This window comes from Rosa rugosa, chromosome 4 (genome assembly GCF_958449725.1).
Source record: "Rosa rugosa chromosome 4, drRosRugo1.1, whole genome shotgun sequence".
NCBI classification, from domain to species: Eukaryota; Viridiplantae; Streptophyta; class Magnoliopsida; order Rosales; family Rosaceae; genus Rosa; species Rosa rugosa.
Window position 1 is genome coordinate 11,987,690 of NC_084823.1, and position 72,089 is coordinate 12,059,778.

Below are 72,089 nucleotides of genomic sequence, written 5' to 3' on the forward strand. Positions count from 1 at the left end.
CTCCGACTATGCATCGACTATTGGCAACTAAACAAGGTGACTATCAAAAATAAGTATCCATTGCCACGAATCGATGATTTGTTTGATCAACTACGAGGAGCTCGAATATTTTCAAAGATCGACTTGCGCTCTGGGTACCATCAACTTCTGGTCAAGGAGGATGATATCCATAAAACCGCCTTTAACACACGGTATGGACATTATGAGTGGTTGGTGATGTCCTTTGGATTAGCCAATGCACCAGCCATATTCATGGATTTGATGAACCGAGTGTTCAGTCCATTTCTGGATAAATTCATTTTCGTCTTCATTGATGATATTTTGATTTATTCTAAAAATGAAGCGGATCATACACAACACTTGGAGACTACCTTACAAGTGCTTAGGGAACTAGAATCAGAAATGAGAAAGAAACATCCGCAATTGTTCATAGAACAAGGTACGTAAAATTCGAGGACGAATTTTCTTTTAAGGTGGGTAGACTGTAATAACCCGAAACTTAGTATCACTGTAGAGCACTCTAAGATACCTTAAACTTAGAAGTAATCCAAGTATCTTCTAAGCACTTTTTTTTTGAAACCGATGATACCACATGCTATACTTACAAGTTATATAGGTAAATTTTTAGAGTTCTAGTAAACTTTCTAAAATACGTTAGTTCGTATTACTTGTGTACACTCGATATTTGTTTTCAAACTCAAGACTATTATCTATGTTATTTTTGTGATGCATGTTATTTTAGTACAAATTATTGCTATTTTTACCTTAAGAAAGCACTAAAGTTCTTTACTTATTATTTGGGTAAATGTGCATATGGATATGTGTGTATAAATATATATATTTAGCAAGTGGATTTATGTTTTATGATATGATTTATGCTTTCTTTCTTTTATTACTTTTTTTAATTTTATCTTATCCTTTTAATCATTTAACTTAAATAGTGATTAGTCACTCACCTTATAATAATTAGTCACTTACTTATTTTATGCTTAATTCTAGCCTATTTAAGCATATGATCTGATCATACTTCCTACAAGCTTGAAGATCAAATGCAAAATTGATCAAAAACTCCCTTAGTTGAAGAGAAAACCCAACTAGAAGTTCCTCACACAAATCCTTCACCCTTTTTCTCTTAAGAAGTTCCCTTTTTGTGAATGAAGTCCAAAGTTTGATCACAAGACCTTCTGAGTTCCTTAAGTAAGTACATGATTACATTCCTATATTCTTTTGTCTTTAAGATTTATCAAATTGCATAATCAATGATAAAATGGAAAAGGATCTGCTTTGCTGCAAACCCGTATTTTCGTATATAAAAAATTATGTTTTGTCAAAAATAATTACATTATTAAATTCCTCATCAAAAGTTCTTCAATTTAGGCTTTTGAATCACTCAAAAAGGTTAAGAAATGAAGAAGTTATGGCTAATCAAAGTTTTCAACTTTTAAACTCGCTGGAAATCTCATACAGCCATCACAACTTCAAAAATTCATATCTCCCTCATTTCTTATTCGTTTTCTACAAACTTTATATCAATTTGAAGCTTAGGACCTCTACTTGTGATCTGGAAAGTTTGAGAATTAATGGTAAAATACACCGTACGTAAAGACTTAAACATCAAAGGGCAGTATCAAAAATATTGGTTTCTGTACTGTTATGGTTCTTCACCATTTCTGGACTATGTGACTAAGAACAGGATTACATGACTTATTCCATTAGATTCCTTGTGAAAAACCCTTTGAATTGGTGTACTCATTTGACTAATTCGGACTTGTGATGGACAACATAACACATCTTGAAGTTTGATGACTCTAATTGGAGAAACATGAACATGGTCAATGAACTTCAATGGATTTGGACATAAGAACTGAAATATTAACTATAATTTAATTTTGTATTGTTACTCATTTAATGTTTGTGCTTTATTATTTCATATTTTACTTGATTTCAATTATGTATAAGCTTATTTATTTTATTATGTTTGCAAGTGAATTTACTTATTTTATGTTATACAATTATGTTACATATGAGATTATTCCTAAGTATATGTCTCTATATGTGTGTGTACATGTACATATATTACGATCTATAATTTATAAAGATTGTATTTTGTGGATTTGATTATGTCTGAGAAGTACAATTGTGAAGCCGGGTGTTATCTACTACCCCGTGCTTAAGTGAATTACTGGTAAATGTGTTTTGGTGTTATGTGGAAGTTAGCCTTGGGCCCTAGTCCCTACAGATAGTGCACTATTATACTCATAGGAAAGAGGTGTCTACCTTGGGTATACATACTTTGGAGGTGTCCTCAGTATGCTGCGGCTTACCCGTGCTTTGGTATTATGGACCCTAGCACGTGGATTTATGAATTATTACCAGTCAACCTGGCTTACTTGTGCTTTGGGTATAGTACGTTGGACCCTAGCACTTGTATTTATGATTTGTTACCAGTTAATCCGAAAATTCACTAAGAAGAGAAGTGTACTTATATTATTTTGATCAAATATCTGTCTGCGATATATATTATCAATATGTTATGATGCTAAGTGAAAAGAGAATCAAGCATGTATTGCTTAAAGTTTATTTCACATATTAATGCTGCAATATTTGTTGGTTCAATAAGGAGATGTGATTAAGTGATTTATTACCAGTCTCATAAACCATTCACACGAATGAATATATTTGTATATATGTGTGTGTGTATTGTGTGTATACATATACATATTTAAGAATTCGTATGAACTTATAAATGGTTCTTGGTACATTTTAACTTGGTTGTCCAAGTTTGATTTCTTATAAGACACATTAATATAAGAATGTAAGTTGTGTACTTACTGGGCTTGTGTTGCTCATGATGCTACACCTTCTTGTTTTCAGGTAACGAGTAGATGCTTGGGGAAAGTGGGGTGATTCTCTAAATAAATGAATGTTTTATTTTCTACTACTATTTCAAGAGAAATAATGTAATATATTTTTGTTCAACTTCAGTATTGTAAAAATAATAATTTCAATTCCTAATAAAAGTACTATTCAGACTTATTTACAAATTCTCTTACTTTAATTTATTCTTTGAGGAAGTTTTGTTTGAAACAACCCACATCACGAATTCGGGTACCATATTTCAATATAATATTGGTCTCGGGTTTGGGGTGTGACAGCTCCCACCCCATCATACGGTGCTAGGACAACCGGAGCTCTATCAAAACCCCAAGGACCACCTCAAAGGATCCGGTTACAATCTATTGGATCCGTCAAGGTGAACAGAAAGCGATCTCTATGTTCCTGAGCGGTGTATCTTCCATTCAACCTCCAAGCGATCTCTAGCCGTCAACAACTTCCCCACCAGATACGTCTGAGAACGACACAAACCCTCTCCACGAGCCGGACGAAGATCCACCAGCCTGCGAACATCTGCCAGTCCAAGAGAAGCAGCCAGTCGAACAGCCATCTCATCCACCTCCTCCATGCCATCAAACTTAGAGATTTTCGAAGCTAGGGTTTTTCTTCCCTCTCTCTCGTGTCAGCGGCTAGGTTTTTTTTTATATTCGAAATACATAAAGCTAGTGTTCCAGTATGCAAAGTAAATTAAGCTTATTTTCCTCTATCTTTATCAGATCCTGGAGATAAGGCATAAATCCCGATTAAAGCATCTCTACTCAGTTACAAGATGAAAGTATTATCAATCCCCTGAAAAAGAGTTTGGAAAAATTAATGTACTGGTATTATTTATACTTATATTTGTATTGTTTGTATAGATTTTGCATAATACCCTTTAATGCAATGATGACTTTCAAAATATGAAGAGATTATTGTCAATTTATACAATAAAGACGGGGTCGTTTAGGGTACCTTGATGTATGTCATACCCTTACTTTTTTTAGTTTTAATAAATTAATGTAGTGGAAACCTATTGAACCGGTTAACATGTTACCCACTTAAATGTTAACATGTGTCATTTTTAAAATAAAATTTACTATATTAACAACACATTCTTTCCTGATATGTAATATTGTTCAAAAACATGTAACAAATATTGTCAAAATAATAAATTACACCTAGTAGAACTAAAATTACGATTTATGACCACACTTATTATCGTTATTGTAATTGAGTGGTCAAAGATGTAAATATCATAGTTAGACAACTTTCATCAAATGGAGAACCTCCTTACAATATTGAATACTTACATATCTTTTGGTCTAATATTAATTTTACTATGTTCACAACACAAATGTTGTCAGAATTGTAAAATAGTTGATAATCTTGTAAATGATGTAGTTTTTGAAGTAATTACTACAAATAGAACAAAAGTTACCGCTTTTACATTAATTGTTGTGGGTTGTGGTAAAATGTGTAATCATTGTAGTAATCATTTCATTAATGATAAAAACATAAAGATTTACCACTGAATTTGTTGTCACACTTGTTAAATTGTCCATAAACTAGTACATTAGTTTAGATAGAGTAATTACTATAAATAGAACAAAAATTACCGTTTTTACATCAATTGCTGTGGATTGTGGTGAAATGCATGGTCATTGCAGTAATCATTTTATTAATGATAAAAACATAAGGATCTACCACTCTGACAACAAATTGGATGTCACACTTGTTAAATTGTCCATAAACTAGTACATAGGTTGTATGTGGAATAATTACTACAATTAGAATAAAATTTCTCATTTTTACATCAGTTGTTGTAGTTTGTGGTAAATTACATCGATTGAAAGTAATTACAACTTCAACGATGGAAATTACACAATATATTACTTACATTATGCAAGGAGAACTTCATTTCACCAATGAAGACATACGTGCTTTTAGTCAAAATATAATGGTCTACCTATATGATAACACATTGTGGTAACATTCGTAAATTAGTTCAAAAAGCAGTAATAACAAGTTGCGTGAAGTAGTTACTACATCTAAAACAAAGATTATCTATTTTTACATTAATTATTTTGGTTGTCGTAAAATGCATGTAAAAAGAATTATATTTGGTTAAGGAAACTACTAATGCTATAATTAATTAATTAGTAATAAAGACTATTTAACTAATACTAATTCCGTGAGCCTAGGTTAGAAGGTTTTTGTTTTTAATAAGGAGAAAACATTATTGTCAATTGTGTAATTGTTAATTCATAATCAAGCATTAGTCAAACATTAATTGGCTAATTATAAAATTAATTAGTAATAAATACTATTTAACTAATAATAATTGGTTAAGGGCTAAACGCGCGTGTTACCAAATTTTAAATATTTTGGATCATTGGATATAGGGCTGGGATCGGCTCGGTACGGGTCGGTAAAGAAGGTATACTGAAGCCGAAACTGATTTTTTGAGTCGGTTCGGTACGGCTCGGTACTCGTCAAATTGCCTGTCAAAACCAAACCGTCCCGAAACCGATCGGTTCGGTACCATTCGGTATAGTTCGGTGCACCAGCTCTGCTTTCAAAATTCTGTGAAGTTTCAACTTTCAAAGCAATGCACAACTGACCAAAGCAATGCAGTCCTACTTCATCATGATAGAAAGTAAACTCATAATTCACAGAGGCATAAAGACATAAAGTCATAAACTATTAACAATGACTAGCATTGAGTCTTTGACAGATAAAGGCAAAAGACATTTGTCTAGTTGAAATCGGACCTTCAACTAATTGAGTTCTTGACTTCAACTTCGATTTGTCTACTTTTCTCCCTCGCAGCTCCTCACTCCCTCTTAATCTCCTCCTCTCTCTTTAAATATTTCTTTGTGATATTCAATTGGTTCTCTGCCGCTGCGTTATTTTGGTCTCCTGCTCAAATTGAAGAATCATGAGTTACCTATTGACGACATTGACGAAGAAGCAAGAGGTGGATTGACTGGATTCGATCATCAGATCCACCATCGACAAGGTCCTCGTCCTCCGCTTCGGCCGCGCTTCCGATTATGTCTCTCTTCTTCTCGACGACGTTCTCGCCAAATCAGCCCGTGATCCAAGTTTGCAATCGTGGCACTCGTCTAGTTGTCTTCGATTTGGCTGCTGGAGAATCAATGGAAATGGAATCGTGGTGGAGGCTGCAACGAACGAAGGAGGCATTTTTTTTTCAGGTTGAATTGTCAAATGACCTAATCAAATGACGCGAGCTGCAGCCCTGCATCGATTTGTAGAAATCTAACTGGCCGGGTCGGTAACTTAACGGTATGAAAAAAGTCCAATCCGATCCCGACCCGAGCCCAATATATTCGGTATGGTTTCGGTTCGGCACTCCAAAAAAAAAAAAAAAAACCGAGCCGATCGGTATCGGTACCGGTTCGGTCGGTTTCGGCGTCGGTATTTTGGTTACAGATTCCCAGCCCTAATTGGATATATTACTAATTCAGTGATCCAAAATATTTAACAAAATGGGTGTATGACAAACATCCTGGTACCTAAGAAAATTTCCAATAAAAACTGTGTTTACAGTATTTTTTCTGAAGTTTTTTTAATTTTGTTTCTGTGGAAAGTTTCTTTCTACCTAGCCTTTTGATAGAGATGGTAGCTATTAATACCAGGACATGGGAGGCTAGCGCCAGAGATTCTTGGAGGTGAGAAGCTGATCGTAGCAGTTCATTTACTTTATTTTTTTAGTTTTATTAGGCCGGGTTTAGGGTTTTGTTATTTGCATTTTGATTTGTTCAAATAATTTTCTACTCGGTTGAACTAGAATTTAGTTTTATTGCAGAGTCATAGTTATGAATTTATGATACCATTTAGAGAGATTAGTAACCGTATGTTTTTGTTGTCAGCATGTCGACGAGCGACTCTCGCACATATAATCCTGTACTTCTGTGAGACTATGCGAAAGAGGGAGCAGTGCTCTTGACTGTGAGTATTCGTCACCATCCAATGGAGTTTTCCTTTTAACATTTTGCATCCCCTAAGGTGACACACAGCTCCAACATCTAGAAAATTCTTGAACAACAGCCAATCGCAATCCCAGCCCTAACAAATGTATTGAAATTCGAGTAATTGGTATACATGCTGCGCGCCTAGGGTTAGTGTAGGTATCTAGCTGGGTTGATGGAAATATATCAAAGAAATGGGTGCAGGGCAAGATTTAGTTGTTGAAGTAGCGAGCTGAATTGGAATGGATATAATTATTTAAGTTAAATAGACTCCCCCACTTGTGGAAACAAATTGATCGAGAAAGGGATTCAAATGCAATGTAACATTACTGTATACATATGCTCGGGTGCGTAGGTTTTCAAAATATCTGGTCCAACTGATTAGTTGGCCACAGTTATAATTAAACACAAGCATTGGATGCCGCAAAGAAATTGTCAAATGGGCGGCTCAGGAGAGTCCTACAGAGAGAGAAATTTAAGTCCCGACAGTTTTGTACCTTATTAACCAACTGTCTATAACACATATTCATTATCAGGTTCACGGAAAATAAACTGGACATATCGACAACAATATCTCATATTCTTCAATCTTCCTCAAGGAGTTCCATTAGGAGAATGGCATACAGCAGACTATGTAATTTATTTGATTAAAATGCTATAAATGCGAGCATGCCACTTGAGGTTCAAGATTTAGCCAAATCAAGCGATTCAAGCTTATGATACGTTGTAGCCATATTTGTAATATTTTATTGATAATTTTTAAAGAAAATTTGTGTTTTTTCATTGACTCTTAAGTTATTTTCCTATAATTGTAGCTATATTATAACAAAGCGATTCAAGCCTATCATACTTTAAGTTAATTGAACCACACATAAAATTTGTGTGGTTCAATTAACTTTAAATCAAGTTCAAAGATCTATCTACATATAAGACCATCAACCCACACCATCGAAACAAAGCTGAAAGTCTCATGAAATTATGTACAAAATTTACATGGTTTAGGATTCAAATATTATAGGGTTTTTCATGAGATCGACCACAAAGTGCATATCTTCTATGTGGCTCTCGGAAAGTCATTTTTATCAATATAAGAATCTGATCGAAGGCCTAAAGGTATATATGCTTAACATGTAAAAGGAGACGTATATGATAATATGTAAAAGGGTATATAGAAAACACACTTTTTACTTAAAATTGAGAGATATTAAGATACTAATATGATAAAACGGCACTTAGCATGCACCTGGGACTTGGTTTACTATATATGTATATATCAACAGGTTTAGGCAACAACTGTTTATGGCAAATGATTGACAAGGGCAGTCAAATGCTTGCCAACCCAATTTTTCCTAAAGCCTTCTGTACATCACAGGACATGCATATTCATATTTTTAACCATCCCATATGGAATTAAAGGGTTTCTAATCGAGACTCCTACTCCTACTCTTTGTTTTGTTTAACAACTCCTTCATACTTGTAACAACATATTTAAGTGCTTTAAGAATGCATATGTATATAGTATTACAGAAGCAAGAAATCAACTCAGAATATTATTGAAAGGGATTAAAAATGTAGGATAATATAGGGGTTGGTTAAGATCGATCATTCTATCATATTGACTGTTGACCATAAAATCTTTATTTGTCCTTAGCTATAACATGCGGATTGCGTGATCATTCCGGTCTCTAGCAACCTCTTCCTTCTTGCTCAAATTAGTATTCAACGTCTGCACATATATAAGCTATACTTTATACCCAGATGCACTTTGTTTATATAGCTCAAATATCTTGGGGACGTTTAATTATACAAGCATTTCATAGATATGATCCAGCTTCTTAAGCAACAAAGAATGTACGTACTTATCATAATCTTTATTCCATGCCTCAACAAAAATAGATGATATATATTGTGGTCCTTCATATCTTATTGGAAACTTAATTATTTAATGTAATCTTGAATAGTCTTTCTTTCATGAGCTAAGATTCTCATAATTGGACCATCCATATACTTATAAAATGGTTGATCATCACCTCAAAAATCATTCTGGGTTTTAACAACAAACACCAAGATCATATATTAGCAATTGAGCAGCAGTCTGCTGGGCAGTCACACTACAATGAAATCTAATCTCTTCTGTCAAAGATTGAAAATACAAAACCAGGAAGCATAGAACCTTTAGTTTATATCAAAGGTACTGTACATACAGCATCGTATTTACAAATTCTTTCTATAGTCCGTCCTTACAAGTTACAAAATGGATTAGTTTTTCCACACACTGCATAATTATCTAACTTTAACAGTTTCGTAAACTCATGCATCAAGAGGTTTGCAGCTATATGCCTTTATATCATACTAGACAGTAGACAACCACTGAACCCTAGGATCATAATACAAAGTTTGGGTTAAGAATTTATATGGGTAGTATATAAACAGACTTGATGTATTTATGCATAAATCAAAAGCTTTTGGATTGAATATTTACATCAAACTAGGGCTAAGTAGGATCTGTATATGTATATCTGTAGTTTTGGGCTCTAAATTAATGAACTTCAATACGCGTTGCAGTTAATTAACAACTGGTGGAGTGAGCTTGATGAAGTAGACTTGAAAAGAAGATAACCTGCATTCCCAGTACGTGATCGATTCATCTTATTCGACCATAATCTGTCTACTACATAACTGGTCTTCAGTCAAATTATAGCCTTATAGCTTGGTGGGGCCGTTCTGAAACTAAAACAAGAGAAATTATTAATTAAGATCAAAGGTTGATTTAGGATCCAGTTTGATATATACTTCCTTAGCCATGGAAGTTAAGAACACATATATATATATATATATATAAAATTGTGGTATATTCAACATACATTGCCAGAAAATCATTCTTCCTATGATACACTTAATAAGTTAATATAGTGTGTTAGCTGTCTTCAAAGAAAGTACGCATAGCAGCTAGGTAACCCGATTACTTGGGAAGTGTTACATCAAATTAGACTTGCTAAGACATACTGATCTCTTTGAAGATGTTAGAGTTATGCATAATGGCCTCACACTCTAATCAAAAGATTTATTTAGGCCTAAAAATAAATTCAAGCTACAGGTTTAGGCTGAACGACAGTGTCAAGCCCGATTTTTACATACAAATAAAAATTAATATATAATCTCATAATTATACATGCGTGATGATTCAGCCATCAATATAAAATACATGGAAAACTTTTTTCCTTTTAAACCAAGTATATACTGATGCCCAATACCCACAATGTTAATATATACTTGCTCCGCAGAGTCATATATTACACAAGTTTAATTACGAATTAAATTGTCATAACAAAATAATAAGTAATTGCACCTCAGAGCTTACTACAAGCGGAAGTCTTAACAACAGTAAAGTCACAAAATTGGCTTCCCACCGTAAAGCTGTAACTATCAGAACCAGCTTCAGCCACGATTATCCTGACCTGCAGGATTAACCCCTACACCATCGAATAGTGCACCGGGTTGCAATTGTCACACAACAAACCCGGTAAGCTTATGAAAGCTCATATGAGTAACTCAAAAACATAACCCATCCAACTCTCACCAAAACGAGGAAAACCTTTCAACTCGAGAAAAAGGAACACATACCATGCTTCCCCAAAAACAACACTTTTCTCCAAAAGAAAACAACAAAAGTCACTCCGTGACAAAATCATATTAATTGAAACTCTGACAATTAAAATATGTCTTTCCCCAAAGAAACAACAAAAGTCACCCCGTGACAAAATCATATTAATTGAAACTCTGACAATTAAATATGACCACAAGTCCCATCCTGGACATCTAAAAGAAAGAATCCCTGAAACTCCCTTTTAAAACACGTACTCATGAGCATCAAGTAGCTCCCGTCTACTCCTCATGATGAACAATGGCAACAGACTAGAGGTTTAACTGATTGTATCCACTCACCTGGCCAAAGGCATGAAGTCCTGATATATATGCCTGAGGTCACTCCCAGCGACCCCGAATCCTCAAGTCCCCGACCTTCAGATCAAAACATTTAAAAGCGGTCACTCAGAACCAAATGCTACTCAAACTCTCAAAAGGAGATGTCACCCTGTGACCTTCGATCATCAGACCTCCCCGGTCGCCAGATCAAAACAGTCAAATCTCATTAAAGCAACTCACACCAAATCTTGATACTTTTCAAACAATAGAAATTCCCAATTCCCAAAGCAATGTATCCCAAAAAGTCAAGCCTCATAATAATAGAATAAAACCCATCATACATATTGCTTAAATCACCCATCAACCCATAAGAATATACATATTTCATGTAAATATATATATATATATATATATATATACACACACACACACGTGATCGTTCACTCAGGAATGTCACTAATACCAACTATAGTTTGCAGTTAACTAAATGACTCTAAAAAAGATAAAGGTAACTCCGTTCGTAAATGAACATTGTGAGATTACTCACCTCAGAATCTCACTGCGTCTTCTATACAGAACAGAGTAGCACAACCACAAAATATCCGTCCAAGAATACTTCATCAAGTACCTAATCACATATATACGGTCTCAACTTAGTACACAAATCACAAGCGATTAAAGTCCGAAACCCCTGTTTTGAACTAAGATCCCCAAAAGTAAAGCCAATCGAGGCGAAACCTATCCGAGACCACTCAAAGTCTCCGGAACGCTTCTACGATTGCTATATCAAAACCACAAGTCGATCGGACAATCGAATCCCCACGGATCGAAAATTGAACGGTTCGAAATCACAAAAACCCTAACATGCTCATACGATGTCCAAAAATTATGTATTATATATCAAAATACTCGTATCGACGAGTAGATGATAAATAACGCAAAAAACTACTCCTTACATGGCCGGAACGCCATCACAGTGCCGCCACAGTCAGTTGCAAACCCACCACAACCACCGCCAGCCAAAACTTAAAACCACATTAATCCAACCGTCCAAAATGTCAAGAATACCAAGTAGAGCAACTTTAATACCTGTGGTTCAAGCCAACTCAGCCTAGATCACCGCCGATTGCCTTCCAAAGTCCAATATTTACTGTTCACCGTGAGTTGCAACTCCACAACGAGAATCGAGCAAAACCACCACCAGGGATCGACAAAGGAGGCTGTTGCGAACTCAAAAAGGTTGGTTTCACCTTCCCCCTTCGCCGAAGCTGCAATTTCTGATCGGGTCCGACTGCCTCTAACTTCGCCGCCTTGCAGCGCCGTCATGAGTGTGTATCGCCATTAGAGGATGCCACAGGGAGGAGCGCACGGAGGAGGCGAAACGATCTGGGCTCGTCCGGTGGTCTGCCGTCGCTGGAGCTGTGAGTTCTAGCCGGGTTGGAAATGCGGGTTTGGGTCGGGTCGATCGCATTTCAGGAGAGAGAAGAGAGCGTTTCTGGGTTTCCGGAAATGGCAACTTTCCAAAAATGTAAAATCTGATTTTCCAATTTCAAAAAACTCTATTTATAGTAATTGCGAAAATTAGTAGAAACTTCCGTTGAGCATAACTTTCTCGTACGAGCTTCAATTTTCGTGTTCCATATGTCCACAAACTCGTATCGACGCGCTCTATGACTTTCGTGAAGAAGTCTTCGGAGAAACCCAATGTGTAAACAGTCAACCTTCGCCCCCCCCCCCCCACCTAAATGACACTTCCTGAATAATTATTCGTTCGAAAATAATTCTACTCCATTCCCGAACCACATACTCGTACCAACAACTACTAAATTAATTCCGGAAAATCCTTGGAAAATAAATACGAATTTCCGGGGCATCACAAACAGCAACAGTCTGCTTAAATGGGAGTTCCTAACCCAATTGGCAACCCAGCACGGCTGAAAACTTCGACCAGTAGCTTTCACTCTGGCGCGAGTCCGCAATGACGTTTCCCTTCAACGAAAAGGCATCATAGACCCACTTAATTTCTTGATAACTTTGAAGAATCTAATTTTGGTGTGTGTATTTAGTGGGGTGGTAAAACAATGGCTTCGCATTTATGAGTTCATGTGTTCAAGCCCCATCAAAGATCATGATCAACTGAAAAGAAAAATATATTTAATCCTCAAACAAACTAAAATACAGCTTGCAAAAGCATTTGAGCGTTGATCTAGGCTCTCAAGTAGTCAAACCTTCTCTGTAATCAAACACAGCGTTAAAGTATTAAGAAGACATGCAATGCATTCAAAAAAGAGCTGTAATGAACAAAAGATACAAGTCCGTGCATGTCCCATCTCTTCCTCACACAATATGCCTTTGACTAAAGCTCAAGCCAAACTCATCTTCCTTGGCAGATAGAAATGTATCCTATGTGATGCGACTAGTTTAAAGAGTTAGCTAGCTAGTTTGTTTTAATTCATGGGTTTGTTCAATGCACTTGATATTAATGGGAGTTGTTCTTGTTTTCATCATCACCTATCTATTATATTCATCGAGGTGTAAGAGTGTACTAAAAGTTTATTAAATATGATTAGAGGGAACAATAACGTACGGTGAAGCACATATTTTGGCATGTAGTCCATCACCAAAACCAACTGTGATTGAATCTTGTAAGGGTGTGCGGTAGTAAGATTGTTCGCATTAGAAGTCATATGAAGTGTGCCTCCATGTCAAGAACCCTTGCATCTTTATTGGAAAAATCATGTGGTGGACTCTGTGCCTTCATAGCGTGCAATTTGTGAACTGATGATGCACATTAATTGACAACATAATTTACTCTGTGCACAGTCACATAGTTAACAGTACATAGTTAAAACATGCCTATTCTGATCGCATATCTGACACTCAACAATAGTACTACTTGTGGGTTGATAGGTTGTAGTAATATGAACTCTCATATTGAAAATTTTACATCCAACCACACCATTTGCATTCTTATTGAATCGAATGAATGCGTAAATTGTTAAGATTGTATGAAGCTTGAAGACGAAGAAGGAAATTTACAGATAATATTGTTTTGATATATTTCCACAAAATGTAAAGACTAAAGACTAGACTACGATGTTTAGGAAAATCGTTTATATGCTTGAGAATGACTTTGCTAACTGACTAACCAGTTGTAACCTCCTAACAATCATTTAACAAAATTCAAGTATTACTCAACTGATCGAGTTGCTGCCACCTATGCAATTCTGCTAATTAGCTTTGACATGAGGAGGTTGATTCACTGAGCTAACTGCAGTCCCTTGTGATTCAGCCTTGTCTCTTGATTCAGCCGTACGTCTATAATCTTAACATTAATGCCATGGTGATTAGCACACAACTTATCACAGTTATCATCAATGTAATTAAGGTGATAAGAGGTGTAAATACCTTCCTCGCATAGCGGCATAGTCACATTCCGTCTCGAGATGTCCCTTGTCATTACAAAGACGGAGCTAAAAATTTATGTAGGGAAAAGGCCAAATTTTTGCTTCTCTACTAGAGCACCGTGGAGGTCAATATATTCAGCCGTAGGCCTAAACGTTTTCTAGCATGAATGACCCGAATATGGCCCATATAATTACGGGCTAAAGGAGATGTAGTCTCGAGACGAAGTAGCCTTGGGAGGAAGTAGCCTCAAGCTCTATACCTCGAAACCAAGTAGCCTCAAGCAAGATCTCCGAAACGTGAGCCGCAAGTCGTGTGTCGAGAGATTTGCGGTATCCCAATCACTTAGGAAGTGTTGCCTCAAATTAGACTTGCTAAAACATACTGATCCCTTAAAGATTTTGAGCTTTTCAAAAAAAAAAATTTTGAGTCGTGCATGGTGACCTCACACCATGATGAAAAGATTTATTTGGGCCTAAAAATAAATTCAAGGTACGTATTATGCTGTGTTTTAATGAACGGTAATGTTTTCTGCCTAAATAGAGGTTCATATATAACCCAGTTAGCAAACCATCACGGCCAAAACTTCGATCAACAACTTTCTTTCTGAACTAAACTTTTTCTGGATATCGGGGATTAAAAGTAAGGTTGCTATCCTGATATATATGTACTGATAACAGTTGCAATGAAGACAGAAATTTGTTTACCTAGGGAAAAACACTGCAGGGCTCTAACTCTTGAGAGCCCAAATGAAAGACAATCCACTAATAGTGAAGAGCGAGTTTCTTTACAAACAAGAGTAGCTCTAAACATGACTACAATCACTAGACTTTCTAGGTGATGCCTTTGACTCGAACATCTTCTATCTTCTTCATTTGAGAGCCTTTTCACTTGAATGGAAGGTGCTGACCACGACCTTCAAACTTCTTGCATCACATACTTCTCCATTGATCTCGAGAGAATGCAAGTGTATGAGCAATGAATCACTTAACAAGGAACAATTGATTTTAATGATGCATGTCAGAAACTCTCTTGCAAAGCAAGAACACTCTTTTTTTTTTGGATATATAAACAAGAACACTCTTTGCACTAATATTAGATGCACAATAATCTCACAAAAAAGCTCTACGTGCGTGAACGCATTTTTTCAGAATATATGGAGGAAAAGATTCCTACTCAATCAATGTTTCTAACCTAATTGACTTCTATTAGGAAATAACATTTTTGGAAAAGATTGACAATTAGTTAGAAACGATCCTAAATCAATTAGGACTGATTCTCTTAAACAATACTAATTAACTAGCTGGAAACTATCTTTTCTAATCAATATTTAAATAACAGAAAGATACATTCCAAAGAAGGACGTCATAAAACCACGGACAGACTCGGGGATTGCAGCAAAGGTTGCAATCCCAGTGCATATGCAGACACATGAAATGCACTTACCTGAGATATCTCTAAGATCAGTTTTGAGGCATTTTTTCAGCTTTTTCAGTGATGAAACAACATGTTACACTTCACTTGATTTATATGAGAATGCCAACATAAACATGTACAAAATTTGTACTTACACTTTCTTTCGCTGAGTTCACAATGACGTTCTTTTCCCTTCATATAAATTGAAGATCATGCACCTTAAAGCATCACATATATAGTTCATTAATGAAGCTAATAGATTGAAAAAAAGTTAACATCATTAATGAGAAAATATGGCTACATGAATGATATAGTTCAGGCCCAAAAAGAACAAACAGTTGTAACTGTAAAGAGTCTTTCCTTGTATAATTAATTAATTAGCTGCAGGCCAGGTTTTCTATTTTGCAGAAAGGAAGGCCATATATTTTGTGTGCACAGTATACTAAAGAATAGTAATTAGTTGCCCCATGCATATTCCATTTCACTTCCTCACATAATATGTCTTTGACTAAAGCCCAAGCCAGATTCATTTTCCTTGGCAGATTGATAGAAAAAGTATCATATATCAGCTAGTTTACTATGAACAAAATGTATCCTAAACCCTAGCTAAATATGATACCACTAGCTTAAAGATCGAGTTAGCTAATTAAAATTGATCAGTTTCTTCCATGCAAATGATACAATAGGAGCTTCTTCTTAACCTAAAAGACTTCTTCAGCGAGGTATTGGAGCCTTGGAGGAAAATTAAAGTCTAATTAATAAGCTATTAAGCTTCATAGTAAATTAAGTTAGATTTCATTTTTTTTTGGCCAAAAGTTAGATTTCATTTAATCATTTTAGTTGTTAGGATATGAACAGAAAGCCAAATCACAAAGCCAACATTAGCAAGTAGCTATCAGTTTTGATCAATCACCATGCTGAATCGTTTCATTTCTTATAGGCCGTGTTTGTTTGCCCTGTTAAGAGGCCTGATAAGGATTAAAAATTTCCTGTCTAGCTGTTTCACCTATTTGGCAATCTAGATTTCTATAGATTGGAAATTTCAATTCCTATAAGAGTAGGATATCTAATCTTGTTGAATAGGTGGGATAAGAAGTGGATATAAAATTTGACAGACACCGACCTTATCGCGAAACATATACGCGCCAACAACAACTACTAGCCTTCATCTTCATCACATCTTCGTCGACCAATTCCAGTTAATTCCGGCCATATCCGGTAGAACCCAGACATCTGCGGCCAAGTCCGGCGACGTCTTCCTCCTCTTGCATCTCAACTATTGGTTCCTAAAACATCATCACGTCCTCATAGGGAACCTCAGAATGATTGGTCGATTGTGAATTCAATCTCTGCAATTTTTGTTTCCAGCAAGAACTCTTCGGCTAACAATCGGCAATCTTCGGGCAATATTTTTTGGCCATCTCTGACCTCCATTATAGCTTATTATGGTTGTGTTCTTCTTCTCCGGGCATCTTCGGTTGCCGATGCGAAGCTTAAGCTCATGCTTCATTAACGAATAGATGCAATCTCCTTTCCTTCGTCTCTGTTTTTTTCTTCTTCTTCTTCTTCTAAAATGAATAGAGTTCCAGTTCCAATCCAATTCAAAATCTAGTGTAACAAACTAAGTATAAGGTTAAGGATTTCTTCTCCAATCTAATCTTATTCCAATCTAATCCGTTTATATATCCTAATTCATTCCTATCTTGGTTGCCAAACGTGGCCATAAGTCATTACTATTGGTATTCATTACTAACATACATATTATACGAGGAAATTTTTGCTCCGAGATTACAGGGAAGCCTTTTAGGGTTTTGGAAATCGCAAAGAAAAGCTTGCTGCCTGTCCGGCGGCGCCTCCGCGTCGACTGTGGGTTCCAGCCTCATCGACGAGTGGCAGGTGTTGCCAGACGGGATCGTGGGGGCTCGGGGCTTCGTATCTGGTTTCGGATTCATCCTTCCGGGTCGTATACGATGTTTCTTTCTTCTTGGATGGCAGCGCAGGCGTGCAGGATGGGTGGCTGGGATTCGACGCAGGCTTGGAGCAGGTGGCCTGAGGCCAAATCGTGGCGGCGGTATGCCATGGATTGTATGGCACCGGCTATCTCTCTGAGATGGGTTGATAGGCGGATCAAGCTGTCACGCCCCGAATTTTAAATACAATTAAAATCCGAAACATGAATTATACAACTTAATAGAATAAACGTCCTGAATTTTTTTCTCACAAACAACCACACTTCACACCTCTCAATATTACAATAAATCAAATCCTCAAGTTAATTATTACAACACACTCTCACCAAATCAAATTGTAAGGCTCAATGAGCTTAACTCACCTCACTATTACAAATGCTGTAAAACTATAACAAATACTCTAACCCGCTCGATCACCGCCCTGATTCTCCTGACCTGCAGGATTACCCGCTACACCGTTTGAATAGTGTACCGGGATTGCAACAATACAAACCCGGTAAGCTTTTTGCAAAGCTCGTATGAGTAAATGAAAGGATTGCACGATTTAAAGTAACACAATCAACTCAAGCACATTTTAATTTTGTTTTGCATAAGAATTGAAGTGTACAACATCACTTCAAGCATCAATCAACTCACATCTCATCATGACTACTCAATAATAAACAACTTCTTACTCAATATATACTCACAGGCTTATGATTTATTTATATAAATCATCCCATGCAGTATATTATACTTACAGGCTTATGATTAATTATATTAATCACCCCATTCAGTATATCATACTTACAGGCTTATGATTAATTATATTAATCACCCCATTCAGTATGTCATGTCATACCCAAGGGCATATGATAACTCGTTTATCCCCCAAGCAGTATGACGGCAGACAGACTAGAGCTCTAACTGTATCGTAAAGTGTCACCTGGGCCAAGGTTCACCTTACGAATGACTGCTTTTCTCAATTCACTCGACTCCTCATTTAATTCATCTCAACGACTCAACTATCGCACTTTACTCAATTACCCATTATCATAGACAACACAACATCTAAGATAAATCACATATTCCAAAGGGTAATGCTCAAAATATAACTCAGTAAATCACACCATCCAATATATATTCCACGTAAATATATATATATGTAGTCACCCACACAAGAGTGACCACTAATACCAACTATAGTTCACATGCAATAAAATCTAGAAATTCATTTTTTTATAGTTAAATACATTTTACTTACCTATGGACCGTAGTCGATCAAGTCCATATAATTTAAAACAAATATTTATTTTCATAAAACAATTTCCACAATTTCTCAATTAAATAAAATCACCGAATTTCGGTTCATGAATGAACCATGTGCGATTTACTCACCTCGATATTCCCGCTGCGTCTTCAATTCAACACAATACACACCGAAATCGTTCACCCAAGGGAGACCGTCAATCACCTAATCACACATGACCTTAACTTAGCCAATAGCTCAAAAACATACTCAAACGACAATCCAACGGTCGGATCGAAATTAAATGATGATCCAACGGTCGGATCCTCACGGATCGCCTTTAGGATCACCCCCCAAAAATCATCACGAAGATCCAACGGTCAGATCTTCCTGAATCGTCCTTACTAACATCTTCACAAATTTATACAAAAATCCGACGGACGGATTCTCACGAATCGCCTCCCTAATCACCGTTTTGCATTTATACGAAGATCCAACGGTCGGATCTTCGCCCATGACCACACAAAGCCACTGGGACAGTCATAAGATCATCGTATCAAAACTACAAGTCCATCTGACGGTCCTAACTTCACATATCACAAATCTAACGATCGAAATCGATCGAAACTTAAAAATTCATAACTTCATCATACGATATCCAAAAATTATGAATTATATATGCAAACGATCGTATCGACACGTAGAACACAAAAATGGACAGAAACTGTCCTTGGGGTGTCCGGAGGTCGCCGGAAACCACCATCACAGTGGCGGCACCGCCACCCATCCAAAGTCAAAATTAGACAAAACTCCCAACATCAAAGTCCTTCAACTCAACTCCACTTTCACTTTTCATAACTACACCAAAGTCAGATTATAAGCCAAAAAGTAGAATTTTACCTCGCAAGTTTTGAAACCCGAAGAACCCTAGTTTCCCAATCTTCAAAATTCGATCACCCCGGATCAAATCGCTGCAAGCCTTCTTGGGGATAGCTTCTACTTCCTCTGGGCTAGAAAAGCCCTCAAAGAACTCGAGCTATAGTGGCCGGAGCTGGGAGAACCAAGGTGGCGAAGGAAGACGATTTCCAGCTCGGCTGTGCGGCTTCTCGGTCTTCTAGCGGCCACCACGATGGTTATCTCAAGTCGATGTCTTCTGGAAAGTTGTAGAAAACTTCACGGTGAGAAAAATTGCTTTTGGAATCAGGTCGATCGGAGGCCTGTAGAGGAAGATATGGCCAGACAAAGTAGAGCCCAGAAAAAGTGGGGAAGAGCGATTTCGTCTCCGACGAGGCTCTCTTCTCGACCTTGTAGAGCCTCATACAGCTCGTATTTCACTTCGATTTCTTCTACAAACTCGTAAAGGGGGTCGAGACCAGAAAAACCCACTTTGTTTCACATCAATCGGTGGCCGGATGAGGAAGAACGAAGGTGACGAAGGGAGGGGGTCGCGGCTGGGCTCGGGAGAGAAATGGGGAGAAATTTCTGGAGTTCCAGAAATTCTGTCCTCATTTGCAATATTCGGATTTTTTTTCATATTTATAGAAAATCCCAATTTTCAAATATTCGTAACTTATTCATACGAACTCCGAATATTACGTTCCATATGTCCACGAACTCGTATCGACGCGCTCTACAACTTTCATGAAGGAAGTTTTCCCAATTTCCCAATGTATAAAAAGTCAACTCCTTTGACCCCCCTAAAACGTTCAGTTTTCAAAATAAAATCGTTCGAACTAATTTCACACTCCTCTAAGCTTCGTACTCGTGTCCACGACCACGAAATCATTTCCAAAACGTCATCGGAAATTAACTTGAATTTTTCGGGTATTACAATCCACCCTCCTTAAAGAAATTTCGTCCCGAAATTTAAGCGCAAGTTAATTGCTCTCGATTACGGTTAACCTAACCATCGAATCTCCATCCTTTCCAAAGCTGTAGTAATCTACAAAGCCACAGCCCTTTGTATAAAAATACATTCCTAAGGCCACAAATTCTTTCATCACAAAAGTAAACTCACACAAAATCACCACATGGATCCTCACATAGATCTTCACATAGATCATCTCATAGATTATCACATAGATCTTCACATAGATCATCATCCTGTACTGGCATACAAGCACAGTAAACATTCTCACAAAGCGTTTCGCTACTCAATTAGCATCACGGTAAATCTCTATAGTAAAACTTAAGCATGCACTATTCTACACAACAATAGAGATGCATCACTCAAAACAAATCATCCCCAAAAGCATGCCAATAAAATCTGACACCCAGTGATGATGACTTGGGCTTGCTCAATCCTTGGGCTAAGCATTAGGGCTGGCCAATTGGGCCGAAGAAACCGAACCATCCACATTTCGAACCGGCCCGAACCAATTTGGGTTTAACATTTGGGCCTACCATTTGGGCCGAACAATTGGGCTTAACATTTGGGCCTACCATTCGGGCCGAACAATTGGGCTTACTATTTGTGCCTACCAATCGGCCGAACAATTGGGCTTACTATTTGGGCCTACAAATCGGCCGAACAATTGGGCTTACTATTTGGGCCTACCAATCGGCCGAACCAAACGCATTTTGAATAGGCCCAACCAAATTTGGGCTTACTATTCGGGCCTACTATTCGGCCCACAACTTTTTAGCTCGGCTACGGTATGAAATTGTACATACCGTATATACGTATACATACCGTACAGACCGTATATACGTATGCATACCATACAACTGTATATACTTATGCATACCGTACAGACCGTATATACGTATGTATACCGTACATACCGTATATACGTCCGTATATCAAGCATATACGAGATCCAAAAATATTTGTAAGAGGTAAGGTTCGAACTCCCGACCTCGAACACGAAGGTTTTGCTCCCAACCACTGAAGCAAGAGCTGCCTTCATTAATATATGCTCACGTGTTATATTTATTATGTCATAAGTGACATAAATAAAATAACGGGGAAGGCAAGGTTCGAAACCTCAACCTACCGCACGAAACCTTTGTCCCCCAACCACTGGAGCACAAGCTGTGCTTAATATAATGTGTACAAATGTTATACTTATTATGTCATAAGCGAACATAATAAAAATAAACGGGAGGCAAGGTTCGAACCTCTGACCTCTTGTACAAGAGCCTTGCTCTTCAACCACTAGAGCACCAGCTGCTCTCGTTACTATCCATGCAACTTCTTTCATTTATTCTATCATAAGCGATAGAATAACAACAAACTGTCGGTACACTCCACGTGCCACGACACGTCTCTTCCGTGATTTACGGAAAGCAAATCACTTTCTGCTAAAGCTGTCTGCCACAGCGTCTCGAGGTTCGGCCTGTCCCCTTACACGCTCAACACGCGCCAACAGCTTTTCCGGGTTTCGGGGCGACTTTAATCCAACGCGTGGATTCAAATTCTGAGATCGTTCATCCAACGGTGGAGATCTGCTCACCTTGTTCTATAAATAGGTGCATTCTGGAGACGCGACTGTTCACTCCAAAGGAAAAGAAATTTTCTTCCGAGCTCAAGCCTTTCTCTCTCAACTCTTCAGCCTTTCTCTTCTCAAATCCCCAGTTTTTCACTCTCAGATCTTCAATCTTTTCCTCCAAATCTTCAATCCTTCTTTCTCAGATCTTTTCTTCCATTTGAAGATTCGATCTCATCTTTCCTCTGAGAATCTCAGATCTCCAATCACCAGTTCAACAACTCCAATTCTTCTAACAAAATCTCCCTCAAACACTAAACCATGTATTCCTCGATTTTCACATCCTCTCACTCCATGACCCAAGAGCCACGAACTCTGCAACTAATGGAGCTCCAAACCCCGCAACAAATGGAACCACAACAACAGCAACCAACAGAGGAGGGAGGAAACACCCAAGCAGCTGGAAGTAGTGCCAACATGGATTTCTGGCGAAGCCGTACCAGGTGGATTCCTACTCCAGAACAAATAAGAATCCTCAAGGATCTTTACTACGTCAAGGGATTTAAGTGCCCAACTTCAGAGCACATTCACGAGATCTGCCTCCAGCTGAACCAGTATGGACATGTTGAGGGTAAGAACATTTACTTTTGGTTCCAGAACGTCAGGGCTCGAGAGAAGCAGATGAATAGGTGTAATCAGGCTGCTCCAGTGCCCATGGGAACTAGTTCTCTTGGTACTGGTGGATCCATTGATCTCAATTTTGGGTCCACTGGTTCTGCTGGTGCTGGTGGATCCATCGACATCAATTTTGGGCCAGCTGGTGGATCCATTGACATCAATTTTGGGTCCACTAGTTCTACTGATGATGGTAGATCCATTGATCTCAACTTTGGTTCCACCTATTCTACTGGTAATGAAGGATTTCTTGATTTAAATTTTGTTTCATATTCTTCCTCACACTTCAACACTAATACCAGTACAACTCTTTTGGCACAACAGGAGGACAAACATCCCTGCAACAACGAGGAGGAGATCACCAGGAGGTTCAAACTCTTCCTCTGTTCCCCGTGCACGGCGAGGACGTCTTTGGTAACCTGAAGGCTACTTCCGAGGAAGGTAGCGCGTTTGGTTACTATTCTGGTGGCTCAGGCGGTTACCACAGTGGCTCAAACGTTTCTCTTGAGCTCAGCCTCAATCCATCCGGAGCTGCTGACTAGGCTTAGTATAGCATGGTCCTCGTTTTCCTTTTTTTTTTTTTTTTTTTTTTTTTTTTTTTTTTTTGTAATGTAAAATCAATAAGATGGTGTGCATGTTTTCTTTTCTTTTTGTTTAACCAACAACAACACCAAGGATCGAACCTTGGTCACCCAATACTATTTTCAAAACCATAAACAACTCTACTGCACACATCTTTCATAATGATGCAATAAAAACAATCACTCAAAAAGAATCCAACAATCAATTAAGTCGCATCGAGGTCTAGCTAGTATCCTCTGAGTCAAACCAAACACAACAATTTCATCGATAGGATTAGGGATTTATAAAGCTAAACACATCCTGAGTTAGCTAGGAAAAACCCACATCTTTAGAGTTACTCTTACAACTCTTATAGAATCTCGATAATTCCATCTATCAATTGCTTCAACAAAAACTCACCACAATTCAATCCTTAACATTTAGCGATTCAGAAATCGAATCACACTCCATATCACATAGTAATTCACTTGAACCACTATGGATACCTAACAAGTCACTAAAATCAATACTCAAATTTGTGTTTAACCACTTCATCTAAAATCAGCCACCAAAGGCGCACACTATCATCCAATATCATTTTACAAAGAGTTGATTCTAACTCTCCCAATTATTTACTGACCAAAATCAACTCCATTGCAAAACATTAAGTGTCCCGCCTACGTAAACTTAAAACACCAACAACCTCAAATTCACTTCAGTCCAACTCCATACTACGATCCAAAACTTAAGAAAACTAGTTCACAAAATCAATTTCCTTCACTTAAATAAAACTATGTCCACAAGTCATAGTCAGGTCAACAGACCAAGGTGTCCAAACGGAGAATTTCCAATCCAGTTGTCTTTGTGAAACGCAAAATATCAATCAAAATGATGCTCGCAACATCAACCACGTATACAAAACATGTTCCTCGGATCTCGATTTAAATTTAGAAATACTAAAACTACCACTAGTCCCACTTCAAATAGCCCTTAAGATTTTAGGTACTCGGAGAGAACTCAAATATATAGTCGTTCGTCTCAATCACTCAAACACGAGATCAAACTCCGTTCTCGCACCTCAAACTCTGCTCAACAACTTACAAGCACATGGAAGAATTAACCACAATAATTTCTTCCCTAACCTCAACCCTACTAACCAACTCCACAAGGACATCTCATTACAAAACAAGATATTTAATCCTTGATACGTACATCCCATCCAAAAACATTTGTATATCCAACTTAAGAAGGAAAAATCTCTATCAATTTATACTCGTATCCAACCTAGGTACGTGCATAGATCCACATCATGCCTTCAACCAAACACTTCAACAATCGAAAGAACCTCATTTCCATAAAACAATCCTCGTTGACTTAACAGAGTTGAATCAAGAGGTTCCTATTCCTCAAGGATTGTAACTCGCGGCCACTGAACTTATTCCCATACGAACCTACAAGACAACTGTAAGGTTCTAAGTACAACCCCTTCGAATATCCATCACCTAAGGAGTATAGTATGCTTGGCTAATACTTGTATAACACTTAAAACACAGTATAAGTCAAATACAAATTCATATTAACCAAGTCAATACTATAGGGAAGGTATTCACGTTCCTAAAACGACCTAGCGGCCTAAACAACTCCCAACACTCACGCATACCCAATGACTTAGCCAATACCGAAGAGCACACGATGGGGATCCGCTGCAGCCGGGCCATCACTCGGAAGGTATTGACACATCACCAAATATGCACCTTACGCTCTGATACCAAACTGTCACGCCCCGAATTTTAAATACAATTAAAATCCGAAACATGAATTATACAACTTAATAGAATAAACGTCCTGAATTTTTTTCTCACAAACAACCACACTTCACACCTCTCAATATTACAATAAATCAAATCCTCAAGTTAATTATTACAACACACTCTCACCAAATCAAATTGTAAGGCTCAATGAGCTTAACTCACCTCACTATTACAAATGCTGTAAAACTATAACAAATACTCTAACCCGCTCGATCACCGCCCTGATTCTCCTGACCTGCAGGATTACCCGCTACACCGTTTGAATAGTGTACCGGGATTGCAACAATACAAACCCGGTAAGCTTTTTGCAAAGCTCGTATGAGTAAATGAAAGGATTGCACGATTTAAAGTAACACAATCAACTCAAGCACATTTTAATTTTGTTTTGCATAAGAATTGAAGTGTACAACATCACTTCAAGCATCAATCAACTCACATCTCATCATGACTACTCAATAATAAACAACTTCTTACTCAATATATACTCACAGGCTTATGATTTATTTATATAAATCATCCCATGCAGTATATTATACTTACAGGCTTATGATTAATTATATTAATCACCCCATTCAGTATATCATACTTACAGGCTTATGATTAATTATATTAATCACCCCATTCAGTATGTCATGTCATACCCAAGGGCATATGATAACTCGTTTATCCCCCAAGCAGTATGACGGCAGACAGACTAGAGCTCTAACTGTATCGTAAAGTGTCACCTGGGCCAAGGTTCACCTTACGAATGACTGCTTTTCTCAATTCACTCGACTCCTCATTTAATTCATCTCAACGACTCAACTATCGCACTTTACTCAATTACCCATTATCATAGACAACACAACATCTAAGATAAATCACATATTCCAAAGGGTAATGCTCAAAATATAACTCAGTAAATCACACCATCCAATATATATTCCACGTAAATATATATATATGTAGTCACCCACACAAGAGTGACCACTAATACCAACTATAGTTCACATGCAATAAAATCTAGAAATTCATTTTTTTATAGTTAAATACATTTTACTTACCTATGGACCGTAGTCGATCAAGTCCATATAATTTAAAACAAATATTTATTTTCATAAAACAATTTCCACAATTTCTCAATTAAATAAAATCACCGAATTTCGGTTCATGAATGAACCATGTGCGATTTACTCACCTCGATATTCCCGCTGCGTCTTCAATTCAACACAATACACACCGAAATCGTTCACCCAAGGGAGACCGTCAATCACCTAATCACACATGACCTTAACTTAGCCAATAGCTCAAAAACATACTCAAACGACAATCCAACGGTCGGATCGAAATTAAATGATGATCCAACGGTCGGATCCTCACGGATCGCCTTTAGGATCACCCCCCAAAAATCATCACGAAGATCCAACGGTCAGATCTTCCTGAATCGTCCTTACTAACATCTTCACAAATTTATACAAAAATCCGACGGACGGATTCTCACGAATCGCCTCCCTAATCACCGTTTTGCATTTATACGAAGATCCAACGGTCGGATCTTCGCCCATGACCACACAAAGCCACTGGGACAGTCATAAGATCATCGTATCAAAACTACAAGTCCATCTGACGGTCCTAACTTCACATATCACAAATCTAACGATCGAAATCGATCGAAACTTAAAAATTCATAACTTCATCATACGATATCCAAAAATTATGAATTATATATGCAAACGATCGTATCGACACGTAGAACACAAAAATGGACAGAAACTGTCCTTGGGGTGTCCGGAGGTCGCCGGAAACCACCATCACAGTGGCGGCACCGCCACCCATCCAAAGTCAAAATTAGACAAAACTCCCAACATCAAAGTCCTTCAACTCAACTCCACTTTCACTTTTCATAACTACACCAAAGTCAGATTATAAGCCAAAAAGTAGAATTTTACCTCGCAAGTTTTGAAACCCGAAGAACCCTAGTTTCCCAATCTTCAAAATTCGATCACCCCGGATCAAATCGCTGCAAGCCTTCTTGGGGATAGCTTCTACTTCCTCTGGGCTAGAAAAGCCCTCAAAGAACTCGAGCTATAGTGGCCGGAGCTGGGAGAACCAAGGTGGCGAAGGAAGACGATTTCCAGCTCGGCTGTGCGGCTTCTCGGTCTTCTAGCGGCCACCACGATGGTTATCTCAAGTCGATGTCTTCTGGAAAGTTGTAGAAAACTTCACGGTGAGAAAAATTGCTTTTGGAATCAGGTCGATCGGAGGCCTGTAGAGGAAGATATGGCCAGACAAAGTAGAGCCCAGAAAAAGTGGGGAAGAGCGATTTCGTCTCCGACGAGGCTCTCTTCTCGACCTTGTAGAGCCTCATACAGCTCGTATTTCACTTCGATTTCTTCTACAAACTCGTAAAGGGGGTCGAGACCAGAAAAACCCACTTTGTTTCACATCAATCGGTGGCCGGATGAGGAAGAACGAAGGTGACGAAGGGAGGGGGTCGCGGCTGGGCTCGGGAGAGAAATGGGGAGAAATTTCTGGAGTTCCAGAAATTCTGTCCTCATTTGCAATATTCGGATTTTTTTTCATATTTATAGAAAATCCCAATTTTCAAATATTCGTAACTTATTCATACGAACTCCGAATATTACGTTCCATATGTCCACGAACTCGTATCGACGCGCTCTACAACTTTCATGAAGGAAGTTTTCCCAATTTCCCAATGTATAAAAAGTCAACTCCTTTGACCCCCTTAAAACGTTCAGTTTTCAAAATAAAATCGTTCGAACTAATTTCACACTCCTCTAAGCTTCGTACTCGTGTCCACGACCACGAAATCATTTCCAAAACGTCATCGGAAATTAACTTGAATTTTTCGGGTATTACACAAGTGGAAGGACAAGGCCGGGAGGCAAGGCATGGCGAGTTTTGCACTGGATCTCGGTGTGGACTCGTCGGGATCTGGGTTTAATTCTGGTTTCGGCCGACAACAGTTGAGGTCGGCGTGGCTTGCTGTGTGGACTGTGTCTTTCCGGCGATGTGAGTTTGACGGGGTAGTGTTATGGAGGTGGATTGCCGGTGGGCCACCTAAGGAGAAGGAAGACGGTAGGTGGGGTTGTTTCATGTTTTTAATTAGAGTAATTGTTTTGGTTAGGTTTTTGATTAGGATTTTAGTTAGGTCTTTCTGGTCATTCGCTTGTCCCTACTCTGTTGAGCTAGGGTTGGGTCAATTTGAGGTGCCATGGATGTGGTGTTATTCCTGGGGACGAATTGGTTTAATTTCGGTGCTATCTTATGGTCAATGTGCTGACGAGCGATCCTTGCACGTGGTCTGGTATCTTTGGGACACGGTGTGGAAGAGGGCGTTGGTTTTTCTGGTGATTGTCTATGAGGTGGTATCAAGATTCTCGGGATTTCTTGTAGCCTGAGAGGTTGGCCGTTATAGGTGGTTAGGGGTTGGGCCCCTTCGGCTCATGGAAGTCATTCTTGATGACGGACCCATAACTGGTTTAGGTTTTAGGGAAGAGAGTGGGGAGTTCATGTCCACCACCGGTCATTCCCGTATGGTGTAATTTGGTTATTATCAATAAAGGTTTCTTATTCTCAAAAAAAAAAAAAACATACATATTATACATTATATATATGCTTCTCGGTGATTAATTTGGATAGGAGATGAGATACTTAAAAATTTAAGAGTTTAATAACGAATGTACTTTTTTTATTGATATCTAAAAGTTAATGTTCTTTCTTGGAATAACATTTGTTTCTCTTTATTAGGATTGCAATTTAAGAGTTAATGTTTTTTTTATTGTCCTAATAACAATAATAGTAAAGACCAAAATAAAATAATACAAGGTTGTGGAGGAAGGGATGAGAAAATCACAAGACTGTTACAAGGTTGCATTGCAGGAGTTGGATGGGATATTGAACAAGCTTTGCATTAACGAAGATTGTGCCTTCGTAGTTATAAAATTATGTAGAAAATGAATAGTGTGTCATATAAAACTGTGTCTATCTGTGTAGGTGAAAATATGTGTGCCATACAAAGCTTTTTTCTCCACTGTCATTTGGTGTTGTATTGGTTTTTGTTAGATAAGGGCCTTGAACTTTGTACAGCATACAAAACAGACCTGAGAAAACTAACAGCCACAAGACATGACGGTGCATTGATCCACCTCCCAGAAAAGATTTTTGTAAATAGTTAGAATCCTTTTGCTCCCACAGTTCTCATGGGTGTAAATTGTGAAAGAAACTTCAAGCACGGTAAAACACCATATATCAAAATGGTATTGCATATAGCTCTGTAAGAGATCACTGTCTCCAACTTCAGTTTGAACACATGGTTAGGAAAACATACATCCACTCTTTATGTATTCATGTTAATTAACAACTAGTCACTTTCTTGTTGATACCAGGTACCACTAGCAGAAAGATGAGCGAACAAGGACAAAAGGATAAAGCCAACTCCACTTTTATGAATCACAATGTACCATCATAAGAGAGCTTATGAACATTATATATGGTCTACAACATGATTGGTAATTACAGGAAGTTTGCACTGCATACTGATTGACTTATCAAGTTGATGGGTACCAGGAATGATAAGTGTGATTAGTGCACTTGACCTATGACCAAAAGCTTCTGAAATTCATCACCCAGTGTGATCAGTGTAGTTGAAATCTGAATGTGTAAATCCCCATACTTGCTTATGGAAATATTAAGCAGATCACCAACATGCCTCATCCGATCCACAAAGTTTTGCAACTGATTCAAATCTGGAACCTGAACCAGAGTTTGGGGAAAATCTTGAGCCATATCAAGGGCAATTTGAAGTTCAAGAAAACACGGTCTCTGTTGAGGAAGAGATGGCATATCTTTCCCATCTTGTCTAGTGCTGGTAAGAACCTCTTTTCTAAAAGATTCACTCCATTCTCTGGGCCATGAACTTCATATATATCTCTATCTGTGTTTGTTTCTGTCTCACTTGTCGGCAAAATAATTGGAGGCAAAACAAGGAGGGGTTGGTGTATGTGTTTGTAGTGAAATGAGACTGTTTTGAAATCTTAAAATGGTTCCTTTTAGCATCATTTTGGGACATACTGCTAACATGTCTTATTGACTACAGAAATCATTATATGTTCAATTATCCTCAAAGATGGTATACCTTTTCAACTTAGTTGGGAATCTTTGAATATGAGAACCATTCACTGTCAATGCCGCTATTTCCTCAGTAATCAACATGACTATAATAATAGGATAAACATTTATGCAGATTCCATTAAGCATAGTCCTCTTGAACTTCAATGAATTTATGTATCCGGTATTATTCATATCCGTCATTATGTCCAAGAAGATCCCTACCGTTTCTCTCCAACAAATTTCCTCTTTCTATGTTGTTTTCCTGAGTTTTAGGTTTTCTGTAGGCAAGCATACTTCTTTACTTTCTATATTCAACCATTTATATAATGTACTAGGATTTATCTTCTTAAAAAAAAAGGATCAGTGTATTGATGCGAGCCAAAACCAGATTCATACGCTAAAACCATACTTAAACCAAATCCATAAATCTAATGGTGCATTGTATTAAACTATTTGTAATTTGATGAATAATCTATCAACAATATAGCATATGCTTCCATAACCATGACCAGGAAAATTTAAAGGTCACTTGAATCGAACAATTCAGCTAAATAAACAAGGTACTACAGCTTTTAAATTGGGGAAATCCATAGCTTCAAATTTCGACAAAAGTAAAAAGGGGGCGATTTAGGGTTTCTGAATCTAACCTTTGATGAGTTGTGCTCCTTGGAGATTTGAAACTGAGAAACCACCTCTGCCATTGGACTCCGAGACTGGCCTCGAGTGGCACCAATCCTTAGCTTATTTTTGTTTCTTTGTATTCCAAACCCTAAGAGAACGGCAGCAAAGACCTTGGTAGAGAATAAAGAAAGGAAAGTTTGAGGTCAGTTCGACCTTCGATGTGAGAGGCCGTCTTCTTTTCATCTTCAGAATGAGAGAAAACAAAGGTCGTCAAAATCTCATATCCAGAGAGCGGATTTCTAATAGAGTTTGGTATTTATACCAAGCACTCTAGAATCCTACACAATCAACTATCTAATAGAATCCTTGAAAATCGATGGACTTTTGAATACCACCAGATTTGAAATGACTTTTTAAAATCTTAATTGAATACCACAAGATTTTAAAGGATTTTTTAAAATCTTAATTGAATACCACAAGATTTTAATGGACTTTTAAAATACAAAACAATTCAATAGACTCCTAATTGAATACACCCCCCTTAATATATACTAATTTGGAGATAACTTTTTTCTCGAACAATTAATAAGATTAATCAATAGAGATGGTATGTAAATCTAGATATTCACTAAATTCAATTCTAGGTCTTTCTTTTAACATATTCTAATTTATTTTAATTTAGTTTAATCAAAAATTTGTAAAAGAAATATGAAAAATAGGTGTTTTACAATTTTACCCATACTTTAACGGAATAATTGACGGAAGTACTAAAATGACTAACGGAGGGATAATACAGGTACCACTAGACTCCCTAAAAATTTGTAGGTACCAAAAAGTGCATTTCGTGATAGTTCAGGTACCATATAAAGATTTTACCCTTCAATTTATCCTATTCGCCTAACCCCTTAAATAATTAAACAGCACAAAATTTCAATGATATGGTCGAGTTTTTGTGAAAGGCCAGGTGATATAGTTCACTAGTTCCATTTGGTGTTATCATGTGATATATGTAACATTCATCTCACAATATATAACAATCCCTCACATGATGGTTTCGATCACTCGTACGTTATATGCATGTGTTGGTCATGCACGTGACCAATTATTATGAGAGACTTATTCTACGCTCTTGTTGTATGAAAGAATTTTGTTGCCAAAGACCTGTTGAGAAACTTCAAGGCAGCGGAAGGTCTGTATGCAATACTCAAGACCAACTTAATCTTACACTAATCAGCCTATCCCCTTGGGATTAAAGCATATATATACACATATTAGTGCCACCAAAAGAATGAACAACCAGTAATTGTGCTAACTTTTACTTTTTTAATCGTCAAATGACTCAAATCTATCTCGGTCTTGTTCAACCATACGCCTTTTCCTTGATGATTAATGTGTAGTTTTTTTTTTATCATTTAGATTCTCAATGAGAGGCTTGATGTGCATTTACATGATCCTCCATCACCTCCCTGTCACCCTGTGCTCATTGTAACAGTAGATCGAGAATCTTTTGAAATGAACAAAACGAGAAGGATATGATCGAGACATTTCCAAACAATATCTAGAACAACGCCACAATACACTACTACACAAAAGGCTTCACACGACGGTTTAAAACTGTCGTCTCACGTTTTGCTTTTCCGTGGTCTATCGAGGCGTCGTCTGATGAAACGCTGTCAGACGACGGTTTTCAACCGTCGTATACCGATCATTGGGTCGTCGGTTTGTAGCTGAATCCGTCGTCTGATGGACCGGCAGATCTGCCGACATGCTGTCGACAAGCTGTTGACAGAAATATGCCGTGGTGTAACTTCTACTCATACCACGGTTTTTAGGATTCCAGCGTGGTGTGACTTCTACTCATACCACGGTTCAGTGTATGTGTGCCTTCACACGACAGATATAACTCGAACCGTTGTATGGTGACATTTGAGACAATGGTTTTTGCTAATACTTGTTGTCTTTGTGTGCATCCAACAATGATATCGGTAAGAACCGTCGTGTGAATTGTTGAAAATTTGTTTGAATCCACCCTATAATCCTCATCAGACGACATTTTCATTTGTTGTCCTACTAGAATGATTCATATTCAATGCTGGAATCAAAAATCACCAAATAAATAGTAATTTACCAATATATATATGATTGTTATAATCCACAAAAATGTACCTAAATGGATTTGACAATATATGCTACTATTGATACACAAATGGAGTACATCTAAGAAACCCCCATTGCAAAATACATCCAAAAATGTACTTAAAATTGTCAGGCCAGCCCTAAAAATAAATTTCAAGCCTATTGCACTTCAGAGCTTCCAGTCCATGAGCTTCAGCAGACTTTGCAGCCATGAGCTCATTACCTTGTTTCTTTTTCTTCTCATGCTAAATAATATAACCATTGATGCTACAAACATAATAGCATAGCCTCAAAACGAAAAGGCCTAAGATGAGGTGGACAAGGATCAAGGCTCAAGAGTAAAGGGCAGTGATTAGATCAGACCCTTGTGAGATGCCTATAGCAAGTCCACCAACTACTCCAATTAATGGAACGAAGACATTGGCTTTCTTCTTCTTGCATGATATTGCTGCACATAAGTTTTCGTTTTCTCCGACCCTAGCATGAACAAGGTTTATGCATATTAGTCATGGAAATATAGTTGACTACAGTAATCAATTTGTATAATAGATCAATAATGCCTAACAATATAGGAATTTTTCCAGATAAAAAAATATAAGATTGCAACCAAAAACAGAAAGAAATACTCTGAATATATTACATGTTGACTCCGGACAGAAACAGACCTTAACAGTAGTGATCCACTTGTCGATTTTTCAATTAGCATAATCCAGCCATATACATACATTAATTTATAAATTCAGGTACGAATTACTGCACATATATACACACATAAAGTCAGCACAGAGGATCATTATCCATAATCACTATAAAGACAAAAACAACTGTAACAAAAACCATGTTCTTTTAGAAACTATTTGCAGAGAAACTACACAAAAGCAAGAGAAGTTCCTTAATTCAGTTCTCAGCAGTTCTTTTCCAAGCAGTCTTCCAAACATTGAAGTCCAACAACTGTAACAAAGAAAAATAACAAAAAAAATAAGAGGAAGGTCAAACATATGTTACTGGGTTACCTTTGCAATAACGTTTTGAATCCCACATCACAACCCTGAATTGACAAGAGTACCAAATGGGTGGCATCTGATTCCACAAGTGACAGAGGATAAGATCCATACCTGACCATTTCTGCACACAGAATTCGAACATAAGTTGAATTTGGTTTGGTCAGTATAAGCACAGTCCGTGGGTGAGTTTCCCCTTCAAAGAAATCTGAAATAAAAGTGAATGTTTAGATAGAGTAAATTCATCTGTTTACTGCTGCGCTCTGCAGTTATTATGTTTCCTCTTTCAAAAGAGACAATGTCATGCTTGTGCTGGTCACTCTGGTCACCTTTGCACCACCATGAAAGTTTGAATGACGCCTGTGGAAATATGAATGTCATGATTAATTATGCGAAATTCATTGCACTAACAAAGTTGCAAAATGTGAAACACCAACAGGTCCTTGTGACAAATATAGAAATATTCAAAGTAAACAGAGATATTGTATGATTGATCATGCTAACCAAGATTTCTTACCAAAAATTGTTATTAGGCTATAGACATCTATATTTTACAGAATATATGCAGCTCAAATTTTGACCATATGATGAAATTGTCTCATGGAAGAAAAGAAAAGAAAAAAGTCTCTGAATTCATATTGAAATGGTGATTAACGATAGAGTTACTGGAATTACTACCCAAATCCACAGCTAGTACTAACAGAAATCAAAATAGATCCAATGAATGAGAGAGAAAACCTTAACAAGCCAGAGATGTGAGTGGACCAATAAAAAGAGAGGCACCTTACCTTTCTTGCAAACTTATTGAGAAGCGATTTTGAATCAGTATCACATTCACCATCCCAAAGAACTTCATAAGAGCATATCTCATACTCCCACAACATTGTTCAGATTGGTCATTTGACCTCCTGGCCAAGTTCTCTATCCTCTCATCATCCCCATTATTCTCTCTATGTGATGCCCTGTAACATAGAAAAACAATTACAAGTAGCACAGAAAAAGAGACAAAACATTAATCTAAAGTGAAACATAGTATTCATTGAATTATGGGAATTACGACAGAACTCGAAGTGTTAAACCAAGGAAGGATATATATTAAGTCCAGGAAAATAATCACAAAGTAGTCGATAATGGCTGACCAATTCAATTACTCTAAAAGTCATCAACTCAAAGTAGTCGACTAATTTCAGTTAAAGTTTCAATTTTGGAAATCAAATAGCAAGCAAGAGAAGAAGAACAAGGACAAAATCCCTATATCAATAACAAGTGCCAAGTAAACAGCCTTTTGCCGAATAGTTAGTTAAAAGACATTGATCTTAATCATTCCCAATTTGAGCCAATATCACATAAAGTTGCTTCAACTAAACCAAATAAGCACAGAAGGGATCTTTTAAAAGATAACAGAAGTTAATCAGAATACCAAAGATAATCAAGCATAAAAATGAGCAGTTACCAAAGTTAATCACAATACCAAAGATATGCCGTTGAATCATTCAAAAATGTCAGATTGCAAAGAATAGCACAAGCAGTTACGTTACCGCAGCTTTCATTCAAAAATGTCAGATTGCAAAGAATAGCATAAGCAATTATGTTACCGCAGCTTTCAAACCAGCAGCAGCTGTCCCAGAACCTCCATGATGTACCTGAAAAGAATTCCATATATCTTGTGAGAAACAGCCATGTTAACAGATAATTAGAAATAGAAGAAGTAATTAATATATTCGAGTCAAAGATGAAAACACTAGCAGAAGAAACCAAATGCAAACAAGAGACTAGCTAATAAGGAGGTCTTCATTAATACAGATTACTTAAAATTGGCCCGGCCTTAACAATAAACTGTGGAAGCTCCTTAAAGAAATCCACAATGCTGGAAGCAACTGAAAAACAAAATGAGAAGAATTCATGAGCAACCAACATAAGCTACAAGGGAGAAAAAAAAGTAGATTGACAAACAACATACTTCAGCTTAGCAGCTGTCAATTTGTGAATTATCAGAACTCTTCTCACTCAATGTTTTCACCGAGAACAAAACAAACGAAAACCAGAGTAGTTTTGCTAATTCTTCAGGCTGCACACAGAAATGTAGTTAAGTTGCATATTGAATGACACAAATTTTCATCATGAATCAAAAATGTTACACACATTCAAGAACTGATAAAACATACCGTTCCATTTCCGATAGCTGATAAATTTGATATTAGAACATGTTTCGTTTCTATCAGTAGCTTGATAGCTTGTGCCACCGGGTTCTCGTCCAACAACAATCCACTGAAATCTTCCGTCAACCTAATAGGGAGAAGGAAATCAAAGCAAATCACTAGTGGGTTCACGTTTAAAGTGATCAAAACCAGAAAAACAACAACACATTGATATCAAATCTTCCATTAAAAATCCGTCTTAAACTAGTGAAGAAAATCAAAACAACATTCTCAATTTGTTCAAAGTCAGGGCCGGAAAATGTCCAGTTAGTCAAAACCCCAAATTAAAAGAGTGATTTGTGAAGAACCCGAACTCAACACCTGAAATCAAAAGTGAAGAACCCGAAATCAAAAGCATGATTTGTGAAATCAAAAGAATGAGATGACAAGAAACCAGAAACCCCCAAATTTTAGGGCTTACCAGATTCGAAGACAAATCTCCGACTTAGGGCTTCGAAAGATTCGCACCAGAGTCCGACCTTCAGAGGTAGTGGATTTAAGGTTTAGGGCCTTGGAGTGAGTCGGGGTCGGGTAGCTATGGAGTGAGTCAGAGTGATTCGGAGAGATCGAGTCGTGGTTTGGAGGCGCTATGTCGAGGTATAGTTTGGGGGCAATGTTGTGATCGAGTATCTCGAGGTATAGTTTGGCTGTTTGGGGCAATGCTGCATGTGTCGAGGGCCTCGAGGCTGCTAGGTTAAGCATTAGTTGTGGGAAGGACTTTTTTTTTTTTCATTAAGTGTTCCAGCTAGGTACGACACATGCCGGGCAGATAAGCCATTAATTAGTTGATGCATGCATATACAAGACATCTGACCATGGTTTTTCACATATACGTTGTTTGAATGCCACTTCAAAATTTTCAATTTTCCCACCTCATATTGCCTGCTGAGAGGGAACTAAATTTGGGGGAGACAAATGGAGGGAAATATGGGAGGGAATGTCGGTGAACATTTTTTAACTTGCAAATCTATAGATTCACACCACAGTTTTAAAGTAACCGTCGTATAAACACTACATGCTGAGTAAATTTAACTGGTGCCAATTGGTGCGAAACTTGCTGCCTCTGTGACAATTTAACCTCACACCACGCTTCCATTTATAAACGTCTTCTGAAGCAATACATAATTTCAGCATGAAAAACACCCGTTAGTTGAATTCATATTAGAAGACGGAAATTTTACAACCGTCGTCTCAATAATGAGAAATTATTCACACCACGGAAACAGTGTTACGTCGTCTGAGAGGTGTCGTGTGAAGCCTTTTGTGTAGTAGTGATATTTCTATGCATATGCATTAATCTGCTATATCTCAACGTACAGTAACAGATACACTCGTTCATCAATGTGAAAAAACCATCACACATAGTAGAGCAGGACTCCCTCAATATTAGAGATACACTCGTTCCCTACGAATCGCGCGATGTCCTGTTCAAGTGACGTGATAAACCAAACAAGTGATGAGTTATGTATTATACTGAGGGCACGTTTACTTACTTGGAATGGAATGGAATGTAATGGAATGATTACGGAGTAAAAATACTCCTGTGTTTACTAACACATAAAGGAATCGGAATGATTCCAGGTAAAAGAATTCCTGTGTTTACTAACACATGAAGGAATGAGAATTGGTGTAGGTCCCACCTATTTATCAGGAATCGATTCCTGAATACTCAGGAATTAGATTACGAAGGGGGGAGATGGGTTTAGGAATCATTCCTCCGGAATCAATACCGATTCCTTTCTTCTCCCATTCCACTTGTCTATGATTCATGATTATTTTCCATTCTAAGTAAGTAAACGTGCCATGAATGATGTGGTCCTGTAGAGCACTTATATATGGGAGCCGAGACCAACCATAACACTAGGTCGAATTTCTCGGCGATATATATGAGGTTACGGAAGAAATTTCAATTCAAAACAAATTTACAGTAAGTAAGACGTTCTAAATCTAATAAATTGTTATGAAATACTTAAAAAAGTTTGGCATGAGATTCTATTAACTGAACATTTAATTATGTTCGGACAGATCGATCGAGATCTAGAAACATTGAACTCAACCAATTTTCAGAAAATAGCTAGAGAGCTAAGTTTAGCCCTCATATTGGAGATGACCTAATGATGCAGCCCGTGATGGGAATTAACTCACAACCTCAGACTCCAACTTCCAATTATGTCACCAGAACAAAACCAATATGATGAATAAAGAAAACGAGATAAAATCTAAACCTTGTTAATTCTCAAGGTGAGAATAGACAAAGATTTAGAGTGCCTATGCCTCGTTCATTCCTATGGAATGGCCAAATTGATAGAGCTAGTTTAGAGAAAGTTCTTAATTTTATTGATATTCAGAAAAAACTGACTACTAAAACCAAATAAGGGGTTTAAATAGTTTGCAAACCCTAAACCAACTAGTAATTGATACAATCCAAAAAGAGCTAGGAAAAGGAAAATAAATAAAGAAAATAATATAGAAAACATAGCTCTATTAGGCTACTATGACCAGCAACTATCATGTTGCATCACCTAAAGCCATCTCTAGTAAGAGAGGCTAAAGGGCTAATTCCTATTATTCGGCCATAACTTCATCTCCAACAAGGGCCCAAAAGAGGGTTGAATGGCTAATTTGAGGGTCAAAGGGTCATGGGGAGGGCCAAGTTTAGCCCTAAGGAAGGCCCAAGTCTCTAATGATAATGTGACCACATGGTGGAGGGAAAGCAGAGAATGCCACGTGCACAAGTTGAAGGCCAAGGATTTGTGCTAATCACGTAGTGCCATGTGAATAATTATAGAGATAATTAAAGTTCAATAATTATGACTGGTATTGTTATTAATCATTGTAATTTTTTATTTTTCAAAAAGTGTTAGCTAAAAAAATTACGTTTTATATTTTTAACTTATAATTTTATAACAAAACCTATATACTGTTAAAGTAAAATGACAATTGGAATTGGTCTACTCATTCCATTTCATAGCCCCTTTATATAGGGAGAGAATTACAACGGAAATATCAATTACAATGATGACATTAACTACTGATTGGTCCTTGATCCATGCTGATTGATGGTGATTGCTAATTACTTGATTCCCTCTCCGTCAATCACTTTGACAAAGGCACATAATGTGTTTTTCCTTTAACACTCCCCTTTGTGCCAAGTCAAAGATGAAATGGTGCATGAGTTGTTGCCTCACTAAAAACCTTGTCAAGTAACAATAAAAACCCTGTGGGACAAAAAATACACCTTGGTCGAAGGAAAAGAGCACAACGCACCTTTTACATTTGAGGATGACATGTGTGTGTTAGACTCCCCCTAACGTCTACACCTCCCCCTGATCCTTACATTAATCAAGGGAGCTTGGAAAGTCTTCACATTCCTATGTTTTTCACAAGTTTCTCAAATATGGCCTTAGGCAATGATTTGGTGAACAAATCTGCCACATTCTCCTCAGACCTTACTTGATTCACTTGAATCTTGATGAGGGCAGAGCTCAAACCACTAGTCCTTCGAGTATGTGTGATGATAGCTCTTAACCATACACACTCACGACCGCCTCATGTAGAGTAATGATCTCTGAGTGGTTCGAGGAGGTAGCCACAAGGGTTTGCTTGGTTGATCTTCAAGATATCGTCGTGTTCCCACTGGTAAATACATAACCAGTTTGGGAACGACCTTTATGTGGGTCAGAGAGATACCCAGTATCAGCAAAACCAACCAAAACGTCATTTGACGTTTCGGTGTAGGGAGTGGCGCTTTCGCCATCAACATTTCCTTTAGGGATTGCAGTTCCATCTGCGGTCCCTCTTGTCTCTCTGTAGGGAAAGAATATTCCTAAGTCAATGGTTCCTTTTAGGTATCAAAAATGTTCTTGATACCATTCCAGTGACGCTGCGTTGGCGTTGAGCTAAATCTAGCTAACAAGTTCACTGAGAATGCAATGTCTGGTCGAGTACATTAGGCTAGGTACAATAATGCGCCTATTGCACTTAGATAGGGAATTTCAGCTCCCAACACCTCTTCGTCATCTTCCTTTGGACAAAATGGATCTTTCCTTGCATCCAAGCTTCGACCGATCATGGGAGTGCTAGCAGGATGCGCTTTGTCCATGTTATATCGCTTGACTTTTGGACATACGCAGACTGGTGGATTAGTATTCCACAAACTCGGTGTTCTAGTTCAAGGCCTAGATAGAATCGAGTTTTCCCAAGATCATTCATCTCAAATTCGGATTTCAAGTAGCTCGCGGTCTCTCTTATTTCATCAAGAGTACCTATTATGTTCATATCATCGACATATACAGCTACAATTGCAAATCCGGAACTTGTTTTCTTTATGAATATGCAGGGGCATACTTCATCATTCTTATATCCCTTCCCAATCAAGTAGTCACTTAGACGGGTATACCACATCCGCCCGGATTGTTTCATTCCGTAAAATGAGCGTTTCAACTTAATTGCAAACGCACTCCGTGGTTTAGAGTCACTTGACTTGGGTAATGTAAGGCCATCAGAAACTTTCATATATATCTCTGAATCTAGATCCCCATAGAGATATGTAGTAACTGATTTGATGCCTAAAATGCAACTCACGCGCAACAAGATCACGGTCATCAAAGAATTGGGAAATATTTAAACCCGGAAATATCGTACCTCGGGGATCTTGAGCTAACTCAAATCCAATGGTTTATGGGTCACAAAAGTCACTTTCTAAACTAAAAGAAAAATTGTAAAATGGCTAAGTGAAACACCAAGTCTCACACATGCACGGCTTAGGTCTCCCGAAGCCAAAAAGTAGCCAAGAACTCACCAAAATAAATTGGTAGGCTCAAGGCCTTATGGTACTTACAATGAAAAATGTGAGCAAATATTTGGGGGAATTAATTTTTGGTTTTGGAAATTAAAAACTAGAAAATTAAAATTTGCAAAAAAGTAAAGTGCTAGAAATTTAAAGGTTTGGAAAACAATGGACAAAATTTGGGTACTAAAGCATCCACTCTAGCAATCATTTACCGTAACAACACAATTTTGGCACACAACAAAAGGGAAATGGTGCAATCCCTAACTCTAAGCCGGACTAGGGCCTTAGAGTGATAATGCAAATCCGGACTAGGGCATTCACATTCTCATAGTACGAAAATAATGTAAATCCGGGCTAGGGCATTCACATTCTTATATCACACACATTAAGACCGGACTAGGGCTCCTAACATGCATAAAATGGCATTAAGTCAATTTTTAGAGACTGACAATTTGCTCACGACAACATGCTCATTCATAAAATTAAGCCACTAATTAAATGAATTTCATGATGAGGACAAGAACTAGTCATAAATTTGGCCAATTTTTATAACAAATTCTCATCGAAATTACGCAAAGTCATAAACAAAAACCGCAACACACTTTCATTAAGCACCAAAAATTAATGTCATTACATGATAAAAATTGCTAGGGCTTCAAGCCCTAGACCCAAATAAGAAACTACTCACAATCCATCAACATACCCACAAAGAAATTCATCAATTACAAAAAATTAAAGCAAGAAGAGAGTTAGAAAAGAGGAAGAGACCGAGACTAATCACAACTACACTAGAGAGTGAGCATGACTAGCTTGGAATTATACTCTCTCTTGTACCTCAAAATCTGGAATTATGAAGAATTGATGAACTTTGGGTGAGTGATGATGAAGAATAGTTTAGAGGAGAGGGAGTGATGGCCGGTGGAGAGAATAATGGGTAATTGAAGGAATCTGTGGTGCGGCGCCGGAGGATGTCTGGTGGTCGAAGGGGAAGGCGAATTCGATAATTGATGGTTGGGTGAGAGAGTATATCTCCCGTGTTGGCTACTGTTGGAGGATGTATATATATGGATCATTAGGTCATGGTCAGTGTGAGGAAGAGAGAATATATGATGGGATTAATTAAGGTTTGTGGCTGCAGATCGCTGAGAGTGAGGAGGGAGATAGGACAGCCACGTGGCATCATGGGAGTGGCCAAGAAGGAAGGAAGAAATGGGCACATGATGGCAGCAGACATGCTTAATTGAAACCAAAGCTTAATTAAGTGTAAGGTTTAATTAAACTAAGGTCTCGTTTGGTTCACGGAAGGGAAATCAATTCCCATGTCTTTCCAGTGGGGAAGGGAAACTAAAGTTCCTGTCAGGTTTCCTTTCCTGTGTTTGGTAAAGCAGGGAAAGCATCCAGGAAAGACCATTTGATTTCCCTTCCAGTGTTTGGTTGGTGAAGGAAAGGAAAGTAAAAATATAGCTATGTTTCAATAATACCCTTGTATTTTAATAAAAATACAAACTATGTTTCAATGGGTATATTTGGCAATTGTATATTTGAGCAGGGTTATTATTGTCCAAAATTGCAGTCATAAATGTTGGGAAAGAAGAGGGGAAAATCAATCCCATGGGTCTTGAGTGGAATGACCTTCCCCCCAATTTCCCCCTCTGTCAGGAAAGTGCTTCCAGATTTTGTGGTTACCAAACAAAGGAAAGGAAAGACTTTCCTTTCCTGATGCCTCAAATCCATGAACCAAACATGGCCTAAGGTCTAATTAAGTAAGGTGTTGCATGCTAATGGTTGAAGGTCAACGTGCTTATTAATTAATCAAGCTAATGATTAATTAATACAACCCTTTCTTTCTTTTCTGCAATTTTCTTCTTCTCTTCTTCATCCACAATCTCGAATATTTCCATATATATTGTCAAGTGACTAGTCGGGTTTCGCTCTCAAACTTGCATTGACCATGGTTGATCGTGTCGACAACTTCGTCTTTTCGTCGGTAATCCTAATTAGCTTCATTTTCGCACGATTTCATCCGAAATCCACAACTCCGTTTATTTACTACAAAATAAATAAAAATAGATTAATTACATTATAATTAACTTAAGCATTAACTTATTTCTAGTGTTTTAGATACAATTACATGCATAGAAATGCGTGTAATTAGTAACCACATCCATGAGCTGCATTTCCAATCCTTTGGAAATTACTAAGCTAACTAAGTAGCGGAACGTTATAACGTCCATTACAGGAGAGTATGTCTCCTCGTAGTCAATTCCAGGGCATTGTGAGAATCCTTGCGCCACAAGGCGAGCCTTGTACCTCAGGACTTCATTATTCTCATTACGCTTTCTGACAAAGACTCATTTATGTCCTACAGGCTTTACACTTGGTGGGGTTAGCACTACCGGACCAAATACCTGTCTCTTTGTCAGAGAATCTAATTCTGCCTGGATTGTTTCTTTCCATTTAGGCCAATCTGCTCTTTGTTGACGTTTTGCAACAGAGCGTGGTTCGATATCATCGTGCTCTATGATTCCTTGAGCAACAGTATATATCATCAATATGTATGGAAGATCTTTCTATCAACTCATACGCACTCTCATAATCCTTTGAGATTTCTTTGTTCTCTGGAATCATTTTAAACATCGGAGCGTCCTCCGATCCAGTATTGATTCATGGACATAACTATAATCAGAGACAATCTCATAAGAGGGATTCTATACATTGATGATTGGTTTGTGCCTTACTCGCACTACACCAATTTTTCAATCAGACGACAGTTTTTCACTGTCGTCTGATTATAGACTTTGCTGTTGTCTATCTCAATGCCGTCTGATACATGGATCAGACAATACCAAAAAACTGTCGTCTGATAAAGTTTACTACAACAGCGACTACTATACTGTCTGTTGTCTGAACACCAAGAAAAACAACATCGACTTATATACTTACTGTTGTCTGAATGTTGTGCCACACAACAGGGGCTTATATGCTTGCTGTTGTCTGAAGGCTGTGCCAGACAACATGGGGCTTATATGCTTGCTGTTGTCTGAAGGTTATGCCAGACAACAGGGGCTTATATGCTTGATGTTGTCTGAAGGCTTAGTCAGACAATATGTACTTGCAAATCCCATTGTCCATCCATTACTGATACTATAGATTTCTCTAAAAAACTGTTGTTTGTTGTTTTGCTGGACAATGACTTTCTCGTTCTTTTAGTCCTTATAGTATTATAGTTAGATGGCTCATACAACAGTTTTTGTTAGGCATTTTGTGATGATCAATTATTGGACAATAGTTTTTAGCTCGATTGAACGGTATAATAGACATTCAAAATGACATCACATCCAAAACACATTCATTTATGTTAAAATCCGATACATTCATCCATATATCCAACAAAGTCATTACATCAACAGAACTAGTTTTCTAACAAAATTTAGTAAAATGTTGAAACCAACTAAGTCTTGAAGAACACACTTTATGATGACAATGAAGATGCCAGCAGAAGTTGCATCAACAACAACCTTTACTTTCGCATCAACAACAGCCTTTACTTTCACTGTTGAGTGAGCTTAGCAGATAATCCACTGGCAGCCGTCTTGTAACTGCTAATATGATATACTACCATGTTCACACTACATTAGTACATTCAGAAAATAGATTTCTATTACACCAGATGCAGAACTAATTAAGCACATTCCGAACCAATTGGGACTTGAAGAGTTTATATTCCGAGTTTATGTTGTTCTTTCAAAGCTACCACCAACCTGCATATGCAGCCATTCGGCTTGCGAGCCCTGCACATACTCCCTTGGTGTGTGTGGTTCAAATAACAACGCAGCTACATCAAATTGCTGTGCACAATGGAAATTGAAAGCAACTCAAAATGCACAATGAAACTTCAAACTACATTAAATGATAGTGCATCTGAATGTCTACAGGACACCTTTATGGAGAAAACAATGCAAATCTAGTCATTAAGGAAGAAACTGACAAGTATCAAATGGAGAAAATAATCCAACCTACAAGTAGGGAAGGATTCTATGCTTCTTATGTAAAAGCAGAGGCTCCAACTGGGCATCTACTATTATACCTGCTACACTAAAATATGTATGGTAGGCATCACAGGCATCATCTGGTCTGTCTTCCTCCATTTTCAACATCCTGCAAGTTTTAATAATTAACCACAAGAACTCATTAAAACTCAGTCACATGATTAGAATTTCACTTTGGAAATTCCTAAAGAATATTCCAAATGTACAAATAGGTTATGTAAAACCTGATAGTCTAAAATGAACTTGGCAAGCTTTTCCTTATTGATCCAACGAACTCTATCAATCATGATCAAACTAGATAGAACCCACCATGAAGCACACTTGAAATGAAGCGCAAATGCAGTGAAGAAGAGTCCATTACCTAACAGAAACTTACATTTTAATCATGAATTACCACTCTGACATATATTGCTGGAACAGAAATCTCTTCCTTTGTACAAATAGAACTTCCTTCATAGCTCATATATTGCTGGAACATATTGAGAAAAGATACAATTGAAAGACTGTGACCAATGGCCTTAACAGTAGAAGTTGGATTCATTTATTTTTCAGCTATGCATTTCAACAAACACCTTAGGCACAAGAAACCCAGTGTTCTATTTTCCAAGAAACTGAGATAGTTTAACACCCAGAAAAGTGCTTAATGTTTGCAGAAAATTATGCTGCAAAAATCCTAATGCATAGAGCTAACTTCGTGATGACATAAATCCTTCATACGAACTCCAAAAAGAGCAAGACTGATTTCATTTGAAGGATGGGAATGCCTACTTTTCAAGTACTGGTGCTTTCAAGAAAGACTGGACGTAGAAAACTACTAAAGAGACCGAAATAAAAAGACAGTATTGCTGTGTACAGAAATTCCTGCAGCAGACCTGCAACTTTGAAAAATCATAAGTAATACTAGAAAAATTGTTTTTAGGAGATTCCAATTCTGAAACAATCTTTAAGATGTCTATTGCAATTTGTAAGAAGATAATAATTTCAAGTTCCCAACCGAACTGTACAGTTTTCAGTAAAAGTTCAACTGGGTCAGAAACTCAGAAACACAAATTCACATTTGCAGAACCTCTTTTCTACCTTCAGTTTTAACCAATGAACCCTAAATAGAAGAGCTGGAACTTAACAAAAACAAACCAAAAGACTCAAAATCAATTGAACTTAACTGAGGAGATGTCATAGAGAAACAAAGCAGCATACCAAAAGTCCAAAACTGGCAGCACGCCAGCATACCAAAACAGATGCTTGATTGATATTATTTTCATACCAAAACAGATGCAAATTTCATCTCAATTTGTACAATGAACCATTTGTCAATTCTGTCAAACACTTAAATAGCAAATAATATGTTCTGGGGCTTTGAATGCAACTATGATTTCAAAGCAACTACTGATATCAGGAATGTTTTGTGAAGGACTCGGTTTTTTTGACACTCCAACTATGAACCAACAAGACACTAGAAGAGACTACAACTTCAGAAACTTCAACAACCTCAGGGTAGTTGAATGAAAAGATTTTCCCCCTCTTTAGCAAGAACCATTGTCACAGCAACAACTTTGCAGAGCATAAGATATGACTAGAAAAGGTGCAAGGGTAAAATCAAAATACAATGTACTAACCTGCCCACTAAATGTTTTGCCTTGAACATCTTGAGCTGCCTTTTTGAATTTTTCTATTCCCTGAGAACATTCATCCAATCAACTTTGTGTCACATTACATACAAAGACGATGAGAAAAAAATGAAATTATTTTTGTTCTTTTGTTTTTCACATTAATGTTGCTTTGTTCATCCAATCAACTTTACTTCACATCACAGACAAGGAATTTTTTCCTTAAGGTCTTATATAATTTACATAGATACAACTACTGTACAAATTTGAGGCTACAATACTAATATCCCAAGAAAAGGAAAAACATCGTATATAGTAAAAATTCAGATACGTACCTTAATTAGAGTCTTGCCAAATGCTTCTTCCTCCTCTTTGATTATCTCCCTAATGCCTGCTTCATGTTGTTTTAGCTCTGGAAATACATCACCCATCAGTGCCGCCAGCACCGGTACAAGCCTGGAATTAAAACATCCACAAATATCATATAAACACTGCTTAGAATTCCAAACCAGTAAACAATCTGAACAGACAAGAATTTCCAAACAGCATTTAGTTTTACACTTCAGTATACAAATATCGATCTTACCCATTGAAAAATCCTTCTTGAGCTTTTACCACCTCTCTTCCATATCGGACAGCTCGACGGAGAATACATCTCAGAACATATTCATGACCATCATTGCCTAACAGATATACAATTTGGGATGTTATGACTCCGTAAAGAAACTCAAACATCTCTCATGGTAGCCATGGAGCACAACAGAGCCATTAATATCATAGGGCCAAATGACCATGAAAAGTAAATGTATAAAGGAGAACGACCACAACCATTAGTTTCATTACCATGTGCTTTGCTACTTGAATTCGAGGCGATTGAAGAATTGAAGACTGAAAATTGAAAATCCAGAAAGTATTCAAAGTAAGAAACCGATCAATTATAAAAACAGTTCCGTTTCTTGGCATCAAGGACTAGCTTCTTCCAAACAGAGTCACTAGCAATCAAAGTTGACGCATTCCCCAATATCCAAAGGCAATACCTATATAGAAACAATTGCAGAAATCAGACATGTCTGAGATGCATCATATAGGATAACTACAATGAAATTTTATAGATAGTACCTTGCACGTGCTAAGGCAACAATTGCTCTTTGCTGGTTTGACAAGAAACCAACTGACCCGTTCCCATTACATTGGACAGTAGACATAATTATCACACACAGGAATCCAGGAGGCATTAAAAAACAACTCTAAAAAGACACAATGATGTAAAGCAGCAATATCGGCATTTACATAAAGCACAGTATAGCTAACCTTTGCATAGTAATCCTTCCAGACCCTGCGAGCAATCTGATGACCTCCCAAATCAAAGGCCTTGAACTTGATTTTGCCAATACTCCTCTCCTCGGATGTGGGATATTGCATAGGTTGATGCTGCACCAGCCTCTGAAACCAAAACAATAAAGCTCAAATTATATCCATTTCCAAACAAGTTGGCATTATAATACAGACAGGTAAGCACCGTACTGCCATGGAAATTCATGCGAAACATTCAACTTTTTGGGCATAAACTCAAGTCTTTCACTAGGTGGATTGGGATTGTTTTCAAGTAAACTATTTGTATTCTGAGCTGAGGACTAAGCTGTTTGTTTTGATTAATTACTGGTGCCGCAGTGATAAGTTTAGACTTGGCCTCTGCTGTGGACTAAGCTCCAACAGTTTGTACAGCTTTTTAGTGTTTAGCATGAAAATTACAGATCTGGTAAATCTAGCTTAACTTGCAATTCATCTGAAACATAAAAGAAGAATCTAATCTATGTATTGAAATTGAAGTAAAGGAAAAACTGGAATAGGAATAAGGGGCTGACATCATCTTTGAGCATGTGAAGCAAGGTGGTCTTGCCATCATTATCGAGCCCTAGGAACAAGATCTTGACCTCCTTCTGCCACAGACCGAGGGAAGCGAGCACGCCGTAGAACCAGTCGAAGAGAAACATGATGACGTACGCAGATCGGATCGGATCGCACCATTCAAGGCCTCCGCTGACAAGCCTTTATCTCTCTACAACCAAATTTCTATTCTTGCTTGGGACCTCCCAAAATATAAACCAGACAAGCAGCAAATAGAGATTGTGGCTCTTTTCTGGTAAATAGTCTACTGCATTGGCGGGGTTTCGCAGTAACTATATCGATTATCGAACACGTCGTTTTACTTTTACTACCCGGTGGGATCACACATAAATCGAGTTCTCTAAAACTCCCAATCCCCAAAACCAGAAAACTAAAACCTAATCCCCAATTCAATACAAAGTCCCACCCAAAATCGATTGCAACAAAACCCTAATCCCCAATTCAAATTTAATACAAACCAATACGAAATATCCGTACCTACTTCGAAAGAAGGAGCTTACTTTCTTCAAGAACCTCGCAAGCAAGCTGTGATGGTTGAAAGCTCCGACGACATGGTTTTGAGACTCTGTGAGAAAATGGGAGTGAGGGTGCGTCTGAGAGAGAGAGAGAGAGAGAGAGAGCGGGAGCTCGACAGTGATTTTGAGCTGCAGGCGGGAGGTGGGTGTTTTGCTCGAATGAAGAGGGACAGAGTTTAATTGGGTTTTGAACTTTTGATTTTGTCCAGGTGGTAAAGTCATATATGTCAAACCCTAGCTGACTATCTAAAAGTCAGCTATTCTATCGCAAAAAAAAAAAAAATTTACTCTAAAACTCAGACGACATCAAATAAGGTGCATTGTTTAAAAACTAATGAGACAACAGACAAATTAAAAAGTATTGTGTGAAATACTCAAATCAGACAACATCCTTCAGCAGGCATTGACTTAAAATATATCAGACAACAGACACCTAATAACAGTTGTGTGACTGAAAATAATCAGACAACAGCAAAAATCAACCATTGTATAAATGAACCTTGGATAACATCACATAATAACTGTTGTTTGAATTAATTCATTCAGACGACATCAAAAAAATCAACCATTGTCTGAAATGCTATTGCACAAGAGCGAAGAAAAAACTGTTGTTGGATTCGAAAACTTAGACGACAGAATATTTCTTGCTGTCGTCTGATTATTTCAGACGACAGTTAAAATGTTTGCTGTCGTCTGATATGTGTTGTCTGATTGAGAAATTGGTGTAGTGTCGCCCTCTTCTTCCTTGGGTGAGTGTCAATCGAACCAAGTGGCCTCCCCCTCTTCCTTTGGGGAGCCACAGCCTCAACCACACCTCCACTAAGTGTGGTTGCAGTGCCTCTATCTACAGCACCGTGCCCCTTGTTGGGAACTTCTAACCTTGCAGGCACATTTGCAGCTGGTATATGTGATCTCATCACTTTTGCGATATCAGTGAACGCATCAGGCATTGAATCTGCTACGTTCTGAAGATCGATTATTCTGTTCACTTCACTTTCACATTGTGAAGTGCGGGGATCAAAATGAGACAGAGTGGGGACAAACCACGACAATCCCTGTCGTTCCCTTGGAAAATCATTTTTCCTATCTCCCCCTAACGACGGGAAGACTGTCTCATCAAAGTGACAGTCCGCAAATCTAGCGGTAAAGAGATCGCCTGTCAAGGGTTCCAAATAGCGGATAGTTGTTGGGGATTCGTATCCAACATAAATACTTAATCGTCTCTGAGGACCCATTTTGGTGTGCTGTGGGGGCGCAATAGGCACATATACTGCTCAACCAAATATGCGTAAGTGTGAAATGTCAGGCTCGTATCCAGTTACCAACTGGTACGCAGAAAATGGTTGGCTAGCTGTGGGTCTGAAACGAATAAGTAAAGCTGCGTGCAATATTGCATAACCCCATGCAGATATAGGCAGGTTGGTGCGCATAACCAATGCCCTAGCCACCATTTGTAGCCTTTTGATGGTGGCTTTTGCGAGACCATTTTTGTGTATGCACATGGGGTACAGGATGCTCTACATCGATCCCGATAGACATGCAATAATCATCAAATGCTTTTGATGTAAACTCTAGCGTTATCAAGCCTTATAGACTTGATAAGGTGATCAGGGTGGTGAGCCCTTAAACGTATAATCTGTGCTAGGAGTTTTGCAGCATTTCTTGTGGACAATAAAGCGACATGTGACCAGTTTGTGGAAGCATCCACCAAAACCATAAAGTACTTGAATGGTCCGCATTCTGGATGGATAGGTCCACACATATCTCTTTGTATCCTTTGTAAGAATGGAATGTTTTGTTTTGTATCTTTAGCATAGGAAGGTCTCGATCCTATTTTTGCTAAAGAGCAGGCTTTACAAAACGAGTGATTTGCCTTTGAAATAGTCAATGAGGCATAATGGGAGGGAGGTAGTGCTTCTGGTACTTCAGAAGGCAATGACTGCATTTGAGCAGTACTAGGACCGACACCTTGCAGTGTGACGGATTTTTGTCCCATTTTATTTTTCACTCGAAAGAAGGGATGTCCATATGAGTTCTTTAAAATACGGATCATGATGTCACGACCGGGGTGCCCTAGGCGGTCATGCCAAAGCCTGTATGAGTCAGTGTCCCACATTTCATTGTTGGTGACAACATAGGATTCAATAATCCGAATCGTAGTGAGGTACAGTCCACTAGATTGACTCATAAGTTTCTCTAAAATGCGTTTCCTTCCACATTCATTAGAGGGAATATAAAGGTATTCAGTTCCATTCTCACAGTGTGTTTTTACATGATAACCGTTGGCACGAATATCTTTGGTACTTAACAAGGTTCGATTAGCTCTTGGTGCGTACAGAGCGTATCTCATATTCTTTAGTGTATTTGTATTTATGTAGAATGATAATCTTTTCATCCAAATAATTTTTTCTCTAGATGTATTGCTTTACATATTTATAGTGCTATTTCGAACCATGTAAATATGTGTAGTAAATAAATTTGAATAAATTCAGTGCTTCAGAATAAAATTCAAAATTTATTAAGCCAACGATAATCAAATCAAGGTCTTTGTTCAGAAATCTAATTCATCAAACCATTATTGAAATAAACTTTAAGACCAAGTAATAGTCTAATTAAAAATGAGGCATTATGCCTTCACAACTGTTTTTGGAAAATAAAATAAATAAAGCAGATTAGTCAAAATCTGGGGCATCAGTTGACTGAGCAAGTTCCTTGTTGCCATTAAAGTCTGCAATTGTGAGGTTGACGTATGGGTCATGGCCTCCTTCCATATAGTGAGCCTCTTGTTCTTTAGACTCCCTATACCTCTTGTAATTGGCTGCTACTCTGTTGCTTGCTTGGCAGTTCTTGTACCAATGTCCAATGACTCCACACCTATAGCATGGTTCATTGCCAACTCTATCCTGTTTGACTGAAGGGTTCTTAGGTGCCCTTTGCACATTGTTTCCATGACCACTAAGGCCAGCACCACCATCTCTGCGCCATACATTGGGAGGGCCTCCACGACCCATATCACGACCCCCACGTCCCTTGCCACGTGGTGCATTGTTGCCACGTGGGTAGGGATCAGTACGTCCAACCCCCTTTGCATTGGGGTTCTTTCCACCTTTCACTTTGCCATAATTAGCCTCAGGAATTTTCTTTGTCCCAACAGGCCTGGCATTGTTGTTCAAAAGAACCTCATTATGCCTCTTAGCCACTTACAGTAGATTGATCAGCTTATTGAATGTTGTGATTCTTTTGTTGTCATACTCCAGCCTATACTGGTTCGCTAGTATAATTGCTGAAGTAGGAAAAGTAGAAAGAGTCTTCTGGATCATATCATCTTCTGTGAGTTCCTTTCCACATAAATTTAGACATGCCTTTAGGCACAACATGTAATATCAGCAACAACATATAAGAACTAGTTTTATATATTGTGTGTATTCAGCACTGGTAGCAAGCTTTTCAGAACTCAAGGTTTTGGTACAATGCAGTTTACTTACATTTGTGTATATATATATGTATATTAATTGATCGAGTTAATACATATATATATTTATGTGTAGGTATATATCTGTTAGAAATTAATTCAACAGTATGATGATTAAGACATATTGGATTAGGACAAGTGGTTATTTTGACAGTTCCTTGATGGAAGGAACTGTCATGTAACTGCACAAGTCAGTTTATAAAACTGAGACTTCCAATGTTTTGATCCCTGCTAGAACACAGCAATATTCTCATTCTGATTTGTCCCATCAAGCAAACTAGAGAAGATATAGTGTGGATCTAGGAGAAGATCGAAATGAATTCCAACACCAATCAACCAAGTTAGTTTCCAAAACTGCATTTCGTTGATTACATTTGATCTAACATCTGTGCTAGTTTTCTTAGATTACAAGTTTCTGTATTAATTTTATCTTACAATTGGTATCAGAGCAGCTATGCTCAGATTTAGATCAATGCATATTTGTTGTGATTAGTATTCTGGGACTCGATATGCACATAAACAAAATTGCAAATAGATTATAAATCATGTTGTATAATCTATGTCATATAATTGTTGAATTTTTAACATGTTTAATGATAATTACTTGATTTTGATCATATCTGGATGTTCTTGTTGATTATACTGAATTCAATATCTACTGCATATTTCATAAAACACATAATGCTACCACAGTAGCCATGTTCATATTGATATATGCAATAGATCAAGCAATATTCTTTCAAATGAACTCTGCACATATATACTCGATACTAACAAATTAGTTGAAGTATATGTATAGGCATACAATTCAGAAAGAATTATCAAGAAAACCTGAAAGTTTAGAATAAGATTTGACTTCCAAAGCAGTTAAATACTTTGAACTAAGTTTTCTGGTTTGACATGCATATAAACCAGATAATAGACTTTCATGCATTTCATTGGAGATAAGTGTATCACAAATGATACCAACATCTTGAAAATGATACATGCACATTTATCTGCTTATATGACATTCATTAAATGTTTTTTCATAGGAATTAACATTGGGATGTGCATATATGATTTTCTGGTATAGAGTGGAACTGGAACTATATACATATATGCAAATAAGGATATGAATGACTGACTTAAGTTGAAAACTTCATTCCAGCAATGCATTTTCCCATGAGCATCAATCAAATTGAATTGCTCAATGGACTGAACTTCAAGAAATGGAAGGGAGATATAGAACTCAACCTGGGCATTCTGGACTTTGACCATGTGCTTAAGGAAGATCCACCTGCTGAGTTACCTGCAACAGCGACCAAGGAAGCAAGAGACAGGTATCAACAATGGCACAAGCACAACAGGATGGCATTGATTTGCATCAAGAAGAGTATGACTGATGCAGTCAAGGGAGGCATACCAGATTCTGAGTTTGCAAAAGTCTACTTCAATTCAATTGCTGAGAAGTATAGGGTTTCTGACAAGGCTGAAATTAGCACACTCATGAATGCACTGACTGGGATGAATTACAATGGACATGGAAGCATTAGAGAGTACATTATGAAAGGGATTAACATTGCAGGAAAGCTGAAGGGCCTGAATATGAACATTGATGATCCTTTTCTGGTGCATATGTTGCTGAATTCATTCCCTGATCAATATAGCCATCTGAAAAGCCTCTATAACACACAGAAAGAAAAATGGAGTCTTAATGAACTGATTTCCATTTGTGTGCAGGAAGAAGATGAAATGATCAAAAGGGAAAAGGCAGTGAGCATCAACTACATTGCCAAGCCAAAGAATAAGAAAAACTTTGGCAACAAGAACTTTAAGGGTAGTTCTTCAAAATCTGGTGTGAAGACTGATCTGAATAAAAACAAGTCTCTCAACAAAAATGGTCCAATGAAATGTTTCTTTTGCAAGAAAACATGTCATTTCAAGAAGGACTGTGAGGGTTTCAAAAATTGGCTGAACAAGAAAGGTACTTTTTTGTTAAAATCAATTTCACTTTAGAGTCTCATGCATCTGTTAGTAGAAATTCATGGTGGTTTGACACTGGTTCACCCATACATATTGTAAATTCTCTGCAGGGATTATCAAGCCAAATAATCCCAAAGAAGAATGAAACAAGGGTCTGCACTGCAAGTGGCCAAAGGGTGGCAGTTCAAGCTGTAGGAAATGTCAAATTAGTATTTAGGAATAAGTATGTTCTGGTATTAGATAATGTGTATTGTATTCCCTCAATAAAGAGAAACCTAATATCTGGTTCTCAATTTGTAATGGATGATGTTTTCAGCTTTTCAAGTAATAATAGGTCTATGTATTTCTTTAAAAATTCATCTTGTTTTGGTGATGCTACTTTGATAGATGGTTACTGGCATGTGAGTTGCATAAATGCAGCTATTCAAAATCATCAAGTTTTCAATATTTCAAAAACTGTTGGTGTTAAGAGAAAGCATAAACAGCATGTATCTTCATTTCTTTGGCACAAAAGGCTAGGACATGTTTCAAAACAAAGGCTGCATGAATTAGTGAAACAAGAAATTTTGCCTGCATTAGACTTTGGTGATTTTGAAACCTGTGTGGACTGTTTAAAAGGAAAGATGACAAGGCAAAGAAATTTCAGTTCCAAAAGATCTGCAAACTTGCTTGAACTAATCCACACGGATGTTTGTGGTCCATTTCCTGTCAATACCATTTGTGGAAATTCCTATTTTGTGACCTTCATTGATGATTTTTCAAGATATTGCTTTGTGTATTTAATTTCTAAAAAATCACAAGTACTTGATGTTTTTAAAATCTTCAAGACTGAAGTAGAGAGACAAATAGAAAGACTTATTAAAGTCATGAGGTCAGATAGAGGAGGTGAGTACTATGGGAAATATTCAGAAAAAGGGCAACATATATAAAGGATCCTTTGCTACATATCTAGAGCAGTGTGGCATTGTTGCTCAATATACCACCCCATATACACCACACCAGAATGGTGTATCTGAAAGAAGAAACAAAACACTAATGAACATGGTTAGAAACATGTTCTGCAGATCAGGATTACCAAGGTTCTTATGGGGAGAGGCTTTGAAAACAGCAAACTACATCTGCAATAGAACACCTAGCAAGGCAGTCAACAATACCCCATTTGAAAACTGGTGTGGATATAAACCGAGCCTCAATCACTTTCATGTTTGGGGCTGCAAGGCAGAAGCAAGAATTTACAATGGAGAAAATGACAAGCTTGAATCAAAATCAATAAGTGTATATTTTATTGGTTATTTAGAAAAGTCTAAGGGATTCAAGTTTTACTGTCATTCAAGGCACAACAGAATTTTTGAAACACATAGAGCAACATTTTTTGATGAAGTATTTGACCAAAATGAAGGTGTGATTGCTGGAGAAAATGAGGATCAGCAATATCATAACATGGAAGAATGCTTTGTATTTCCAGAAATAATGCAGACAGAAAATAATTCAAATGTAGTAGCTATGTTTCAAGAGCCAATTATTGAAAATCAAACTCAAGCAGTCAATGTTGCAAATCCAATCATTGAAGATAATCAGCCTCAACGGAATATGGATGAGCAAGAACCAGTTATTCAAGAACAATAAGTCTTGAGGAGATCAGAAAGAGCAAGGAAGTCTGCAATACCAAGTGACTATCACCTATTTTTGACTGCAGTTGACTTTGATTTGGGGGAAGAAAATGACCCAACCTCATTAAAAGAGGCTATGCAATCTGACAATAGTCACAAATGGAAGCTTGTTATGGAGGATGAACTCAAAAGCATGTCACAAAATGGAGTTTGGATACTAGTTGACAAAACTGCAGATTTAAAGCCAATTGGATGCAAATGGGTTTACAAGACTAAAAGAGATGCAAATGGCAGAATAGAAAGGTACAAGGCAAGACTAGTGGCAAAAGGGTATAATCAGAAACAAGGGATAGATTATAATGAGACCTTTTCACCAGTCTCAACCAAGGATGCCTTTAGAATTATAATGGCATTGGTTGCACATTTTAATCTGGAACTGCATCAAATGGATGTCAAAACTGCCTTTTTGAATGGAGATTTGAAAGAAGACATTTACATGCTTCAACCAGAAGGCTTCATAGAAGATGAGAAGAAAATCTGCAAGCTTAACAAGTCAATTTATGGACTGAAACAAGCATCTAGGCAATGGTATTTAAAATTTGATGCTGTAATTTCAGATTTTGGCTTTGAAGAAAACAAGTTGGATGAGTGTGTATACTACAAGGTTAGTGGGAGTCATTTCATCTTTTTAGTTCTATATGTGGATGACATTCTGTTGGCTAGCAGTAATATTGTGTTGCTGAAATAAACAAAAGAATTTCTGATGAAGAATTTTGACATGAAAGATATGGGGGAAGCTCATTATGTACTTGGAATGGAGATCAGCAGAAACAGAAGCCAATGCATGCTGGGATTGTCACAAAAGAATTATATAGACAAGATATTGCAGAGGTTTGGTCTAGAGAAATGCAGGTCAGGAAATGCACCTATTTCTAAAGGTGATAAGCTGCATAAAGGACAATGTCCTCAAAATGTGTTAGAAAGAAAAAGTATGGAGAAGGTACCATATGCAAGATTAGTTGGAAGCCTTATGTATGCACAAGTTTGTACCAGGCCAGATATAAGCTTTGCAGTGAATATGTTGTCTAGATATCAATCAAATGCTGGCCATGAGCACTGGATTGCAGGGAAGAAAGTGTTGAGGTACTTGAAAAATACCAGAGATCACATGATGGTGTACAGAAGGATGGAAGATCAAGAATTAAAAGTAGGAGTGTTATACAGATGCCTCATACAAACAAGATTTGGATGATTTAAAATCAACATCAGGCTACATTTTCATGCTTGCAGGAGGAGCAGTTTCATGGAAAACTAGTAAGCAATCACTGACGGCTACTTCTACCTTTCAAGCAGAATATATTGCCATATATGAGGCAACTGCCCATGCTTTGTGGTTAAGGAATTTCATTTCCAGAATGAAAGTAGTAGACTCAATTGAAAGGCCATTGGTGATATACTGTGACAATGCAGCAGCTGTATTTTTCTCCAAGAACAATAGGAGGACTTCTGGCTCAAGGAACATTGATGTGAAATATTTCTCAGTAAGAGAAAGTGTGAGAGACAATGAGATAGAAGTGGCTAAAATTGGCACAAGAGATCAACTTGCAGATCCACTAACAAAGGCACTGCCAGTCTCAGTGTTTATTGGTCATGTAGGAAACATGGGAGTTTTAAGTACTTTTGATAATTAAGTATGCAGTATAATATGAAACTGTTATGTATTGCAGTAAATTATCAATGCAATTGTTGTTTATATCAGTCATCGTGAAATATATTCATTTAATCTCAAATGAATTGTTTTGCTTAAGAATGTTACTGCATAATTCATTGTGAATGTACATTTATATATCGCTGATTACATATCAGTAAATATGCAGTTTCATTAATTCCATCAGGATCATTTGGGCTTGCAAAAGTCGATTAATACATATAGCAAGCATAATCATACTAGTGGTAATCCATGTAATTCAGTTTCCAATATTGTGATTATAAAAGACTAATGATTTATTAATTCATTATACTCTTTTATGATTCAATGTAGTGGAACTTAATTGACAGGATTTTGAAGACAGATAGTACATTGAGTTCAAGTGCACATTGAGGGAAGAGAATTGCTACAGTTTGCACATTATATATAATCCTAGTTCAGTGGGAGATTGTAATATCAGCAACAACGTACATATAAGAACTAGTTTTATATATTGTGTGTATTCAGCACTGGTAGCAAGCTTTTCAGAACTCAAGGTTTTGGTACAATGCAGTTTACTTACATTTGTATATATATATGTGTGTATATTAATTGATCGAGTTAATACATATATATTTATGTGTAGGTATATATCTGTTAGAAATTAATTCAACGGTATGATGATTAAGACATATTGGATTAGGACAAGTGGTTATTTTGACAGTTCCTTGATGGAAGGAACTGTCATGTAACTGCACAAGTCAGTTTATAAAACTGAGACTTCCAATGTTTTGATCCCTGCTAGAACACAGCAATATTCTCATTCTGATTTGTCCCATCAAGCAAACTAGAGAAGATATAATGTGGATCTAGGAGAAGATCGAAATGAATTCCAACACCAATCAACCAAGTTAGTTTCCAAAACTTCATTTCGTTGATTACATTTGATCTAACATCTGTGCTAGTTTTCTTAGATTACAAGTTTCTGTATTAATTTTATCTTACACAACATATCCTTGTTGAAGTCATTGACCCTTTTATAGTCAAGCAAGCAGATTTCATTCCACTGAACGGTTAGTTCTGCGAGCAAGGTGTCATGAATGTTCCCAAAACGTCCCTTAAGGGCATCCCACAGTTCTTTGGGTGTCTTCAACTGAAGGTACTCCCAGCGTAGGGTAGGATCAATATGTCGCCTCAGAAACATTAAGGCATTTGCTTTCACCTTGTTAGATAGTTCATCATCTTTGGGGTCGGTAATGGTGGCAGTGTAGTCTTTTGCCACAAAGGCAGTTTCTACATCGGAAACCCAACGATGGTACTCAAGTCCGTTTGAGTCCAAAATGTCAAATTCAGGTCGAGTTGGATCAGTCATCTATATAAACAAGAGAGAAGAAATAAATTACGCAGTCATAAAGACATCCACGTGAATTATTTTCCAAACGTTGAATTAGATTTCAAGACCAAGATTCGTAATGGTCACATTTTTTTTCGATGCTATGTGACAATACTTTATCACAGTAAGTGTGTGTGTATAATGCGCATGAATTTTCATTATCATGGCAAAACGCAATTTTTTTTTTATATTGCATTCTAAAAATAAGCATAGCACATTTGAACATAGCAATATAAGAAATAAACTACATGTCATGCTCAAATTTCATAAATATACAACAAATTATATACTACACATAATAATAGCAAGAATATATCATGCATAAAATAAAATGTAAACAATAGCATAATACAAAGCATGCGTAGACATAATTTATATAAGCGTAAATAAAATAAAAACATGCTCAAAATTTCATAAATAATATATAACAATATATATATATATATATATATGGCATGCTCAAAAATAAAATAAAATATATAATCATGTTTAAAGATAATCATATAAAGCATAAATAATAAGGCATGCTTTAAATGATCAAAATTATCTAACTAAACATGCTCAATAACAAAATATAATAAACGCATAAACAATAAGGTATAAAGCATGCTTAAAAATAGAAAATATAAATAAAATTCACATGCTTGGCTAAAATCATAAAATAAAGAAAACATACTTGATTTCGAGAAAACAAAACGATCCTCTCGCACGCGCGTGTTGATGCAGGCGTGCGTAGTGATGTTTTTGGCTTGAGAAAAAAAACTGGGCCGCTTCCTTTTTTTTTTCAATAGCGGAGTTTTTTTTTTTTCGTCCCTTTTTTTTTTTTTTTTCTTCTGGGCCTTCTATTCTGTGGGCCTTTTGTTTTTTTTTTTTTTGTTAATTTGGGCGGGGTCTTTGCTTTGGCCCGGTCACCCTTTTTTTCGCGTCTTTTTCTTCAATCTGGCAATCTGGTGCAGGTCGGATCGCCAAGAAAACCTGCTGGTCGGAGCTGCAGTGCAGGTCAGACGCGAGTGGGCTGCACAGGGCTGTGTTCGCAGGCGGGGCAGTGGGCTGGGGTGCAGGTGCGGGGGCCAGGGAGCAGCGCCGGTGCAGGTGGATTGGGCTGCTACGTCGTCGCTAATCTGGGGCGGGCGCTAGGGCTGAGACCGGAAACAAGGTGGGTTTGCAGGTGATCGATCTGGGACAGGTGCTGCGACGAATCCGATCTAGGCTGGGTGCTGCTGTGTGTGTAGTGGTGAGGGTGGTCTAGCCGGCTGTGGGTGCTGGGTTGCTACAGCAGTCCGCTTGGCGGTGTGCGTGCAGGTGGGCTGGAGGCCCGTCGGGCTGGCGGCCGGTCTGGCTGGTGAGGTGGACGGGGATTTTTTTTTTTTTTTTAATCGTTGGTGGCGGGGAATAAAAAGAAAAAGTTTTTTTTTCTTCTAGGGTTTTGATTTTTTTTCTTTGGCTATTGGCTCTGAGCGTGCTGATAACGTGTTAAAGTAAAATGACAATTGGAATTAGTCTACTCATTTCATTTCATAGCCCCTTTATATAGGGAGAGAATTACAACTGAAATATCAATTACAATGATAACATTAACTACTGATTGGTCCTTCATCCATGCTGATTGATGATGATTGCTAATTACTTGATTCCCTCTCCGTCAATCACTTTGACGAAGGCACATAATGTGTTTTTCCTTTAACATATACTTCTTTTGAAAAATTATTTTGGTCCCAAAATTAATTCTACTTAGAATAGGATTAGAAGTATAATTAATATTAATATTCATAACTTAAATAACAAAATATTCAAATGGCTATAATTTAGCCCTTGATCGTTAAAGACGGTTTAATAAAAAATATTAAATGAAGGGCTAAAATTTAGCATTGGGCCCAAGCCAATATAGGTCCTCCCATGCCAATTTAGCTGGAGATGGCCTAATTTTTTCTTTCTCTTTAAAGAGAATCAAATGATTTCACTCCTACCTTCATGGTGACTCGAACCCAGGACCTAGATCCTAGGTAGTGGGTGCTCTAACCACTGAGCTAACACCACATCGTCAGCTGGAGATGGCCTAAGAGAGTGAAGGAAGAATATGAAGATAGGCTAGTCTCGATTCAGATAAATCTTGGTGCAGCACAAGCAAGTTTCATTACATGAAAAGTCGGCTCATGACACAAGGTCAACAGGCAGATTTTACGTAGATTCTAGAGATTGAGATGAATAGATTGTAAACATTCCGAAAAATTGCAAGATTGAAAATCTTAATAAGATGGTTGCTGGGAGGACTTTACTTGGTTGCTATATCCAAATTAAAAAACAAGTATATTATTGTTCACACACACATTCCCACCCTCCGTATCAATCTGATTGTTAGTAGAAGGCAAAATTGGACAAAGATTTAAGAAGAAAACTAAGGGAGTTTGCAGTTATAAAGAAATGATTCCAACAAAAAAAAAACCATGTTACAATGGGTCAAAAGAGAAGTAAAAGTTGGAAAAAATGAAAATAAAATTGTTATGAAGAAAATTCAAGTTTGTTTTAAGGAAAATCTCTCTTTTATGTGTTTTGGCCCCAAACTCTAGGTTTACTTGACCTAGTGGTAATAGGGTTAGATTAAGAAGGATCTAGATTTCCTATTCAATTGTTTTTGGCCTGACAAGGCACGTCTTGGAGAAATTGAGCCAATGTCAGTGGCTCAAGCTACTTTTCATGTTTCCATGCTTCTGTGCTTCCATAGTAGGCTTTATTTAGCCTCTAAATATATATTTCGAACTTGTCGACAATATATAGCTTGAGCCACTGACATTGGCTCAATTTCTCCAAGACGTGCCTTGTCAGGCCAAAATGCTCATTTTGGGTCCAAACACAATGTAAGATTACTTTCCTTGTATGATTGAGATTCTCTGCATTGTAATCCTCTATATAAAGAGGCCCCTACTATCAATGAGAAGACACAACAATTTCCTCTCAATTTCAGTTTCTCTACAACACGTTATCAGCACGAGCCCTAACCCTAGCTTTAGAAACCAAAACCCCAGAAATTGATCAAGCTCCACCGGATTAGCCTTGCCTGCGCTATACTGCCCCCGCAGCCCCCGCGTCGCAACTCAACGCTAACCCTACCAGGTTAGCCTCGCTGCCCCTGCAGCGCCCGCAAGCCCTGCTTGCCTACTGCCCTCGCGCGCTCGCCTGCCCTAGCGACCGCGACTCACCAGCGACCTCGCGGCATCCCCGCAGCATCCTCGCGGCATCCCTGCAGCATCCTCGCGACCCTGTATTCTCGCAACACCGCGACCCTGCGACACAGTCCACATTCGCAACCCCGCGACACGCCCACGATACCGCGACCCCCGCGACACCGCGACCTCGTGCCCTCGCGACTCCGCGAATCCGCGACCCTCGCGTCTTCGCTACCACGCTGCAATCCTACAAGTCTGCTTACTTGCACTAGGACTGAAGCTCGTCTCCAATCCTACGACAAGGACCATATGTGTTCTGCAATCCTAAGAGGTAAACTTTTCTAAAAGTTCCTGTTTTTGAAGTTTTTCATTCTTTTCTTCTTTTCTCGGGGACTTGCAACCTCCCCTCTTCTACCCCCCTTTCTTCTTCATAGGGGAGACCAATAGCCGAACTGTGGGGGTTCGTGCTCACTCCAAGCTTGGAGCTTGTAGAGTCCTCCAAACTTAGAGTTTGTTGAGAAGAAAGCGATCGACCACATACATCATTGTTTCGATCGAATCCAACCCCTCTTGGAATCGAATTTCTTGGAAGCGACTACGCTCGGAAATTCCTAATTTCTTGGAAGCGATTACGCTCAGAAATTTTATATGTTTTCGTGGTAGCCTATTTCGCTCCGAAACTAACCCTAATTTCTTGTTCTCTTTCAGGATGAGTAACCTGAACAAATTGGACTTTGCTCCATTGGGAACAACTGGCTCTGGATATCACAGGTGGGTTTGTGATGTCCGCCAGCATCTCAAGGCGATGGAATCCTGGATATGATTCTCGAGCCTAGCCAGGACGTGCTAACTATTGAGCAAGCTCAAGCTTCGGAAGCAAATTGAGCAGCCTTAGAGGCAAATAAGGTGAAAGCCATCATCCTAATGACTCGTCATATGGATGATTCGCTCCAGTACGAGTGTATGAATGAAGAAGACCTCATAAGGCTGTGGGTCTCACTCGAAGAAAGATTTGGCAACGTCCGTGACTCCTTCCTTGCTTCCTGACCTAGAAGTGAGATGGCATAGCCTCCGCTCCTATGATTTCAAGTCAGTTCTTGACTACATCTCGGAAGCACTTCGCATTAAATCCTTAATGGAATTCTGTGGTAAAGAGATCACACATGCGATGTTGATTGAGAAGACTCTCTCTACCTTCTCGGTCTCTACATTGATGGTTGCTAAGAACTATCGAATCGATATTGCTGTAGGACGGATCACAAGGCGCATCTTAGAGAAGTTTATGTGTCTCTCTAGTGGACTCTATGTCACTATTCGAGCTATTAAATCTAATAAAGTTATGAGAGAAGATCTCTTGGATTTAGACACATATTGGCTTTGTCTCGACAGGATAAGTCACCCTGGTCATGATATGATGATCCGTATACTAAAGACTTCACATGGACACCCTCGAGCAAAATGAAGCAAGAATCAAAAATTGGTTCCTGGACTTAGCAAGACCGCAACAATTGTAGCATCTGGCGCTGCAGCTGTCTTGGCGAGCCATATGGCCGCCCAAGTCCCTTGTGACAAAGCCATATATGGCGCTTCCCATGGCCATGACGCCATGGATGTCAATCCCCATGGTTATAAAGCCATGGATGCCACTTCCCATGGTCATGACACCATGATGGGTGATGTAGTCACAAACTTTGCTTCAATATGCGTTTCAAACGCTCAGGCCCAACCAAAACTCTCCTTGGTTGCTTCTAAGGCCTCTCGCTCATTTTACAAAGCCACTTCCTTAGGAAAATTAGGACTAAGACCGTCCTATGCAAAGGATATGAAAATACTCATTATGTTCTTACAGAGAATCCGTAGGGATTCTGTGGACTGATTCCACCAACTTGCGGACGTTTAAATATCTCATGATGTTGGTTGATATGCAAACACGCTGGTCACGTGTTGTGCCATTGTCCACTTGTAATGCTGCTTATGAAACACTCCTAGCACACATCATATGACAACGGGCTCACTCCCCGAATCATCCTATTCAGTCAATTGGATTTGACTATGCTAGTGAGTTTACATCGAAGACTTTCGATAGTTATTGCATTTAGGACTGATGTTGGACATCATATTCCCATGAGCACACCCAAATGGTCTCGCGGAAATGACTACGATGGTAGTCCGGACATTGGTAATGCGCACCAACCTCCTTATATCCGCTTGGGGTGATGTAATATCGCATGCAGCTATGCTAATTCATCTACGACCCACTGCCACTCAATCTACCTATGCGTTACAGCTAGTGACTGGGTACAAATATCGTACTTACGCATATTTGAGTGTGCCATTTATGTGCCAATTGCACCGCCACAGCGCTCTATACTGGGTCCTTACAGACGAATGAGTAACTCAGTTGGATTTGAGACTCCAACAATCGTTCGCCACTTAATGTCCTTGCATGGCGATCTCCTTACCGCTAGATTTGCGGATGTCACTTTGATGAGACAGTCTTCCCGTCGTTAGGGGGAGATAAGAACACAGATGTTCAGCAGGAACGACAGGAATTGTCGTGGCCTGTCCCCACTATGTCTCATCTCGATCCCTACTAAAGTGACGAGATCACACAAATATGCTGCAAACACGCCCGCAAGGATGGAAGTCCCTACGAGAGGACGTAGCGCCACCCTACACAGAGGTAGGCATGGCGCCAATGCCAAAGAGAGTGGTACTCTGGCGTTATAGGCCATGGCCCCAGCTAGGATGCGTGGGAGGCCCGTGAGTTTGAAGGATACTTTGGCACATTCCAACCCTTTGATCATCGACACTCAAAATCCGTCTCATGAGAATCTTCCGGGTTATGGTTATCGTTGGGGGACGCCTCAACGTTAGAACCCTATTCCTGAGAATATAGAGCTCTATGAAACTTACACTAGTGTACATGAGATGTGGGATAGAAACTCCATCATAATTGATGATGTAGTCGCGCATTTCGTTGCGCATGAGTTTGTTGAGTCTGATGATATCGAACCACGCTTCGTTGATGAATGAATGCCAACGTAGAGAGATTTGGCCTAAATGGAAAAGATGCGATCCAGGTTAAGATGGATTCTCTAACGAAGAGGAAGGTTTTCGAGCTAGTGATGCCAACACCTCCTAACATAAAACCTATTGACTACTGGGTCTTCGTTAGAAAGCGTGCTGAGAAAAAGAGATGGCAATCTCGCCTTATGGCGCAAGGCTTCTCACAAAACGCCCTGGAATCGACTACGATGAGACATACTCTCTCGTAATGGATGTCACTACACTCCACTACCTTGTCAGTTTGGTAGTTTCCAAATAACTGATCATGCAGCTTACAAATGTGGTCACTACGTATCTCTATAGGGATCTAGATACGGAATGTACATGAAGGTTCATGGTGAACTTCATCTACCCAAGTCAAGTGGCTCTAGACCACGGAGCGCGTTTACAATAAGATTGAAACGCTCACTAAAATGACTACTTGATTGGGAAGGGATATGCCCACGCATTTCCATAACAAGTTTCGGATTCTATCGCGGTTCATGTTGGACATGATCTTCATTAGAAGCCCTTAAAGAGTTAAGGGAAACCGCTGAACACTAGAAATCCAAGTTTGAGATAAAGGATTTTGGGAGAACACGATTATGTCTCGGTTTGGAACTTGAGCATCGTGTTGATAGATGCTTAGGCATTTTGACAAGGTCAAACCTTCAAGCACCCCCATGATTGTCCGTAGTCTTGATCCTGAAAAGAATCCTCTTCGTCCAAAGGATGATGACGAAGATGTGCTAGAGGCAGGAGTGCCTTACTTAGTACAATAGGCGCATTATTGTACTTAGCTCAATGCACAAGACCGGACATCTCATTTGCCATGAACTTGTTAGCTAAGGTATAGCTCTGCGCCAACGCGACACCATTAGATTGGTGTAAAAGATATCTTTCGATACTAGATGTACGACTGATATGGGCTTGTTCTATCCCTACAGAGAGATGAGGGTTTCAGACCCATCACACACCAGGAACGCCGCCAACACTAGCCTGCGTCCTCTATCCCCATCCCAAAACGACATGTGTTTTGGAAGGTTTAGCTGATGTTGGGTATCTCTCTGACCCACATAAAGGTCATTCCCAAAATGGTTAAGTGTTCACCATGGGTAAAGACCGTGATATCTTGGAGGTCTACAGAAATAGACCCTAGTCGCTATATCTTCGAACAATGCAGAGACTATTGCTCTTCACGAAGAGATTCGTGAATGTATATGGATTGGATCCATAATTACGCATGTTCGAACAATTGTGGTTTGAAGTCTACCATAGATGAGCCTACGAGCATTTAGGATAATGCTGCTTGTTTTGAACAAATGAAGCAAGGCTACATCAAAAGCGACAACACCAAGGATAATCAGCAACAACAGACTCTCCTCAAGATCAAAGTAAACTAGGTTCAATCTGAGGTCAGTATGGCAGACTTGCTCACTAAGTCATTGCCTAAATTCCACTTTCGAGAAACATGTTGGTAGCATCGATTGCGGAAGTTATCCGAACTCCCATGACCGTAGTCATCAGGGGGAGATGCAGTCATCAGGGAGAGATGCCGACATCAGGGGGAGATGTCTACATGTATGGTCTCGAAACGTGAAGGGTGTGTTGTGCTCTTTTTCCCCTTCGACCGAGGTTATTTTGGTCCCACTGGGTTTTTGTTACTCGGCAAGGTTTTTAACGAGGCAACGAGAGAAGCACCGCGTTTGGGCAACACAAGGGGGAGTGTTTAAGGAAATCTCTCTTTTATGTGTTTGGCCCAAACTCTAGTTTACTTGACCTAGTGGTAATAGGGTTAGATTAGAAGGATCTAGATTCCTATTCAATGTAAGATTACTTTCCTTGTATGATTGAGATTCTATGCATTGTAATCCTCTATATAAAGAGGCCCCTATTATCAATGAGAAGACACAACAATTTCCTCTCAATTTCAGTTTCTCTACAACAAAGTTTACATTAAGCGACTTCTATTAATAATTATATGATCACTCCCTTCATCACAATATGCATGTGACTAGCTACATATATTCCATTAGAACACATTTTCTATTGAAGATGTATACAAATGTGTACTATGTTGTATCCATGATTCCATACCAAAACTAAAAATAAAAAAAGTATTATTTTGATATACCTAGGTTAAATTAAACTTGGCTAGTTACTATATAGACAGGATCGAATAAGCGTTGTTGTTAATTAACAAGTGTTGACACCCAAAAATCCAGCTAACAATCCCAATTCATGCTTTAAGCCCAATTCATATTTCAAGACGAATTACACCCGCAACCATCACGCCACGCACGTGGACCGAAGCCACATTCAGGCACTTAGGGCTTACAAGAATGGGTGTGGTGTGGAAGGTAACGGAATTGCATGAGGCTAGTTAATAGTTTTAGGCTCGTTGATAATTTTGGACTTGGGACCAAAATTCATGCCCAACGGCCTAACTCTTAATACAGGTAAGTGAAGAAGAGATAACCCAAACTTCTAAGCCTTATTTATCAATCATAAACTACAAATCTCTTTACCAATAACTCTCTTATAACCTCAAACCAAACAACCAAGCATCCTTTTTCACACAGCAATAACTTACTGTTACATGCGTAACAAAAAGCCTAAATTACAGCAGCAAATCCTGCCTAAATCATGGCAGAAAATCTGCCAAACCTATTCCACAATCTCACAGCCTTAGACACAACCTGACAAACCAAAACACATTGTAAAATCCAATACACACATTTAACCAAAGCCATCTATTTACCCAGCAGTAGTAACTTCCAACCAAGATTCTTCTAGCTGTTGGAATTGAATATAAATAGCTACTGCTATAACTAAAGGGGGATCAGAATGGGGTATGCTAGCAAGCTCTCTAGCATTCTTCTTTTGTCATGCTTCATCTCTCCCAAATCCACCCTCAGTTTTCCATCCTTCCCAATTCATCTCCTGTCCAAATCTCATATTCTATATACCTAAACCAATATGTCATCACTGCTGAGATCTCTGCTTTGAAACTCATGCTTTTCTAGCTCCCACGCCATGCACATCTTGCTAAGCCCTTCATTGAAAGTAACAAACAACTAGTTCACTGCCATGAATGAGTATTGAGCTGCGAGGAGGAACACAACAGCAAGCTTCCTAGGATTCTCAGTCCTTTGAAGTTTGCTGGGCCTAGTCTTTGCTTACTCAGACAAAGGGGACAAGATTTTGGACTCGGCCATGGTGATTTCACTGCCGTACAACCCTGATCAAAAGTGCCTCTACATTTTGGCCACTTCAATGGGGACTAGGCTATGTTTCCACCTTAGCTTCCTTAACAGCAGCATTCTTTACTCCAGAAATTTTCCATGCTCACTTCAAATCACTCATGCTTTACCACTGACAATATGTATCAGATGCAATCAATGGGAGCTCTCTTGATGAACATGCCAATACTCATTGCAACACAAGCTTGTTGCTTATTGCATTGACTATGAGACTTTTATCCATGAGTTGCTGTTACAGGAATCATGAAAGCTGTCAAAATCAATTTATTCACTCATTATTCAAGCTTCAATATTGAGTGAACAAATTAAGAGCCCTATTACTCAATCTATAAAAAGCTATCTCACCTTGAGGCTTCTACAAAACTAAATAAGCCACCACAAATAACCTCATCACCAGTTGATACATTTCTTCCAGATCTGATAAGGTTGAACCTTTTGCCTGGGAACTAGGCCATGATTCCAGCGGCTAACTTGCTCCTTGCTGAACATATGTCAGGCTGAATCTTGACTACCACTGCTGGGAGCAATATATAAACACCCTACAAGCATTACGACCATTAGCGCCACAAAAATATCTTACCTTTGTTTAGCCACTTTTCAAGAATTCTGAGCCTATTTACCAGATTTTTCATAAACCTTACCAACAGCATGGAAGACAAAATATTAGTCTTTATTTATGCTAATACTAGGCCTAAATCAGCTCAGTATACTCAATCCCAAAGCTATCATTTTCTGCAAAAATAATTTCAATCATCATGCAATAGTTGGGGGCTTTGCTTAATGAAGTACAAAAAAACATGTTGTGATTTAACCACAGCTCCCTCAATTTCATAGCAGTGCTCTATGCTTTAAAAAAAAAAAATCATGCTCTTCTTCCATGGCAGGATGATAATTTTCTTCAAACTATCCATGCTTTTGCTGTCGCAACAACACCAGATACAATCAAGCAAAACAACAAAGTTAAAAATGATGCAAACAAGCTTATGGTCATTAGCACAAGCTCCTCACACTTTTTAAGTGATATTCATTGCCGGAAAATATGCTAGCTAGTAAAGTCAAATCTTGTACTTTCAATCAGGCTACTGCACTTGGGGGCTAATGATTTAGTTTATGTTAAATTACCTTTAACAGCAGCTCATCCACCCCAAACTTTTGAGCCTCATATTCATGCATCAAGCTGATCCCGTCTGAAAGCAAAAAATATTCAAATTAGGCAAAATCATTGCCTTGACATACCATAACCAGCACCAAATTATATCGATGAAAATCAACATCCAAATCCCTACAACACCTCTAGCATATCCGCTCTCAACAACCATAACATTTCAAGGGAATTTGATTCTGCACCCAAATTCACACACACCTTTTAGATTAGACCCATCTATAAGATTGTTTTAATATACACCCAAACCTATTAATTAGGTTTATCTATAAAAAAAACCTATTAAATAGGATAAATATTAAAACTCATTGTTGTTAAGAATTACTAAAGCTACCACCATCCCCAAACTTTCTGTAGATGCAAGTCTTGAAACGGTTGCGCTAAGACATCGCTCATAATTAATCAACTCTTGATTCCAGCAATTGAAATCAATACCTGGGTTGGAGGTTATGTAATTTCCACATTCAAAACCTGGAATTATAGGTGCCTAAGTCATTCTCTGAATGATTCAAGTACAAATTGTGAAATCCCTAAATGATAGATACCTACATCATTTGCTTATGTTAAAACCCACATGATGTTTAACATCTGAATGATAGACAAAATTATGCAATTTTACCTATGGTTCATTCTACCTAAGTTATTCCCTGATTGATAGGTACAAATTGTGAACTCCTAAATGATAGGTACCTACACCATTTGCTTATGTTAAAACTCACATGATATTTAACACCTGTATGTACGATATGAATAATTATATAGTTAGGCCTATGGTTCATCTAGAAATACCAATATTAGCAAGTGAAAGTTAATGACAAGGGTGTTGGATTATTCTATTTCATTTCCGGTAAATGAGGTGAAATGAATATTTTACTAAAAAGTCAACAGCTATATTTGAGGAATATTTTACCTATTCAATCAGAAGGGTAAAATAGTCAAACTAAAAAAACATGAAAAATCATAATTATAGACTTAAAACCTATAAGGAAGGTTTAATTATGTAAATGGGTGTAGAATAAAAGAAAATATATGAATGGGTTTTTCCTAATAGAAGCTTCATTTTTGGGGTTTTTTTTCTAATTTTCTCATTGCATAACTCAAGCGTACTGATTTAAACCAGAATCAATATATCAAGCATATGCACTCTTATAATCAGGCTTTTACTATATCTATTGCATCACTCAAGAATACCCTTCTAGATCCATACACCAGAGCTAATCAGCAATAAGCAATTCTGAAGAAAAGAAGAATTACTAGATTAATTACTGACGGATCTCAAGCATATTCTTATCAGGCACACACATGCAAAATTTACAATCTTAGTTTGAAAAATAAATCTTTCAAGCATACAGAAGAAGTGGAAAGAAATTTCAAGCACAACTTTCACTTTGTTGAAAAAAAAAATTGAAGATCATAAGTCTGTTTCCTTGCATCAACAAAGCAAAAGGAATTTGAACTGATAAAAAAAAAGAAAAAGGTTCATATGTGAAGATGGGAGATTAAGCATCATGCAACTCAAGCAATGTCCCTAGCAATTTAAGCAATTCAAGCTGCTTAAATGCGTATCCATATATACCAAATTTTTTCTAACCAATCTCTTACTGTTGTGACAACCTCTTATCATGCTAGCTAGACCAAATCTCGATTCTTCTTAAAATGACCAGATCAAATTTCAATAACCAAACACACCTTCTTGCCAAACAACAAATACTTCTGGCCAACTATGCCAAGCATACAAACTTCTCTCTTTCAAACTAGTGCATCCACCAAGTAACCATGTGAGAACCATGCAAAACAACTGAACTCATTCTTTTCAATGCCAATGTGCTCTCCCTTAATAACTGAAATAATCATGCAGCTGCTAGCTCAAGCCATCAAAAGCTCATGCCTAGAATATGCCCAAGCATGACTGTCACAAGTTCAATCGAAACAAAAGCCAAGCCAAGAAAAGATATTTTTGTTTTACAATATCAAAGCTAATCAAGCAAGACTAGGCCATGCAAACAAACGCAAATTCAAGGTAAGCAAATAAACCCAAGCCAAGCAAATCACTGATATAAGTGTCAGTAACATGATCAAGCCAAGCTAAGAAACTGACATAT

The 72,089-nt window shown here is 38.0% G+C and overlaps 2 protein-coding genes and 4 long non-coding RNA genes across 23 annotated transcripts in view; 1 reads left to right on the plus strand and 5 right to left on the minus strand.

Moving 5' to 3' along the window:
• Nucleotides 1-447, plus strand: part of LOC133744344 (uncharacterized) — a 2,112-nt gene extending 1,665 nt beyond the window's left edge. Inside the window, exon 1 of the mRNA XM_062172469.1 lies at nucleotides 1-447. This exon is cut by the window's left edge and continues 1,665 nt beyond it. Coding sequence (XP_062028453.1) covers nucleotides 1-447 — 447 coding nt within the window.
• Nucleotides 448-17,802: 17,355 nt separating this feature from the next.
• LOC133707160 (uncharacterized) lies at nucleotides 17,803-20,528 on the minus strand. The gene is made up of 3 exons (XR_009844958.1): nucleotides 19,710-20,528; nucleotides 18,959-19,034; nucleotides 17,803-18,031 (listed from the first exon to the last, which is right to left on the minus strand). It is a non-coding gene; the product is annotated as an uncharacterized LOC133707160 (long non-coding RNA).
• A 4,777-nt stretch (nucleotides 20,529-25,305) lies between these two features.
• Nucleotides 25,306-27,734, minus strand: LOC133741827 (uncharacterized). Its single transcript, XR_009862163.1, has 3 exons — nucleotides 27,213-27,734; nucleotides 26,462-26,537; nucleotides 25,306-25,534 (listed from the first exon to the last, which is right to left on the minus strand). It is a non-coding gene; the product is annotated as an uncharacterized LOC133741827 (long non-coding RNA).
• A 1,975-nt stretch (nucleotides 27,735-29,709) lies between these two features.
• LOC133707510 (uncharacterized) lies at nucleotides 29,710-31,324 on the minus strand. Its single transcript, XR_009845146.1, has 2 exons — nucleotides 31,044-31,324; nucleotides 29,710-30,039 (listed from the first exon to the last, which is right to left on the minus strand). It is a non-coding gene; the product is annotated as an uncharacterized LOC133707510 (long non-coding RNA).
• A 2,963-nt stretch (nucleotides 31,325-34,287) lies between these two features.
• On the minus strand, nucleotides 34,288-42,199 carry LOC133706716 (uncharacterized). Of its 2 annotated transcripts, none has more exons than XR_009844680.1 (6): nucleotides 41,979-42,199; nucleotides 36,320-36,440; nucleotides 36,115-36,222; nucleotides 35,693-36,031; nucleotides 34,943-35,116; nucleotides 34,288-34,514 (listed from the first exon to the last, which is right to left on the minus strand). It is a non-coding gene; the product is annotated as an uncharacterized LOC133706716 (long non-coding RNA). The 2 variants fall into 2 exon arrangements; XR_009844681.1 differs by having other exon boundaries at nucleotides 34,290-34,514; nucleotides 35,750-36,031.
• A 2,272-nt stretch (nucleotides 42,200-44,471) lies between these two features.
• Nucleotides 44,472-49,402, minus strand: LOC133743696 (alanine--tRNA ligase-like). 17 transcript variants are annotated; one of them, XR_009863189.1, is made up of 8 exons: nucleotides 48,666-49,402; nucleotides 47,920-48,243; nucleotides 47,644-47,837; nucleotides 47,387-47,483; nucleotides 47,136-47,256; nucleotides 45,570-46,869; nucleotides 45,232-45,302; nucleotides 44,472-44,992 (listed from the first exon to the last, which is right to left on the minus strand). XR_009863189.1 is itself a non-coding variant. In XM_062171726.1 (7 exons), the coding sequence occupies exons 3-6, from the start codon at nucleotides 47,533-47,535 to the stop codon at nucleotides 45,270-45,272; spliced, it is 363 nt and encodes a 120-aa protein (XP_062027710.1). In that variant the 5' UTR covers nucleotides 47,536-47,837; nucleotides 47,920-48,243; nucleotides 48,666-49,402; the 3' UTR covers nucleotides 44,472-44,992; nucleotides 45,232-45,269. The 17 variants fall into 17 exon arrangements, 5 of the variants coding, with proteins under 5 accessions (XP_062027710.1, XP_062027707.1, XP_062027709.1 ...); XR_009863188.1 differs by having other exon boundaries at nucleotides 45,418-46,869; XR_009863184.1 differs by having other exon boundaries at nucleotides 44,472-46,869; nucleotides 47,920-47,971; nucleotides 48,112-48,243.
• Nucleotides 49,403-72,089: the final 22,687 nt, after the last annotated feature.

Excerpts from the sequence above, each read along its gene's own strand:
- LOC133743696 (XM_062171723.1), bottom strand. The coding sequence starts at position 47,535 with ATGTTTGAGTTTCTTTACGGAGTCATAACATCCCAAATTGTATATCTG. Across the intron at positions 47,257-47,386 it reads CAAGAAGGATTTTTCAATGG|GCTTGTACCGGTGCTGGCGG; the intron begins GTAAGATCGATA and ends TTTTAATTCCAG. Across the intron at positions 46,870-47,135 it reads TTGGCAAGACTCTAATTAAG|GGAATAGAAAAATTCAAAAA; the intron begins GTACGTATCTGA and ends GAATGTTCTCAG.